The 60,948-nt window shown below is 44.7% G+C and overlaps 1 protein-coding gene and 2 long non-coding RNA genes across 5 annotated transcripts; 2 read left to right on the top strand and 1 right to left on the bottom strand.

Annotated features, from left to right (window-relative positions):
* Nucleotides 1–11,868: 11,868 nt before the first annotated feature.
* LOC141541755 (uncharacterized) lies at nt 11,869–26,021 on the top strand. Its single transcript, XR_012481892.1, has 4 exons — nt 11,869–12,046; nt 13,976–14,078; nt 14,637–14,945; nt 25,475–26,021. It is a non-coding gene; the product is annotated as an uncharacterized LOC141541755 (long non-coding RNA).
* On the bottom strand, nt 20,147–42,141 carry LOC141541754 (uncharacterized). The gene is made up of 2 exons (XR_012481891.1): nt 41,891–42,141; nt 20,147–20,699 (listed from the first exon to the last, which is right to left on the bottom strand). It is a non-coding gene; the product is annotated as an uncharacterized LOC141541754 (long non-coding RNA).
* Nucleotides 42,142–42,180: 39 nt separating this feature from the next.
* ARTN (artemin) lies at nt 42,181–48,718 on the top strand. Of its 3 annotated transcripts, none has more exons than XM_074266154.1 (5): nt 42,181–42,268; nt 42,846–42,982; nt 45,493–45,622; nt 46,469–46,607; nt 46,767–48,718. In XM_074266154.1, the coding sequence occupies exons 3-5, from the start codon at nt 45,578–45,580 to the stop codon at nt 47,240–47,242; spliced, it is 660 nt and encodes a 219-aa protein (XP_074122255.1). In that variant the 5' UTR covers nt 42,181–42,268; nt 42,846–42,982; nt 45,493–45,577; the 3' UTR covers nt 47,243–48,718. The 3 variants fall into 3 exon arrangements, with proteins under 3 accessions (XP_074122255.1, XP_074122256.1, XP_074122254.1); XM_074266155.1 differs by lacking the exon at nt 42,181–42,268 and adding an exon at nt 44,773–44,879 and having other exon boundaries at nt 42,749–42,982; XM_074266153.1 differs by lacking the exon at nt 42,181–42,268 and having other exon boundaries at nt 42,749–42,982.
* The last annotated feature ends 12,230 nt before the right edge of the window (nt 48,719–60,948 follow it).

The following is a 60,948-nucleotide window of genomic DNA, read 5'->3' as shown; positions in this document are numbered from 1 at the left end:
TTCTTTCTCACCCCCTTTTAGATATTATCCCTTTATATTCAACCCTTACCTGTGCTATCTATCTATATATACTCCTTTTAATTACTTTAGTAATTTATGACTTACAAGTATCTCCCCATGTAGTAATATAGTTTAACTTTATTAAGTCCCTTATTATTTCCTTTTCCCATTTATGCTTTTTTTAAGTCTTGTATTTAAAAGTAAAATTTTCTATTTGGCTCTGGTCTTTTCATCAGGAATACTTGAAAGCCCTCTATTTCATTGAATATCTACTTTTCTCCCTGAAGGATTATACTCAGTTTTGCTGGGTATTCTTGGTTGTAATCCTAGCTCTTTTGCCCTACGAATGTCATATTGTAAGTCCTCTGATTCTTTAATGTAGAAGCTACCAAATATTGTGTTATCTTGGCTGTGGCTGAAAGATACTAGAATTGTTTCTTTCTGGCTGCTTGCAATATTTTCTCCCTAGCCTAGGAGCTCTGGTATTCAACTGCAATATTCCTGGGAGTTCTCATTTTGGAATCTCAGGAGGTGATTGGTGGATTCTTTCGATTTCATTTTACTACCTGATTCTAGAATATCAGGCCAGTTTTCCTTGATAATTTCCTAAGAGATAATGACTAGGCCTTTCTTTGTTTGTTTGTTTTAATTATGGCTTTCAGGCAATCAAATATTTTTTAAACTCTTTCTCCTGGATCTATTTTCCAGGTCAGGTGTTTCTAGTGAGATATTTCATACTATCTTCTTTTTTTTCCATTCTTTTGGTTTTGTTGTTTCTTGATTTCTCATAAAATTATTAGCTTCTATTTACTTAATTCTGATTTTTAAGGAATTATTTTCTTTGGTGGGCTTTTGTTCCTCTTTTCCCATTTGGCTAATTGTGCTTTTCAATGCATTTCTCTTTATTAACTTTTTATACTTCTTTTACTATTTGGTCTGTCCATTTTAAAAGTCTTTTTTGTGTCTCCTTTAAACCAAGTTGTTGATTCTTTTTTCTTTTTTTTTATATCACTCATTTCTCTTTGCAATTTTTCTTAATTTTCAAAATCGTTTCAGAGCTCTTCCACGATCTGAGACCAATTCATATTTTGGGGAGGCTTTGGGTGTAAGAGCTTTGATTTTGTTTTCTTCTGAGTGTGTGTTTTGATCTTCCTTGTAACTTTGAGTCAGAATTTTTTCTGTTGTTGCCTCATATTTTCAGTTTTGACTTTTCACTCTTTGCTCAGGTGGAGCTCCACCTCCAGGAACTGCAGGAGTTTTGTACAGCTGCTTTCTAGGGACCCATAAGTTTTTAGCACTTCTAAGGGGAGATGCTCTGAGGAGAGGTGTGCTTATTACTCTTCTGACCTGTGCTCTGGTCTGTGAGTGACCACAAACACCCTTCTCTGGGGAGAGTACTTGGTCCCAGGCTCTGTTGGGCTAGTGTTCCTCCTCCCTCCTACCTGGATCCAGCTATGGGCAAAGCTCCTGAGTTCTCCCTTGGTGCTGGCTGGTTTTTCAGTGCTGTTACTGTCTGTGGGCTAAGAGCTATGGAAGCAATTGCTGCTGCTCCCAGGGCCTGCTCCTGGTTTGCTGGGCTGGGCTGGTGCAGCCCGTGTCGGACCACTGTACCCTCATCCGGTGTGACAGACCTTTCTTACTGAACCTTCTACGTTGTCTTTAGTTTAGTTTAGTATTTCTGGGTTCTGCCGTTCCAGAAGTTGGTGGGGTTTTGGGTATTTAAAGGGTTCAGAAGACTTTGGGGGAGAGTACAGATGAATTGCTGCCTTTTCTCCACCATCTTGGCTCTACCTCCCTCCAGGAAACACATATCAAGTACCTCTAATGAGCAACAAGCTCTCCCAAGGGATCGGGACCCCTGAGGAGGGGAAGAGAGCCCTTTCATATGTGGGAAGCAAGAGCCAAGGTTGAGAGGAATGGTTAGGAGAGAGCACAGAGAAAGCCAGGGCCTGGGCCTGTTCCTAAAAGAGAGGGCTTTTAATGTGGCCAGACAGAAATAAGAACCTTCTAATTCCTTCTCGAAGTACCCTTGAGTTCCAGATTACACCATGGTTTTAGGAGGTGACTCCAGCTTTCTCTGCAGCCTGCCAGCCCTGGTCAGCGTCCGTGGGGCTCTCCGAGGCGGTCCCCTGGTCCCCTCCCAGCTCCTCTCCTCAGAAGCCTCCTTCTAGGCACAACTACAAGTCTGTACTCTTCCTCCTCCTTCCCTCCCACTCACAGACCACCCTTGACCACTCACAGTCTGCAGCTTCTTGACTTGCCCATCTCCGTCCCCTGACTATGGTTTCCTTTGCCTCCTCAGAGGCCCCGACTCAAGACTGAAGGAGAATCTCAGTGGCAATGTGCCCAGGCTCTACCCCACTGAGAAACCTCATCCACAACATCTCTAACTTCTATTTGAGGAACCTCCAATAATGGAGAACTTCCTCTCTCCCAAGGTAGTCCTCCCATTGGTAATTCTAATTGTCTTCACTTTTGTTCTCGCTCTACGCTTAGTTTCTACCTGCAGCTTCCCGTTCTCATGGGTCTTTTTTTTTTTGCTGAGGCAGTTGAGGTTAAGTGGCTTGCCCAGGGTCACATAGCCAGGAAGTGCTAAGTGTCTGAGAACAGATTTTAACTCCAGTCCTCCTGACTTCAGGGCTGTTGCTCTAATCACTGCACCACCTACTGCCTCAGTCATCAATTATTAAACGCCTACTATGTGCCAGGCATAAACCAGAAATAATTTAGTAACTCGATTTAAAATTACTGTTTTGCTGTGAGGTTGTTGTTCGCCTCTTATCAGAAGGTCAGCTTGTCAGATTGCCAGTCCCTTCCCATTTCACCTCGTTTCTGTACTGCCAGACAACTCCTATACATGTTGCTGGAAAAATGGCCTGGCTTGGTCCAACCCATTTTCTCCGGTGTAGACATTTCCTCTTGCCCCCAGCCAGCTTTACATTAGATTCAGGACCTCCAGACCTCTTGGATTCAAGTCTGGATGCACTCACCTCAAACCTGCTACTTGATCACCTACTCAGGAAAGGAGCCATCCAAATGCAGGTAGTGGAACCATCGGTTATGGGTTCAAATTAACTCCCCTCACCCCTCTGGCCCATCCCTTCACATTTCAAGAGGAGGAATCCACAAGACTCTTAAGACGTGGACTGGATGGATATTTCATCTTTTCTTTAAAAAAGAAATGCATCACTGTGACCCCTGCAGTTATCCCAAGGTAAGGAAGGACCAAGGGCCCACTGAGGGTTGTCCATCACACCAAAAAACCAGTTTCTTTCAGCACAGCATTTATGAGAGTAGAAAGGCAGCTGGTGGTGTCCCCTCCTGAGCACCTGAGCAGATTATCAGCTACTAGGTTAATGGCATCGGAAACAGCAGTAGGCCGCCTGAGCAAGAATTACCCATAGAGAGAGAAGAAAGAAGCCCACTTGTCATTGATCAGGCTCTGTTCAATAGAGATAAGAGGGAAAACAGCTCATGAGCAGTCCGGTTATGAAAATGCCCGTGAAGGAGGCTCATTATCAGGCTCTTGCCTGACAAACAATATGGACTTAGGATAAACTGGAGCAGGTCTCAGAAGGAAGGCACCAGAATCGAGAGGACTCAGGAAAGTGCTATAGAAAGTAGGATTTTAGCTGAGAGTGGGAGAAAATCAGGGAATCCCAAAGACAAAGAGGAGGAGGAAGAGAGAATTCGGGGGAGGAGGCAGTCAGTGAAAAATTAGAGATGGAGGGTCTTGTGTGAGGAAGATCCGAGGAAGTTAGTGTCTGCAAAGGGGCGTAAAGTGAAAGAAGACAAGAAAGGGGGAGCAAGTTCTGAAGGGTAGAGAATTTTATATTTATTGCAGGGACAAGAAGGAACAACTGGGCTTATGTGTATGTGTGTGGGGGGGTGACATGGGTTTTACACTTTAAGAAGCTTAAGGAAGATGACTTTGCCAGCTGAATGAGGATGAACTGGTGAGTTTGTGGCAGAGCGACTACAGTAGTCTGGAAATGGGGAGATGAGGGGCTGGCTCAGGGTGGTAACTGTGTTAGAAGAAAGAAAAGCTCCTAAGCTGAGGGTATTGTGAAGGTAAAATCGGCAGCAGACGGTGTATGGGAGCAAAGGAGAGAGAGGAGTCAAGATGGCAGCTAGATTTGGAGCTTGGGAGGATGGTGGTACCCTTGGGAGTAATAGGACAGCTAGGGGATACCAGAGTGAAGTCAAGAAGAGTTTTCGTATACCACAATTTACCCAACCATTCTCCAATTGATGGGCATCCATTCATTTTCCAGTTTCTGGCCACTACAAAGAGGGCTGCCACAAACATTTTGACACATACAGGTCCCTTTCCCTCCATTAAGATCTCTTTGGGATATAAGCCCAGGAGTAACACTGCTGGATCAAAGGGTATGCACAGTTTGATAACTTTTTAGGCATAGTCCCAAATCGTTCTCCAGAATGGTTGGATTTGTTCACAACTCCACCAACAATGCATCAGTGTCCCAGCTTTCCCGCATCCTCTCAAATATTCAGATTTATTTTTTCCTGTCATCTTAGCCAGTCTTGACAGGTGTGTAGTGATATCTCAGAGTTGTCTTAATTTGCATTTCTCTGAACAATAGTGATTTGGAACACTCTTTCATATGAATAGAAATAGTTTCAATTTCATCATCTGAAAATTGTTCATGTCCTTTGACCATTTATCAATTGGAGAATGGCTTGATTTTTTATAAATTAGAGTCAATTCTCTATATATTTTAGAAATGAGGCCTTTCTCAGAACCTTTAACTGTAAAAATGTTTTCCCAGTTTATTGCTTCCCTTCTAATCTTGTCTGCATTGTTTTGTTTGTAAAAAGGCTTTTTAATTTGATACAATCAAAATTTTCTATTTGGTGATCAATAATGACCTCTAGTTTTTCTTTGGTCACAAATTCCTTCCTCCTCCACAAGTCTGAGAGATAAACTATCCTATGTTCCTCTAATTTATTTATAATCTCGTTCTTTAGAGGAATGTTAATTTTTAATATGTCTGTAGAATATCCAGTTTGACAATGAAAATCTGGAGTTGGGAGAAATTATGACTGGAAAAGTAAATTTGAGAATCCTCATTCCAAAAACGATCATTGCTTCTATGAGAGCTGATGAGATCAAGTGAAATAATTTAGAGGGAGAAGAGAAGAGACCCGGAGGGACACAACAGTTAGTGGAAGTTTCCTGAATAAATATCCAGCAAAGTAGACTGAGAAGAAGAGGTCAGAGACATAGAAGAATAAGGAGAGGAAATTGGCAACTGAAAACCCAGAGAGAAGAGGGAATCAAGGAGGAGAGATGATCAACAGTGTCAGAGGCTTCAGAGAGGGCAAGGAGAGTGAGGGCAGCAAGACAGCGTTAGTAATTTTGGAGGGAGCCGCTTCGGAGAAATGATGAGGTCAGAAACTTGATTATAAAGGATTAAGAAAAGAGTGGGAGGGAAAGAAGTGGGGAGGGTGCAGGGTTCAGCAGCTGTAACAGAGCAACAAACAGCTGCATCATCATGGCCTGACCTGCTGAGAGCTTCAAGCCTCCATTTTCCTGAGCCCAGATGCATGAAAGGAATAGAATTGAATGGAGAATGGGTGGCTGGAAGTCCTTCTCAAGGGCAATGGGAGAAAAGGGAAATGAAGATCTGATTTAATTGTCTGCAGTCATGACCTTGCCCCTTTCTCTTCACCTCTCAGGGCCAATTCAGGAAAACATATACTTGCCAGCCATGTGAACCTGACCAAGTCCCTTACCCAATCTTGCTTCAGTTTCCTCAAGTGTAAAATGTGGGTAATAATAGGATCTACTTCCCAGGGTTGTGAGAATCAAGTGGGTTCACATCTGTAAATTGTTTAGCATAGTACGTGGGACATAATAGATATTTAATGGGTCCATTTCTTTTCCTCCTCTCAAATAGCTTTATCCTTTTCATTTCACCCTCTGTCAGCTTTAAATAAACTTCTGACTCAATTTCCTCTGTGAAAATTCTCAGGGTTCTTCAAACTCCTCCGAGGCTTTTTTATATTCCTCCTTTTGGCCAAAGTTTGAAAAAGTAAATTGAAATTAATTTAAGTTGCTGGGGGAAAATATGTCAGAAATGTCATAATAACCATTAATATCCAAGAAACCCAAGACAATTTCCCCAACATCACATATAATTATACATGTTGCCATTTACCATACCACATCAACATTATCATTACATATAATAGACATAACACAAAGCAAAGCATCCCTTGACAGAATTGGCTCAAATCTATCCATTTTTCCACAAGACAAAAACTGGAAAAGGCTTAGTGAAGAGCCGGGGTAAAATGCAAAATGCCTATTTAACAATCCCATAAACTCTGATAGTCTTATGTTCTGGTGAAGTTTAATGATCAGCCTGCCAGAGATTATTCCGGTAATTACAAATTAAGTTATTGAATCCCGTTCTGTTAATGGTATTTGTAAGTGTTGTCAGTAAGTTGTCAGTAACCTGACCCATAATGTACATTGAACTCATTTCTACTCCCTTATTTTGGCAGAGTACTAAATATGAATCATAAGAAAAATGATCTCAAGATGCCAGGATGGGGAGTTTAACAAGGCAAAGACGGTGATAACAAGGAATCTTATTCCACTAATTAGATGAAGGCTCCGAGAATGGAACCCTGTCCAAACTACATACCTGGATAGAATCAGGGAGTGGTCCCAATCTCCAGGGGACTCAACAGCAGTTCTTCAAGATTAAACTGGGATCAGAAAACCTCTTAAAGTTTCATAAAACCTCCCCAATATTCATCAGCATTTTGTTCAAATGATCGTTAAAATTGTACCCCACAAATAAAAAAAATAGAATAAAATAAAGGGAAAATCAGCAGCCAGGCACATAAGAACACCCCACTCACAGAACAGGAAAACAAAGATGCTAAAAAGCACCACTGCAAATTGGCCCAAGTAGAACTGGGAAGCTGTGGAGGAGGTAATTCCCAGAGGAAAAAAAAAGTAAAATGTTTAGATATCAAAAACCTGACATGGGAAAATAACTCCAATGAAGAAAGGAGAAATATTTCACAGCTGATCTGGAAAGGAATAAATATCATATAGGTTAAAGCAGATGTGGGTTCAGCTAGGGGCAAGAAACTCATAAAAGTTTCCCAGGATGCTTATCAATTGAAGAATGGCTGAACAAATGGCATACTACTGCAGTAGAAAATGATGAAGGGGATGGTTTCAGAAAACTGTAAGATCTGGATGACTTGATGCAAAGTGAAGTGAGAAGTGGGAGATCATTGTGTACAGTAACAGCAATGTTGTAATAATGATCAACTGAGAAAGGCTTGGTAACTCTGATCATACAATGATGCAAGATAATTCCAAAGTACTCTCTGTGAAAATATGCTGTGTACTTCCACATAGAGAACTGACGATCTCTGAAGACAAATTGAAATATAATTTTCGCACTTTATCCTTTTGCTTTTAAAAAAAAGTATCAAATATGGAAGTATGTTTGTATGACTTCCATGTATATAATAGAGATAATATTATTGGTCTTCTTAGTGGGTGGGAGAGGGGCAGGAGGGGGAGATAGAATTTGGAGCTCAAAATGTAAAAAGAAAAAAATATTTTTGGCGGGTCAAGAATGAAGTGTGACTCAGGAGCCAGCTCCATCTGGGCCTGACATTTATATATACGGAAACTTCCTTCCGACTTGAGTGTTTTAGTAAAAACACGTCAGTAGCTTAAGAACAAGCCCCTTTACAGACTTCTGCCCTGCTGCTTGATGTCCCTTTAAAGGTGCTTCAGCAGGGGCCTCCTGTAAGTAAATCCCCTGACAAAATTTGGACTTGGAGTGCCTCTTTCCTCAGAATCCCTGCATCACAGGCAGCCAGTCTGCACTGACATCCTAGGAAAATAACACGACCAAAAAAGTGAAATAATTTTCTAGCTAAATTTTGTAAACATTTGCACAATGGGCTCAAAAAAAAAGAAGGAAAATAAGAGAAAAGCAATTTTAAAAGCCAAAGCCAAATATCTGTGTATTTGATCTGTATTTGAAGTCTTGCATTTAGACTTAATTTAGACCCGCTAATGTGCCTGGCTACTTTCATGTTCTTTTGCAAACCTACAGAAAAGCGGGCTGTCATTTAATAACTAAATAATTAAATCAGCGTGCAATTTGGCCACCAGGTGGCACTACCCCTCCTCCACCAGCCAAGTAGGTTTGCCAGAGCATCCCGTGAGCATGTGCGGGCTTTCCCAAAGGTTATACTATCCCCACCCCTCAGCAGAGGGCGCCCTTTGACAAGTTCTTAGCCTATTTTCCCTTGTCCCCTCACTCCCACCCCCCACCCCCTGAATTTTCATGGCTTGCAATCCAGCCCTGACCACAATTCAACATCAATTAATAAATATTAAGCCCCTACTGTGGGCTAACTATCGGATTGAACAAAGTAAAATAGATTAGGATGAGTCCAAGAAATGAGAATTCTGTAAACCTCAGGGTGGCTCGGGCACCCATCATGATTTTTCCAGAAAATCCCCCTCTGTCCCCAATGACAATGGGATTATCCATGCATTTGATCTTGTGATCTAGCTCTTAGAACCTATTATGTGGCCCCTCTAGCTCCCTCCCATGGACCAGCTCCACTGCCCTCACTACCCCCCCCCCCAAGAAAAGAAGAGAAAGGTTGGAGGAAGGGGTTCCAAGCCTGTGGCCCCAGGACTAATTCTGCAGAGGATGAGAAATAGGGGACAGGGTCAGGATGTTGAGGTCCTTGGCTTCCCGACAGTCGGTGTTCAGGATGACTGCCGGTCCAGACTGTTTCAGGCCGGCTGTGGCTCCTCACCCATCCTGTAGTGCTACGGAGGGTTCCACGTCTGCCTGGCTTCCGTGGCCCTCCGGGATCTGTCCCAGCTTGACTGTCTTTGTAACAGCGCCAGGAATGATAAGCAAGCAACAAGGGATGGCTTCCTGCCGCCCCGCCCCATCAAGTGCTCCCAGCTGCGGGGGGAAGGATTGCCAAGAAGCATCTCGGGCCCAGAGTCTTTCCTGAAACAATGTCAAACCGGAGTTCAAATTTGGCTTCAAACACTTACTAGTTGAATGACTCTAGGCAGGTCACTTAACCTCTGTTTACCTCAGTTTCCTCATCTCTTAAATGGGAACAACAGCATGCCCTTCACAAGTTTGTTGTGAGGATTAAATGAGATAGTTGTGAAATGTTTGGCGCAGTGCCTGGCAATAATAGGTGCCATATAAATGCTTATTCTTTCCCCTCTATCTTCCATGTTTTCATCTGTCTTCCTCCCTGCGAGTTTAGCCTACTATTCGCTCCCTCATACTCAGTCATCCTCACTGTCCCATGAACTGCTGACTTATTTTCCCATATGTAGCTCTTGGGGCTGCTCAGGGAAGCTGGCTCCCACTGAAGAGCTTGCTAAATAAGACAGTGGGGCAGTAAATAGAGCACCGGCCCTGGAGTCAGGAGCACCTGAGTTCAAATCCAGCCTCTGACATTTAACTCATACAAGCTGTGTGAGTCTGGGCAAGTCATTTAACCCCAAATGCCTTGCAAAAAAAAAAAAAATAATAATAATAATAAGGGGAAGAGAGAGACCAAGCTGAAGATTCTTTAAAAATCTGAAAAGGAAGAGAACACAAAGTAGGGGACACATTAAGGGCTTTAGAAAAGAAGTGGCAAAATAAAAACAAAAACTAATTTTTTTTTTAATTTCTAAGAAAAGAAAAGAAGATCCAGTTTTCAGAAGGTTGAAGTACAGAGGGAAGAGGGACAGATCATGAGAAGCTCCAGGAGATGGGACTTGAAGTTTGAGTCAATATGGGCAGAAGGATCGTAGGGAAGGACGTCAGAACGAGAGGTCATAGTCAGCAGTTTGGGGTAAGCAGAGGAGATCATAGTTTATCTGAAAAGCTTCCACAAAAGGTTTGGAGCAAGATTTAGCAAGATAGTTCAGAACACTGAATGAGAGAATATAAGAGAAGCCTCAGACCCTGCCCAGTGGCTCACAAGAAGCTTCCAGCCAGTGAGGGAAGCTTACTGACCCCCGAGGAAGGCCCTTCCGTTTCGGAACAAAGACCTTGACATCTCTTCACATCCCACCGGAATCAGCCTCTTTCCAATCTCCCCACATCGCCCCTGATTCCGCCTCCCGGAGTCAAGAATAACAAAGTTGTGGGTATGAACTGAATGACTGAGTTTGAAGGAGGTAAAGTCACTAAGTGCGGAGGCAGAGGAAGAGCCTGGAAACGATAATGGTGAGAAGGGAGCGCTCCGGCACCGCATCCAGCCCTGGAGAAGTGGAAGGACCAGTAAATGTGCAGCCAGAGCTCAAGTGGTGGAAAGGGAGGCCGTCTCATCAGGTGGGAATTAGGAAAATCAGGAACTAGGGAAAGAAAGCAGATGGAAGGAGTGGGAAAGGAAGGGATTTAGGATGACAACAAGTTTGTTACTTACGGAGCAGACATTTCCAGAGAGCATGGTGGAAGGGGCCTTAGAATGAAACATTGCTGGGGTGGGGCTCAGAGGGATGTGAGGTAACGGGAAGAGCGGGATGAGGCAACGAGTTTGTCAGTCAAAGATTCAGGATCAATGCACTGGGGAAAAATGATGGAGTATAAGTACACTAGCCGTTGAGGAATGAGTGACAGGCAAGAGTATCGGTGGTGGAACGGCAGTGACGCCCCCAAATCTGTCTTTCAGTTGCAGTTCCCCCAATGTTTGCTTGTATTCCTGACACCTGAGGCAGCTGGGTGGTGCAATGGTTACAGTCCTGGATCTTGAGTCAGGGAAATGTAACCTTGGGCATTCACTAGTTATGTGGCATTTAAAACTTTAGTCAGGGAAATGTAACCTTGGGCATTCACTAGTTATGTGGCATTTAAAACTTTATCGCTGGTTTCCACATTGGTCTGGCACAGGCCCTCCTTCTGCCACGCGCCGCTCGTCACAATTTGGCCTTCGGAATCTCAGTCCTGAGGGCCTCCTTTCTCTCCCAGGTGTCCTTTCTCTGAACTTTTAAACTCTGCTTTCGAAAAAAGCAAAGCCTTTTAGCAGCTCCCTTCTCTTTCTTCTAACCTGTTCCTTCCTCAGGTCCCACTGCCCCTCATTAGTCAGATCCAGATTCGGAAGAGAATTTCCCCTTGATAGTTACGGTACTTTCTGAAGGATGAAGTGAGCACAGCTCTGAGCTGCTCTGTTTTCCAGCTTTCTGCTTGGGAAGGGGGAGAAAAGGAGAGAGAAGGGAAGTGGGGGGGGGAGGAGGTGGGGGAGAGAAAAGAAGGGAGGCTGAGAGGAAGGGGGAGAGAGAGAGAGAGAGAGAGAGAGAGAGAGAGAGAGAGAGAGAGAGAGAGAGAGAGAGAGAGAGAGAGAGAGAGAGAGAGAGAGAGAGAGAGAGAGAGAGAGACAGAGAGACAGAGAGACAGAGAGACAGAGAGACAGACAGAGACAGAGAGACAGAGACAGACAGAGACAGACAGAGAGCGAGACAGCCAGAGAGACAGACAGACAGACAGAGAGACAGATAGAGAGAGACAGACAGACAGACAGAGACAGACAGACAGAGACAGAGAGAGACAGAGAGAGAGAGAGAGACACAGAGAGAGAGAGAGACAGACAGACAGACAGACAGACAGACAGACAGACAGACAGACCGACAGAGACAGAGGGAGAGAGACAGACAGACAGAGAGGGAGAGAAGGGAGGAAGAAAGGGAGAAAGGAGGGAGGGGGAGAGAGCCAGCAGATGTGAGGCAGATTAAGTGCCCCTCCCCCCCTTGCGGGTCTCGGGGCGCTGCGTTCTGTACGAGCGTTGCTATGGAGGAGGAGGCTGCGCCCCCCGCCCCGGGGGCGGCCCGCGGACTTGTGGGAGGATTGGCTGGCGGCGGGGTAGCGTGTCAGGGAGTCTCTGAAGTTCGAGCCAGAGGCGCCTGGGGAAACGAGAGCTGCCGAGCCGGGGCCATAGGGAGGCGGACGCTGGGGAGGAGGGGGCGAGGATGCGCCTCATCCCGGGGGGGACATCCGGCACAGCTGGCCGCCAGGCACGTGCAGATCCGGCCCGAGACAGCGCCGGGTCCCACCCGAGAGGGCCTGGAGCCGCCTCTGAGAGCGGGGGAGGGGGGGGGGTGTTACAAGGGCCCGGGGCTCGCGCTGCTGTGAGGCTCTGACCTCCCGCCTGACCGCTCTGAGCCCGGCTTCCTCGGGAGAGGCTGGACGAGAGCCGGAAAGCCCCCAGCTCGAGAGCCGGGCCGCAGCGCCAGAGAGGTGGGGGTTTGTGGGCAATCAGACACAGATTGTAACAAGCACCACTGCCCTAACGGACTCTGTGGAACTGAACCAAACCCCGAGGGAGGCAGCCGGGGGCGGCAGCGAGGCGGGCCGAGCCCGGGGGAAGCCGCGGGGAGAGCTCGGCCCGGAGCCCGGCGGGCGGCTGCACCCGAGCAGGAGTGGGGCGGCCCGGGCCGGGGCTGGGACGCTGCGGGGAGGGGCCTTTCCGAGAGCTGAGGCCTCTGAAACCAGACGGCTTAACGTGGGCCAGCGTCACGGCAGGGGAAACTGAGGCTGACCCAGGATGGGGCGCCTCTGCCCGCGCCGTGGGGGAGGGGGAGACAGAGTGAGATCTCTCTGTACTGCTCTGTCATCATCTCCCATTCAACTATTGTCTCTAAGCAGATGACTCCTCTGTCCATCCTCCATCTCTCCCTTTCTTTCCCTCCCCCCTCCCGCCTTCTTTCTCTCTGTCTCTCTCTGTCTCTCTCTGTCTCTGTCTGTCTCTGTCTCTGTCTCTCTCTCTCTCTCTCTCTGTCTCTGTCTCTCTGTCTCTCTCTCTGTGTCTCTGTCTCTCTGTCTCTGTCTGTCTCTGTCTGTCTCTGTCTGTCTCTGTCTCTGTCTCTCTGTCTCTTTCTCTCTCTCTCTCTGTCTCTGTCTCTCTCTCTCTGTCTCTGTCTCTCTGTCTCTGTCTCTGTCTGTCTCTGTATCTCTGTCTCTGTCTCTGTCTCTGTCTGTCTCTGTATCTCTGTCTCTTTCTCTCTCTCTCTCTGTCTCTCTCTCTGTCTCTCTCTGTTTGTCTCTCTCTGTCTCTGTCTATCTCTGTCTCTGTCTCTGTCTGTCTGTGTCTCTCTGTGTCTCTGTCACACACACACACACACACACACACACACACACACACACACACAACCAGAGAGACAGAGACAAAAAAGAGACAGATACAAAGAGGAAAGGGGAGAGAGAGATTATCCATGAGAAGTGGTTTATCAGTAGGATCAAAGGCTGAAGAGAATTCAGAGAAGGGGATGTCTGAGAAAAGCTGTGGCTCCCTACTTCAAGAATCCCTTGTGCACTTTCTCAGGCCACACGTAATAGTCCCCAGAGATCCTGGGTGGAGGACCTTGCTCTGCAGCAGCCCTCCTTGTTCTAGGGCTCTTCACCCCTCTATTATCCTTCTTTCTGGCCAATAAGGTCTGAAAAACTCACTTCCTTTCCATTTCCTCATCCTGAGACCAATCAATCAATGAACCTTGGTCCACTACGTTCCAGGCTAGGCTACAGACAAAAGTGAAATAGTCAAGCCAAGAGAGGACCAAAAACTGCATGGGGGGGGGGTACAAACCAGCTTGAAGCGGGGAGACAGTAACTGCTGGGAGATCAGGAGGCGCTTAGTGTAGAAGGCGATACCTGAGCTCAGCCTTAAGGGAAACCGGGAATTCTAAGACGCAGCATCTCTGTAAATGAGTCCGCCAGAGACTTGGAGGCAGGAGATACAAAGGGCTGCGGGAGAAAGTGTGAGAAGCCGGTGCAGCCCCATACGGAGATAATGCGTACACATACACACACATGTGAGGGCAAGAGTGTGTCATTAACCTGAAAGGGTAGGCCGGGTAAAGCTTGGAATGTCTGGCAAAGATCCCGGGTAATAGGGAGCCACTGAATTTATGAAGGGGTGAGTGACACGGTCCCATCTGGGCTTCCAGAAGATTACCTTGGCAACTGAGTGAAGGATGTGCTGCATGGAAGAGGCGGGATGCACGGAAGCAAATGAGAAAGCTTTTGCAACGCAGGAGATCACAGTCTAAAGCTGGGCAATGGCTTTGGAAGTGAAGAGAAGCGGAGAGATGGGAGAGACTGGCAGTGGGGTGACGTGAGTGAGACTTGGACGCGGTAGGTTAATTAATAATCAAGAATGACTCCCAGGCAGCTGACGTAAGGGGCTTTTTGGATAGTACATCTGAGTTGGAGGCGTTTGAGATGTCCAAGACACGGTTCCAGTGACATAGATGGGGAAGACGGAAGAGTCTCAGTGATGTAGGAGCGAAGGCTGGAGAGACTGGAAAAAATAGACAGATGACAGGATAGATGGAGGATAGATTTACCACAAAGGTCCACAGGGTATAGAAAACATGGGGGAGCAAAGGGGAACCTCGATTCTTAACTCCAGAAATCTTTTTCTTCCATCAGGGAGTCCTGATTGAGTTCTCTTGAGTGCAGGGCTCTGTTGGACTATGAGGGTTAGTGTATTCCTTGAGTGCATCTCCAGCATTTCTATCTCTCATGAGAGATCATGACCCCGAGCTCCCCCATTCTCCAGGGACTATCATGGCTATTTTTTAAGTTTGTCCTGTCTTTGGCCACTAGGGTGGACTCTACGACCAACTCTGGTTGCTGGTAGGATTTCTCTAGTGGGTCAGTCAATTGCACGCTCTTCTCATCTCGTGGTGTCCATTCACCTAAGATCAAGAGAGAAAAGTCACAAGAGAACTAAAGACACCATGTGTTCGGGGACACATGGCAGCTGCGTGTGGAGAGAGCAACCTACCTGATAGCTCACAGCAATGCTCTTCCTCAGAAGCTTCCAGACACAGAAGGATCGGCTGTTTAAACTCTTCCTGTGCCTTAGCATCGGGCTTCTCAAACTTCACTGGAGACATTTTTACTCGATATCAGGTATGTAAGTATATAAAACAGGTATGCAAATCAAACATTCACTAATAAAAACCATAAAGAAATGCATTTTAAAACAATTTTTTGGCATACATAGAATTTTACCATTTATTAAAGATGAAAACACATTTACATATTAATGAGATGGATGTAATTATTTTTATATAAAGAATTAAATCTTGGCAGAATTGTTGCTACTACAGGATGTAGAGCATTCAGAAATCTTTTTCTGTTGCCAAATTTTCGCAGCCCCCATATTTAATTTTGCTGCCCCATATGGAGTGGCAATCCACAGTTTAAGAACCCTTGTCCTAGCAGAACAAAGTGACTGGTGGCCATGTTTACACTGAGAACTGAGGGTAAAGTAAACACAACGTGGAAAAGAAGGTACCAGGCTCTAAAAGGAGTCGGGAAGAATGCTGTATTGGGCCCAAAGAGAACATTGTGAGGGCCCCAGGAAGGAGGAACTGTTAGGATTCTTACAAGGTACTTATGCACTAAGTTCACACCTTTAAAGGAGTTCAAACCTTTAAAGGAGTTCAATCATTGGTTCACACATTAGACTTCACACCTTTAAGAAAGCATACTTTTAAGGAGCTCCCACAAGCCCAGGGAGTACCCACAAGCCCATTCTCTGGGAGGATATAAGGAGTCAGGATTCAGTGGGGAGAGTCAGTCTGAATTGAGTCAAGGAGAGGACTTCCTGGAAGAACTTCAGGGGACTTCGGAGGAGAGACTTCAGGAGATTCAAGACTAGGATTGACTTCTGGGAGATTCACAAGGCAGAAACCCACAATTGGAGGCCGAGTCAGATTCATTCCCACTTCTACCGTTGTGCTGGCTGGAGACATTCTGACAAGAGCTCATCAGGGAACCAAGGAGAGAGATAGGCTTCTATTAAAGCTAGCCAGACCCCAGGAAAAGATTCAAGACTTTGAAAGACACAATAAAGGATCTGGACTTTAACTCTAGGCTGCATTTTGGATTATTGAACTGAACTGAAACTAAGGCTGCTCCCAGAAGCTCCCCAAGAAACCTGCTCCCAGAGAAGGATTACAATTTAGAGGAAGAGAACATTACAAGGAACAATGATTTCTAGGAAAAGGATCTGGAGGAATCATGAGCTGCCCCCCATACCATTCATATCCTAAGTTTGAACTTACATTTCTTTTTTAAAATATTATTTCATCTTACCTAGGATATACTATAACATATTTAATATGTATGGGAATGCCTGCCATCTAGGGGAGGGGGTGGAGGGAAGGAGGGGAAAAATTCGGAACAGAAGGGAGTACAAGGGATAATGTTGTAAAAAATTACCTATGCATGTGTACTGTCAACAAATGTTATACAAGAAAATGGGATTTACACACATATATTGTATCTAGGTTATACTATAACACATGTAATATGTATGGGATTGCCTGTCATCAAGGGGAGGGAGTAGAGGGAGGGAGGGGAAAATTTGGAAAAGGGAGTACAAGGGATAATGTTATAAAAAAAATTACTCATGCATATGTACTGTCAAAAAAGTATAATTATAAAATTAATTTTAAAAAGTTATAATTGTAAAATTAATTTTAAAAATTATTTCATTTTCCAAATACATGCAAAGTTTTTAATATTCACCTTTGCAAAACCTTGTGTTCCAAATTTTTCTTCCTCTCTTCCCTAAGATAGCAAGCAATCTGATATAGGTTAAAAATAGGTTAAATCTGATATAGATGCACAATGCTTTTAAACATATTTCCATATTCATCATGCTGCAAAATAAAATCAGATCAAAGGGGGGAAAAAACACAAGAAAAAAAAAAAACAAGCAAACAAACAAAACAACAACTAAAAAAGGTGAAAATATGCTGTGATCCACATTCAGGCTCCATACTTCTCTCTCTGGATGTGGATGGCACTTTCCATCCAAAGTCTATGGGAATTGCCTTGAGTCACATCATTGTTGAAAAGAACCAAGTCTTATCACATAATATTGTTACAGTGGACAATGTTTTCTTGGTTCTGCTTGTTTCACTCACCATCAGTTCATGTAAGTCTTTCCAGACTTTTCTGAAATCAGCCTCCTCCTCATTTCTTGTAGAACAATAATATTCAGTTACAATCATACAACATAACTTATTCAGCCATTTCCTCAACTGAGGGGCATCCACCCAATTTCCAGTTCCTTTGAGCTCACATTTCTCCTGGACTTTGCCTCTGCTTGTGAATAAGTATGTCCCAGATATTTGGGGAGGTACTTTGTACTATATTATCTTACTATCAGCTAGATGCTAAAGTGATCAGAGTGCCAGGCTTGGAGTTAGAAAGCCCCGAGTTCAAATTTGAACTCAGACATTACTAGCTTTGTACCCTGGGCAAATCACTTAATCCTCTTTGCCTCAATTTTCTCATCTATAAAATGAGTGAAGGAAATGGTCAACCACAAACCAAGAAAACCCCAAAAAGATGAAGATGACTAAGCAACAACTAAAAATAAATACTCATTCCTAAAAGTTAATTAAATCTGACTGGCATTGATATCAACTGATAATCAATGGATGATCAATGGATGATTGTAAGAGGGGCTTATGACCCCTAGCATTAGAAAAACACCCCCCCCCAATTGGCCCCAGAACTCTGAGGGAAGATTCAGTAGCCGGCCTACAGGGACCTAACCTGTTACTTTAATTAGGGTTGGGAGGATGAAGCCTGTGTTGTAACTGTATAACTCACCAGGAAAGATGGATATCACCAAGTCCTTGGATTGAGCCCTCAGGATTTAGTGTGCATCACAGGACAATGGCAATAGCTGATACTTCTGAAGCACAGTAAGCACATTATCTCCTTGGAGCCTTAGAACAGCATCAGGAGGCCAGTGTAACATGTTCCCCCAGTGGCTCATTTTACAGATGAGGAAACTGAGCCTTGGAGAGGTTAAATCCTTTCCCCAAGGTAAGTGAGTATCTGAAACAGGATTCAAATCTGGTCTTTCACCAATCAGTTTGGATTGTAGTTCATGCTCTTTCTTTCCTTGCCAACCAGGGGATTTTGCCTTATATACTGATACTCTCACAGGCACCGGACCTCCAGCTCTCCACAAGGATGATCAAGTCTTTAATGTTATCACTATCCATAAGTGTTCCAAATCCATGTGAATAAACTCTGAAATTTCCCTTTATCATCATCAGAGAAATCCCTCAGGCCTTGGTTCTCTCTGAGCTCGTGAGCTCTGCCCGGGCTACATTCTCCTTTCTCCATCTTCACTTCTTAGTGAACTAGTTCGTCTTTACCATCCTTTCCTTTTGAGTCCCTTGGCCTCTCACCCTATCTCTGATCTTGCTCTAAAAAAGCTTTAAAAAAATTTTAATAAAGCTTTTTATTTTCAAAACATAGGCACGAATAATTTGACATTGACCCTTGCATAGCCGTGTGTTTCAGATTTTCTCCTCCTTCCTCCCATCCCCTCCCCTCAATGGCAAGCAATTCAATATATGTTATACATGTCAAAATATGTGTTAAATGCAATATATATAAACATATTTATACAATTCTCTTGCTGCACAAGATAAATCAGATCAAAAAAAAAAAAGAAAGTAAACGAGTAAGAAAACAAAATACAAGTGAATTACATCAAAAAGAGTGAGAATGCTATGTTGTGATCCACGCTCAGTTCCTCAGTCCTCTCTTTGGGGACTCCATCACAAGATCATTGGAACTGGAATCAATGATCTCATTGTTGGAAAGAGCCCTGTGCATCAGAATTGATCATCGTATAATCTTCTCATTGCCCTATACAATGATTTCCTGGTTCGTTCATTTCCCTCAGCATCAGCTCCTGTAAGTCTCTCCAGATCTTTCCGAAATCATCCTGCTGGTCATTTCTTACAGAACAATAATATTCCCTAACATTCATGTACCATGACTTATTCAGCCATTCCCCACATTACGGGCATCCCCTCAGTTTCCAGTTTCTTGCCACCTTGAAAAGCCTCAACCTTGATCCCTCCCCCCATCTGCTGCCTTCCTTCCTGCTCTGATTTCACCTCCTGCTGGACGAAGCTGTAATAAATCACAAAATCCTTCTGACTGAGTCCAATACAGTTTATGTGACACAAACTCAATCTTTTTATACCTCCCTACCCTAATCACCACATGGCTCTGCTCAGCCATTTATTCACTCTGGACTCTCCCATGGCTTCTCTCCCCTCCATCCTCTCACCATATTTCACTGAGTAAATTGAAGCCATTCACTGAGACATTCACTCTTGCCCACTTCTCCTCTCTCCTAACTCTTCTATCTCACACCTGGACTTTCCCCACTCTAGTTCTTCCTCTTTCCAGCTGTCAAATTAATTTTCCCATCTCCATGCCCCCCCTCAACAAACTCCAGTGGCTCCCCATTACCTGGAGGATCAATATAAAACTGGCTTTTAAGACTCTCCCCCATAACCTGCCCATCCCTACCTTTCCTGACTTCTTGTACCTCATACATCCTCCCTTCCTAACGGATTTTGTGATCCAGCAACACCGGCTGTTTCTCAAACAAGATCCTTCATCTCTTCATTGTAGGCATTTTCACTGATTGCCCCAATGCCTGGATTCTTTCCCTCTTTATCTCTAGATTTCTGCCTTCTAGCTGTCCTTGCTTCCTTCAAGTCCCAGCTAAGATCCCATATGTGAGAAGGCTTTCCCAAACCTTTGCTAATCTCGTCCAACTATCCCTTGTGTATCTTGTTTGCACATAGTTGTTTACAGGCTGTCTCCCCCATTAGAACGGGAGTCCCTTGAGAACAGGCAATGTCTTTTGCCTTTCTTTGTATTCCAGAGTTTAGCACAGTGCTTGGCAAATAGTGGGCATTTAATAGGCATTTGCTGACTGATTTCTGTTGGAATACATGGGAGCCACCTGACAGTGGCTGCAGGAGATCCAACCCAGACCTGCAGAATGGATCTCCTCTTGTGAGAGGATGATAACAAGGAGACTGAGAGGCCCTTGCCTCCAGTTTATCTCCTTCCCAATCTGTAATACCTGGGTCAGCCAAGGCTGCCCTCTAGCTCCTTCAGATGTTATAGTCTTCTTGAGCAGGAATATTTTTGTCTCTCTTTGTATCTCCAGTGCTTAACACAGTGCCTAACATACTTTGGTGATTTATAATAAATGCTTGGGAAGCATCAGTGGGGTCAATTTAGCAAAGTACTGGTCCAAACAGGTCTTTTTTGTTGTTGTTAACAATTTAATAATTTGTTATTTTCTTTAAAAAAATTTTTAAAGCTTTTTATTTTCAGAACATATGCTCAGGTAATTTTTCCAACATTGACCCTTGCATAGCCTTATGTTTCAGATTTTCCCCTCTTTTCCCCCACCTCCCCTAGGTGGCGAGCAATCCAATATATGTTGTACATGTTAAAGTATATGTTAAATCCAATATGTGTAAACATATTTATATAATTCTCTTGTTGTGCAAGAAAAAATCAGATCAAAAAGGAAAGAAAATAAAGAAAACAAAATGCAAGGGAACAACATCAAAAAGAGTGAGAATTATGTCATGATCCACACTCAGTTCCCACAGTCCTCTCTGGGTGCACATGGCTCTCTCCATCACAAGATCTTTGGAACTGGCCTGAATCACCTCATTGTTGAAGAGAGCTACTTCCATCAGAATTGATTATTGTATAATCTTGCTGTTGTTGTGTACAATGATCTCCTGGTTCTGCTCATTTCACTTTGCATCAGTTCATGTTCCAAGCCTCTCTGAAATCATCCTCCTGATCCAAACAGATTTAAAAAAAAAAAAAAAAAAAAAAAAAAAAAGACGAAAATGTGAGGTATTTCACAGCAGAAACAATAGACCTAGAACAGAGAGAGATAATTTAAGGATCATTGGATTACCTAAAAGTCACAACAGAAAAACCTAAAAATCATATTTCAAGAAATTCTTTTTAAATTTTTTATTATTATTATAGCTTTTTATTTATAAGACATATGCATGGATAATTTTTCATCATTAACCCTTGCAAAACCTTCTTGTTCCAACTTTTCCCCTCCTTCCCTCCACCTCCTCCCCTAGATGGCAGGCAGTCCCATACATGTTAAATATGTTAAAGTATATGTTTAATATTTCAAGAAATTCTGAAAGAAAATTGCCCAGATCTCTTTGAACTTGAGAATAAGGTAGAATTAGAAGGAATCCATCAGTCACTTTCTGAATGGAAATACCCAGGAATGTTACAAACAGTTGGTGATTGACCTGAGTGCAAATAATGCAGAATTTGAGTGAATATGAAAATGTGAGCCAAAATTTGATTAATTGGATTGAAGCATTCAAGTTAGTCTAGGATTGTAATCTGCTCCTATGTAATCAGTCTGCATTTCTCTATCTTCACGTGCTACTACACATGTTGCTTATTACTAACAGCTGTGTTAAATTTTTTTTAAAAAAGAGCCTTTTAACAAAATGAACAATACTTGACATGAAAACGCTGCCATCACAATGAGAACAAAAATCTGATATGCTCAAATGGCATAGAAGTGGGCATGGTAACTCTAAAATAAGACAAGATATCAGAATGCCTGAAATTACCTTATGGAATCTTATAAAACATTAAGGCAAAATAAAAGAGAAAGGCAAAGCTGCAGCAGCTTTTTGAAACTCCCTTCCCCACCCAAACAAAAACAAGAACAACAAAAACTGAGGAATGGAAGCGTTACAATGATAGAAATAGAGTATCTTTTAGCAGTATGGATTAAAGATTACAATTCTTAAAAACGATTTCCTTTTACTGCACTCATTGATTGGGGCCATCACTTCAAAACCTGACTTCAATTACATAATGTTAAAATTACAGGCAAAGAAACCAGTGAAGATGAGGAAGAGAAGAGCATTACAATGTTATGAGAAATTTAATCAAAGAAGGTGAATACACCAACAAATTTTTATTACAAATGAAACAAACTTATTTTGGGAAAAGATGAACTTAAATTTCTTGGAAAGAAAAATTTCTACCTGATTTAAATTATTTAAGAATCACCTGACACTTTTGTTAGGAGGTAATGCTGAAGGGGATTTTCTAAAAGGAGATTTTAAATTAAAATCTATACTTGCCTATAATTTTCAAAATCTTCAAGATCTGTCATGGATCAATTTTAGTTCTTCGGCAGCTAAACAAAAGCATGGGTGACAAAGCTGATTTTGAAGACTGTTTTTCAGCCCAACTTGTTAAAAACTTTTTCGAGGATAACAATACCACATTTAAGGCCTTCTTGATTTTAGATAACGTCCCAAGTCAATCGATATATTTGGCTAATTTTGTAAGAATGACAGCATGCAAATTCACTGAAGTGTGCATAAAATTCTACACCTACCAGTGCATGTATGAAGATTCAAAGAAAGAAAAGACAGCAGAGCATGGCTGCAAAGATATTTTAAATGGAAATAACGATGCTTTGTCTTTTTTTTTTTTTTTTCCCTGAGGCTGGGGTTAAGTGACTTGCCCAGGGTCACACAGCTAGGAAGTGTTAAGTGTCTGAGAACAGATTTGAACTTGGGTCCTCCTGAATTCAGGGCTGGTGCTCTATCCACTGCACCACCTAGCTGCCCCATGTTTTTGTCTTAACATTGATATAGATGTTATCTTTAGATAAGATATTCAGTAATTTTTAAATTTTTAAATTTTGTTTTCTATAACTACTTAAACTTGAATCAGAAATAGTTTCTTATTTTTTGCTATTCTTATGTTAATAAACAAATAAGAAATTAATTTTAGTTTTTTTAACATATTTTTATTGGGCTGGGATCAACTGCTTATTTTATATATGATTATTACATCAAATAGTGAATCTGAATAATATGATCAATTCACAAGATTCATTATTCTAACACGAATCAGGATCTAGCTGTATAGCTAAAATCCCGAGTTTCCAAGTCAAAGGAAAAGAATGTTGCAATCAGCTAGAAAGAATGAATTCAAGAACCAAAAAGCCAGTCAGAATTACGCACAATTTAGCCACCACTATAAAGGAATGGTGAGCTTGTAACATGATATTTTCGAGGGCAAAGGAGAATAATTTACCCAGCAAAACTGAATATAATCTTATAGAGGAAAATGTTCTTTAAGTGAAAAAAAAAAAAAAGATTTCCAAGCATTACTGATGAAAAGATCAGGCTGCATGGAAACTTTGAGGTGGAAATGCAGAAGCCAAGAGAAATATACAAAGTGGAACATAAGCAAATAATTATAAGGGACCAAACAAGGATATACTTTACATTCTAATATGGGGAGATGATACACAAGTTCTCTCTGAATCCTTTCATCATCAAGGATCAGAAGAAGGACGAAGAAAAAAAAGCATTTATTAAGCAACTACTAAATGCCTGTCATTTTTTGAGAATATACTCCTATACTCCTTTTTTCACCCTTTCATTGACTATTTGAGCTACTCCATTTCTTCTAAAGGTTTTGTGGCCACAGTAATAGATGTAGTGATCACCTGAATTCAATTCAGCCATTCTGGTCCATGTAAGTTCCCTGACACCCACAATGTGGATGTTTAGTCTTTCTGTCTGTCTGACCACATCCCGCTTACCTTGGTCATAGATATCACATTCCAAGTTCCTATCCATTATTGATGTTCACAGTGTTGGGTTTTCATTTTCTCACCAGACATATCCACCATTGGACTTCCTTTCAGTTTGGATCCAGCCACTTCATTTTTTCTGCAGCTACTTGTAGTTGAACTCTGCTCTTCTCCACTAGTGCGTCAGACACTTTCTGACCCAAAGAGCTCAACCTTGATGTCATATCTGTCATCACTCATGACGGTCCATGGGATTTTCTTGGCAAAGACTCTGAGTGACTTGCCATTTCCTTCTCCGTGGATCACCCTTTGTCAGGATACTCCACTGTGACATGGCTGTCTTGGTTAACCCTGCATAGTTCATGATTTCATTAAACTATGCAAATCCCTCTGTTACTGTTATGACAAAGCAATGATTCAGTCACATTTTTATATAGGATTAGAATGCTAAAGTAGGAAATCAAAAGATAATTGGAATCACAGGCAAGTTTAGCCTTGTAGTACAAAATGAAGCAGGGCAGAGACTAATAGAATTTTGTCAAAGTAACTCATTGGTCACAGCAAGCACACTTTCAACAACCCAGAAGGTGACTCTGCAAATGGACATTGCCAGATAGTCAATATCAAAATCAGATTGATTATATGCTTTGGGGCCAAAGATGGAGACACTCTACACAATCAGTTAAAACAAATCCAGGAATTGACTGTGGCTCAGACTGTAAGTTTCTTATTTCAAAATTCAGGCTTACATAGAAGAAATTAGGGAAAACCATTAGACCACATAGGTATGATTATTTTAAAAAAAAAAAAAAAATCCCTTGATATGTAAGAGGACTTTTAGGCCCCACCTCTAATGAATATGAAGAGTAAGTGATGAATAGATTAAGGGATTGGATTTGGTAGAAAGAAGGCCTGAAGAACGATAAACAGAGGTTCAGAAATGTACAATAGGAGGCAGTGACAGAAAGCATTCCAAAGAAAAAGAAGTAAAAGAAAGCAAAAACAGTCATCTGATGAGGCATTAAAATAGCTGATCAAAGAAGGAGATTAAAGGTAAAAGAGAAAGGGAGAGCTATACCAGGTGAATGCAGAATTCCAGAAAATTAGCAAGGTGAAAAAGGTTTTCCTAAAAGAGTAGTGCAAAGAAATAGAAGAAAATAATTAAGTGGGAAAGGAAAGAGATCTCTTCAAGAAAATTAGAGATGTTAAGGGTATGTTTCATGAAAAAATGGGCATGATAAAAGACAAAAATGGTAGGAATTTAACAGAAGTAGAAGAAATTTTAAAAAGGTGGCAAAAATATAAAGAACTATGCAAGAAAGAAAGATCTTAACATCACTGATAAGCAGGAGGGTAGGGTAACTACTCACCTAGAGTCAGGCACCCTAGAGAAGACAGTTAAGTAAGCCTTAGGAAGCAATGTTAATAATAAGCCTAGAGATGGTGACAGAATTCCATTTGAGAGATTTAAAATACTGTTAAAGTGTTTCACACAATATGTCAACAAACTCGGAAAACTAAGCAGTGGCCACTGGGCTGGAAAAGATCAGTTTTTGCCCCAAACCTAAAGAAGGGCAATGCCAAAGAATGCTCAAATAATCGAACATTTGTGCTCATTTTACATGCCAGCAAGGTTTGGTTAAGATTCTATAAATAAAGTAGAGCACTGGCCCTGAAGTCAGGAGGAACTGAGTTCAAATCTGATCTCAGACACTTAACACTTTGGCTGTGTGACCCTGAGCAAGTCACTTAACCCTAATTGCCTCAGAGCGAAGAAAAAAAGAGATTCTATAAACTAGATTTCAGCAATATAAAATCTAAGAATTACCAAAAGAGTTGGCTAGTTTTTGAAGAGGCAGCGGAACTAGAGACCAAATTGCTGCATTCACTGGTTTATGGAGAAAACAAGGGAGTTCCAGAAAACAACAACAACCTACTTCTGTGTTAATTTTTTTTCAATGTGCAGATCACAAAAAAGGTGACAAGTCTTCAGAGAGCTGTAAATACCAGATCAGCTTGTCTCCCGGGGAACTTGTATGCAGGCCAAGAAGCAATCGTTAGAACTGAACATAGAACATGATTTTGACAGGGAATCTGAGGCTGGAGACCCTAAAAAGAGTCACATTCCATGTTGTCCTGACCTAGAAGCCAGCCCAACCCCACCTCTGTTAAGTACCACTGATTTACTTTTCTATAGAGTTCAATTGACACCACCCAAATTTTCTATAGAGCTGAACTAAAGATAAGTACCCCTACTTAACTTCAATAGAACTGAATTCACGTTAAGTACCTCCACTTAAGCTCTGTACAATTTGAATTATCACTAATCAAACTTTCTATAGCCTTACTGAAGCCTATTCAAACCCAATAGCTCTGTATTGTCTCAAATCATATAGAGGGAGGGTGGGAAGAATGGGCAAGTGGGCAGTACAGACAGAACTCTAATTCCATCTCAGAGTTCTGCTCCACTGAGATCTCTCCATTATTTATAATAAACTTAAACTTTTAATTTTACTTTTGATTTAGTAAATTCTTTTACTTCACCTGTGCCTTGTCTCATCAAAAGCCTACACATCCCCAACAAACCTGGTGGCCTCCTACGGGGAATTGACAGAGCCAGTTGTAGGTAAGCCCCCTCTTTCTCTGAACCCCCATAGCTGTGAGCAGCCAAAGATCCGGATCAACTTTGTCTGCCCGAGCAAAATCCTTACTCGTGGGGACGCTTGCGATAAGGATTTCTGCGATTTCTTTTTTCTCTCTCTCAAGGGACGCCTTGGAGAACGAAGGAGCTATTGGGAAAAATTTGGGGTGCTTTACGGCTCTTAAGGCTTTTGGGCTTCTTGAGGCTTAAGGCAAGAATGGGTCAATTTATCTCATCCATTCCTAAAGACTCACCTCTAGGGTGTCTCTTAAAAAACAAAGACAAATTTGGCATAAGAGATCTCAAAACAAAAAAGCTAATTCATTTTTCCAAAAATACCTGGCCAAAGTACCTTCTAGGCGGCCAGCAAAGATGGCCCATATTTGGCTCAACAGATTATAAAATTATTAAGGAGTTGGACTTATATTGAAAGAGACAAGGGAAGTGCTATTGATGAGGGTTGGGGTCCCTTTAAGATTCCTAATTGCCCAACCCATGACTGACCTTGATTCACAAATTCTGGTCAAAGGCACCCTTTGAATATCCGGGCCCAGCCCCCCACTCTCAGCTCAGCTTCTCCCAGCCCTCACCTGATCTGGGCTAACTGAAAAGCCCGCCAGAACTGGGTACCGCCCATCATCTTTTGGGTATAAAAGAAACAAGTTGGAACGCCCTCATTGCAGGAGCCCTCCCAGCCAACACATGGTATTCTTCCAGCCATGTAAGGGTCCCTGCCTGCCAATGGCCACCTTTGGCCCTGGTGTCTTTCTGAGGTTTACTTCCAAATTCCTACAATAAACTTTTATCAATCTAGGTTTCCGGGCCTGTGAATTCATTTTACAGGGGACACTGCGCTTCATGGGATCTATGCGCCGACAAATGGGGTTCCCCCTTTCCTTTCCCTCATTAGTTTGAAGTCCCTTATGTTCAGGCCTTCATGGCTCTAGCGCAGGACGCTGAACCAAGGCCAAATTGCAAAGCGATACTTGCCAAATCTAATGGAGAGGAAGAAATTGATCTTTTAGACGATCCTCTCTTCTCCACTCCTTCAAGGGCACAAGAAGCGTCTGCTCCACCCTCCGGCTCTCAGCAGAACACTTGTACTCCAGAACCTCCTCCTCATCAGAAACAGGACCCAGGGTCCAAAGATATAGAACTCCCCTCTCCACCGGAGTCAAGTTCTGGAAATGCCCAACCCCCACTTCTTAGTCCTTCTCATACATGAAGTGGGCTGCCTTTCTCCTCAACCCAATCCCTTCTGCCTCCCTTTGAGGCCGGCCAGTATCAAGGCCTTTGCCCTCCTCGGGCTGAAGCTGTAGATTCCCCTTCTCCTCCACAGGAGCCTGATTCTGCTACAGCTGTAGATCAGGAGCCTCCTTCTAATCTCTTCCCCTTGAGAGAAGTCGCCGACCCTCAGGGGGGAGTACTCAGAGTACAAGTGCCCTTTTCCATGTCGGATCTCTCCCAAATCAAGGAAAAATTGGGCAGATATTCTGAGGATCCTACTAAATATATTTGTCCCGTCCACCGGGACTCAGTTATTCAGGGAGTTGAGGGGGACCCAGCCTGAAAGAGAAACGGGCGAGAAAGAAGAGCCAGACCAAGCAGATTCTTGTCAAGGTCTCTGTTTATTTCTCTAGGGGTACAGTCTATATAGCAAAAAGCATGAGAAAGAGAAGTAGGGTTGGGTCTGGGAAAGGAACATGGGAATGGCTGGTTCAATGAACAGGAACAGTATACAATGCTGGGATATTCTATGGTCGGCCAATTCTCAGAACAATTTGTCTGAGGGTAAGGCCCACTTGGGGGGAGAGACACCTGGGCTGAAGCCCTTGGCTCCCGACATATATTGGTGGATTCAAAGCCATCACCCTCCAATATGATCTTTCCTGGGGAGATAATAATATTATAATCTCCTCTTCTTGTACCATAGAGGAGAAAAGGCGAATCTGGGATTTAGCTCAGAAATTCGGGGATGATATGGCTTCCTCCTACCCTGCTAGGTACCAGGCAGGGGCTGTTGCTGTACCTCCATCAGACCCCTCATGGAACTATCAGGAAGGAAGCAGGGATAGAGAGAGGAGAGATCACCTACTAACCTGCCTCATTGAGGGCATGTGGAAAGGAATCAAAAAGCAAATCAATTATGACAAGCTCAGAGGGATTACTCAAACAGCTGAGGAGAATCCGCTCTCTTCCAAGGTCGATTGGAAGAGGCCCTGAGAAAATACACTAATCTGGACCCCACTTCTCAGGAGGGTGTCACAGTTCTTAGCATACATTTTATTAACCAGTCTGCCCCAGAGATCAGAAGGAAACTACAAAAATTGGCCTGAGGGATTCAAACCCCCATGACTCAATTATTAGAAGTTGCTTTTGGGGTGTTCAATAATAGAGACCAGGCAGCAACAATGGAGAAGGATCGCAGGGCCAGAGCCAGAAATAAAGAACAGGCTCAGCTTTTAGCGGCCGCCATTTCTAGAGATCAGACCCGTTCGTGCTTTAAATGCAAGAGGCAGGGTCACTGGGCGAGAACATGCCCCCAGAAAAAGCCTCCAGATCCTTGTCCTACATGCCACAGGGAAGTGTTAGGATAGTAACAAGGTGAGAATTCAGGTTTTCTGGACAATTACAAGGTGAGAACTCAGGTTGACTTGATAGAGGGGGCAAGCTCATTGGCTGGGGTGGTTCTTCCCAGAAGCCCTTGCATTATCCCACGCCCATTCTCTGGGAGAATAAAAGAGGACTCTCAGAGATAGAAGAAGACTCTCTGCATTACATCAGGCCTGACGGGGCTCCCTGCAGGAAGGGAAGTCACTTCTAAGGACAAGAGTTAACAACAACTGCCTGGAGACAACGGTTCATTACAGGAAGAAGAATCTGTCGGAGAGATTTGAGTAGAAGACACAGCAGATCTCTTCCCAGAGAGCGATCCGGCAGCTTCTGGAGACGACAGCTCGCTACAATTGGCGCCCAACGTGGGGCAAGGACTTTTGCTTATTCTGACAAGAGGAGCTAGACCAGACCTTCGCAATTTGGCGCCCGAACAGGGCGCCAAAAAAAAAAAAAAAAAGCTTATACAAGCTTTTGCAATTATGGGTGTGCCACAAGCAATAAAAACAGACAATGGACCTGCATATACGTCCAAACATTTTACACACTTTTGTGCACAGTATAAGATTTTACATACCACGGGCATACCCTTTAATCCTCAAGGGCAGGCAATAGTAGAGAGAAGAAACAGAGATATTAAGACACTCCTCCAAAAACAAAAGAAAGGGGGAGCCACAGGTAGCCCTAGGGAACTTCTAAATTTAGTTCTCTATACCATTAATTTTCTAATTTTTGACAAAGATGCGCTGGCTCCAGCAGACAGGTTTTATAACCCACCAGAAGGGCAGTGTCCAGTGAGAGCATCTCCACTGTCCTTAGATAATCGCCAGGTGATGTGGAGAGATCCAGAAAGTGGTGAATGGAAGGGACCAGATAGGTTAACTGCCTGGGGGAGAGGGTTTGCTTGTATTTCTTCAGCAGGAGAAGGAATCAGATGGGTGCCAACAAGTCATATTCGCCTTGTCCATCAGAGAGAGACAGAAAAAGAGAAAGACCTCAAAATAAAGGAGAAGATCTAAGAAACATCTGACACTGAAAGAGCATGGATAATAAGAAGACTGTTAAAGAACTTTAAAACCAGCAGGAATCATTGGACTTCCTCACACAAGATGAGACTAATGGACAATGGACTTATGGACATTTATAAATTTTCAATTTATGATTATGTTATATACTTCTAGCATGTGTTATGTTACTATGTTACTATGTGCTTATGTAATTTATGTAATTATCTGTAATACTTCCCATATTGATGGATTTATGTTTCAAGGTCATTTATGTAATTATCTGTAATACTTCCCATATTGATGGATTTATGTTTCAAGGTCATGACTGTCCTATGTTCTAAATCAAAAGAAAGGGGGAGATGTTAGGATAGTAACAAGGTGAGAATTCAGGTTTTCTGGACAATTACAAGGTGAGAACTCAGGTTGACTTGATAGAGGGGGCAAGCTCATTGGCTGGGGTGGTTCTTCCCAGAAGCCCTTGCATTATCCCACGCCCATTCTCTGGGAGAATAAAAGAGGACTCTCAGAGATAGAAGAAGACTCTCTGCATTACATCAGGCCTGACGGGGCTCCCTGCAGGAAGGGAAGTCACTTCTAAGGACAAGAGTTAACAACAACTGCCTGGAGACAACGGTTCATTACAGGAAGAAGAATCTGTCGGAGAGATTTGAGTAGAAGACACAGCAGATCTCTTCCCAGAGAGCGATCCGGCAGCTTCTGGAGACGACAGCTCGCTACAGGGAAGGACACTGGAAAAGGGACTGCCCAGAGAGGGGTAGAGCCACTGCCTCAAACCTCGCCTTCCAGTCCTCTCAGGACTGGGAATGACAGGGCCCGGGGTTCGGCGAGGCCCCACCTTTCTCCATCAGTGCAGCCGAACTCAGGGTGACTCTAGACATGGCAGGTAAACACGTTAATTTTCTATTTGATACTGGGGCCTGTTTTTCACTTCTATTATCCCACTCTGGTCCAATGTGCCCCTCCCCCCATAAATTAATGGGGATTGAAGGGAACCTCCAGAGCTGCTTGGAAACTTTTCCTCTACCTTGTAGATATGGAGATTTGCTGTTTCCACACTCCTTTTTAATTATTCCTTCCTGTTCCACTCCTCTATTGGGTCGGGATTTAATGGAGAAGCTGGGAACCCAATTCTCTCTGCTCAAATCTCCAAGTGATATATTTGTGCTCCTTCTGAGACCTTCCCATGTTCCTTATGAAATCTGGGAGAACATAGACACTTCTGTCTGGGATCAGGGCTTTCCTGGAAGGGCAACGCATGCTACACCAGTCCTCGTTAAGCTACGGGATCCTACTGTGTTCCCACATAGATGGCAGTATCCAATTAAGCAGGAGGACAGGATCGGGTTACAGCCTTTGATTGAGAAGTTCCGGAAGTTTAAACTTCTGGTCCACTGCCTATCTCCCTGTAATACTCCTATCCTTCCCGTTAAGAAAGCGAATGGGGATTATCGTATGGTACAAGATTTAAGGGCAATTAATGAAGCAGTTATCCCAATCCATCCCATAGTACCTAATCCTTATACTATACTTACCCAGATCCCAGGAAATACTCTATGGTTTACTACCCTGGACCTAAAAGATGCTTTCTTTTGTATTCCTCTGCACAAGGACTGCCAATTTCTCTTTGCCTTTGAATGGGCAAAGCCAGGTGGACTTCCTCGTCAATTAACCTGGGCAGTCCTCCCTCAAGGTTTTAGAGACAGTTCACATTTATTCGGGCAAGCCCCAGCTAAAGATTTGAGAGATCTTGAGCTGCCTGGCAGCAGCCTTATTCAATATGTGGATGATATCTTGCTCTGCAGTCCTACTAGGGAAGAGTCTCTGGCAGCGACTGTAAAAACCTTGAATTTCTTAGCCTCAAGAGGTTACAGGGTCTCTCTATCCAAGGCCCACATTGCCTGCCAATCTGTCAAATATTTGGGTCACAATCTCACCCCCACCCCTCGCTCTCTAACTGACGAGAGGAAGCAGGCTATCTTAAGTATCCCACCTCCTGTTTCTAAAAAACAGCTGAGAACCTTCTTAGGTATGGCGGGCTTCTGCAGAATCTGGATTCCAAACTTTGGGATTATTGCTAAGCCCCTCTATGATTCTATTCAAGGTCCCCATAACCTTCCTCTCGAATGGGGACCTGAGCAGGCCAATGCTTTTAAAACCCTGAAAGCTAAGTTAACCTCTGCCCCTGCTCTGCCCTGCCTGACTTACAGAAACCTTTCACTCTATATGTAGATGAAAGGCTCGGGCAGGCTTTGGGAGTCCTTATTCAGTCTCTGGGACCAGATCCCAGGCCAGTGGCCTTTTTTTCAAAGAAGCTGGACTCAGTTTCTCTAGGATGGCCTTCCTGTTTTAGAGCGGTAGCTGCAACCGCCCTCTTAATAAAGGAATTAAATCTGACAAGGGAAACTGAGGCTGGAGATGCTAAAAAGAGTCACATTCCATGTTGTCCTGACCTAGAAGCCAGCCCAACCCCACCTCTGTTAAGTACCACTAATTTACCTTTCTATAGAGTTCAGCTGACACCACCCAAGTTTTCTATAGAAGAGCTGAACTAAAGCTAAGTACCCCTACTTAACTTTCAATAGAACTGAATTCACGTTAAGTACCTCCACTTAAGCTCTGAACAATTTGAACTATCACTAATCAAACTTTCTATAGCCTTACTGAAGCCTATTCAAACCCAATAGCTCTGTATTGTCTCAAATCATATAGACGGAGGGTGGGAAGAATGGGCAGGTGGGCAGAAGGGACAGAACTCTAATTCCATCTCAGAGTTCTGCTCCACTGAGATCTCTTCATGATTTATAATAAACTTAAACTTTTAATTTAGTAAATTCTTTTACTTCACCCGCGCCTTGTCTCATCAAAAGCCTACACATCCCCAACAATTTGAGATTGGGAACCGTGTGCAACAAGGTTATTTAACTTATATGCAGACTACATTGTGTGAAGTTCTAGGATGGATGAATCAAAAGCCAGAATTAAGGTTCCTGGGAGAAATTCACAATCTCAGATTTGCAGAAGATATTGTTCTGATGGCAGAGACTGAAGGAGAATTAAGTTTCTTGATAATAATGAAAAAGGAAAGTGTAAAAGCTGGCCCAAAGCTCTATACATTAAAACAAACAAACAAAAAAAAACACCATCAAAAACTACTATCATGGCAATGGGTCCCATCACTCCCTGCCACATACAGTGAAAAGAAATGGAATCGGTGTCAGATTTTATATTCTAGGGCTCAAAGATCACTCTGACAGCAACTGCAGCCATGGAAGGAAAAGATGCTTCCTCCTTGGAAGGAAAATCAAGTCAAATCTGGCCAGCATGCTGATAGGCAGAGCTATCACCTTGCTAACAAAGGTCCATATAATCAAATCTATGGTCTTTGTGAGCACTGTTTTGTTTTGTTTTTCTTCCCAGATTATTTTTAGCTTCCGAATACAATCCTTCCTTTGCAACAACAACAACAACAAAATTCGGTTCTGCACATATATATTGTACCTAGGATATACTCTAAGATATTTAATATGTATGGGAATGCCTGCCATCTAGGGGAGGGGGTGGAGGGAAGGAGGGGAAAAATTTGGAACAGAAGGGAGTACAAGGGATAATGTTGTAAAAAAAAAAAAAAAATTACCTATGAATATGTACTGTCAAAGAAAATGTTATAATTATAAAAATTAATAAATAAAAAAAAATTAAATGACAAACAAAAAAAACCCTATGGTCTTTCCATTATGTATGATTGTGAGAGTTGGATTGTAAGGAAAGCCAAGTGCTGCAGCATGGATACTTTTGAATTGTGGTCCTGAAGACTTTTGAGAGTCCTTCGCAGAGAAAGATCAGATCAGTCAATACTTAAAGAAATTGATTCAGACTGTTCATTGAAAGGTCAAATACTATAGCTGACTTAAATATTTTTGACCACATAATGAAATGGGAGTCATTGGAAAAGCTCCTGATGTTAGGAAAGATTGAAGGGAAAAGGAGAAGGAGATGGCAGAGGAGGAGGAGGATAGAACTTGGACAGACTTTGGGAAATTAATGGAGGACAGAAGGGCCTGGAGTGTTCTGGTTCGTGGGGTCCCCAAGAATCAACATTGCTTTGCAAATGAACAGCAACAAATACCTGGCCTGGTGTTAAGCACAGCACAAACAAATACAGATAAAAAGAAAAACAGTCCCTAAACTGGAGTAGATTTCATTTTAATCCCCTCAACAGTCTTCCCTACCCTTCACCTCCACCCTGGAAAGCAATGAACAAAAGGAAACTGAAGATCAAGGAGGGTGTGAGGGACAGGAAATCCGGAACAGGATCAGGAGGATATTGAAATCCAGCTAGCCTGGTCTTTTCCACAAAATGGAGGCTCTTGCTCACTGATAGGAAAAGGGAGGAATGGGTGTGAGTCTCAGGGAGGAACAGAACACAGGTGTGGTAGACTGTTCCAGAGCTAGGAGGTCCCAGGCAAAGTCTCTAAATAGACTGAGGACCGTGGGAGTGGTTTTATTATGTTTCGATCATTCTAAAAGGACAATGGAAAAGGAGGGGAAGGTCAGGAAAAACTATCTCAAGGAGTCAGTGCCCAACAAGAAGTCTATATAGACTAAGGAAGGGGGAGGAGGAGAGGTAACACTTGAGTCTTATCTCATCTGGACTGCTCAAAGGAGGAAAGAGGACAGAGTGTCCCCAAAATTTTAATGCAGTTTTAAGCTATTAAAGTTTAAGATTTTTGAGACACCCAATAAATACACACACACACAGAGCACACCCATAAAGTTCAGTACAGAAATACAATTTAAGGAACAATGAAACAGGAGGGAAAAGGAGGCAACAGCAATAATGATGACGATAAGAACTAACATATAGAGTGCCAGGCACTGTGCTCAGCACTTTATAGTTATCTATTTGATAGAGGTGCCTGTAGCGAGCTGTCGTCTCCAGAAGCTGCCAGATCGCTCTCTGGGAAGAGATCTGCTGTGTCTTCTACTCAAATCTCTCCGACAGATTCTTCTTCCTGTAACGAACCGTTGTCTCCAGGCAGTTGCTGTTAACTCTTGTCCAAAGAAGTGACTTCCCTTCCTGCAGAGAGCTCCGTCAAGCCTGATGCAATTCAGAGTCTTTCTTCTTGAATCCTGGCTCTGAATCTCCTCCAGCTCTTATCCTTCTCCAGGCCGATCTGCCCTCTGCGCTCATTGCTGTCTCTTTTTATCCTCCCAGAGAATGGGCGTGGGATAATGCAAGGGCTTCTGGGAAGAACCACCCCAGCCAATGAGCTTGCCCCCTCTTATCAAGTCAACCTGAGTTCTCACCTTGTAATTGTCCAGAAAACCTGAATTCTCACCTTGTCACCCTCCAGACAACCTGAGTTCTCACTTAGTAATCCTAACATCTCCCCCTTTCTTTTGATTTAGAACATAGGACAGTCATGACCTTGAAACATAAATCCATCAATATGGGAAGTATTACAGATAATTACATAAATGACATTGAAACATAAATCCATCAATATGGGAAGTATTACAGATAATTACATAAATGACCTTGAAACATAAATCCATCAATATGGGAAGTATTACAGATAATTACATGAATTACATAAGCACATAGTAACATAGTAACATAACACATGCTAGAAGTATATAACATAATCATAAATTGAAAATTTATAAATGTCCATAAGTCCATTGTCCATTAGTCTCATCTTGTGTGAGGAAGTCCAATGGCTCTTTCAGTGTCAGATGTTTCTTAGATCTTCTCCTTTATTTTGAGATCTTTCTCTTTTTCTGTCTCTCTCTGATGGACAAGGCGAATATGACTCGTTGGCACCCATCTGATTCCTTCTCCTGCTGAAGAAATACAAGCAAACCCTCTCTCCCAGGCAGTTAACCTATCTAATTTCCTTCTATTTACCACTTTCTAAATCTCTTCTCATCATCTGACAATTACATTGGAGTTGTTTGCACTGGGCACAGCCCTGTTGGTTTAAAAGGCCTGTATTCTCCCCAAGTGTAATCCATTTTTGCAATCTGATTGCCTTTTGACTCACTTATCAGGTAATCCCTTTCTGCCATGTGATTGCTTTTCTGCTGATTGATTAAATCAGAGTCCTGGCCTTCTAAAGGTTCTTTGGGTGTAACATCAGCTGCCATCATGCCCCAAGTCTTTTTTGCCTGGGGCCCTGGACCTGGGCCCCTCATCCCATTTCCCTGAATTATTCTACACTCTGATGCCCAATGGAGTCCTCTGTTGCATTTTGGACATGGGGTTTTGGGTCTTCTCTCACCCTGTCTTCTCACTGTATCTCCATATCTACACTGAGCTCTTAGATGCCCAATTTTTCCACATTGAAAACATCGCCGAGTTTCTCTAGAAGGCCCTTGCCAGGAGGGACCCTGCCTTTCCACATTCATCATAGTCCGGGTGTAAAAAGCATTTGTTCCCACTGTAGCACAGCGTCTTATGATCTCCTCTAAAGGAGCATCTTTGTCTAATCCCCATATAATTCTTTTGCAAATCTCATTGGCATTTTCCTTAGCCAGATGTCTGGTCATTATTTCTGTAGCTGAATTTTCTCCAATAGTTCTTTTGACAGCAGTTTGCAAACGTCCCACAAAATCTGCAAAAGGTTCATTGGGACCTTGCTGTATTTTAGTGAAAGCCTCTCCATGATCTTTCTGTCCAGGAAGGACACCCCAAGCTTTTATTGCAGCCTTAGCAATTTGTTCATATATTGTCATGGTATAATGAATCTGTTCCGAATTCTCTCCATACTGACCTTCACCAGCTAAGTGCTCAAAAGTGAATTGTGTGTTAACTCCTATTTCCAAATTGCATCTGACTTGAATTTTACATAATTCATGAAATTCCGCAAGCCATAATAAATTTTCTCCAGGTTCCAGACATGTCCTTGCTATGGATTTCCAATCATTCGGGGTTAGGACTTCATAAGACAAACCATCTAGTAACATTTTGACATAAGCTGATGTAGCCCCATAAAGGGTACAACCTTTTTTCAAATCCTTAATTTTATTCAAATCTAAAGGTGCATATCTTCTCCTTTTTTTACCTACAGAATCAATCTCTTCAATCACAGGATATGCATGTATAAAATCACTTATATCCTGTCCTTCTCTCTTAGCTTTAACCAATGCTTTTTCTAATCTTGTCATAGGCTTAGGCTGCTTCACAGGTAATTCTGTTTGTGTTTCTGCCTCTTCCCCTCTTTCTTCCTCCATCTCTGAAGGTGGGGTTGATGTGGGCCTGTCAATAATCTGTTCTCTAGGCAGGGTTGAAGCTTCTTCAAGAGAATCATACCATAATTCCTCATTTAAATCCTCTTGCTCTAGGGAAAGATCTTGATCTTTCCTTTTTTCCTCACACTTCCTCCTCTGTTCATTTTTAGAACTTTTCCTTCTCCTACAACTTGCTTGATAGTTTAAGGCTAATTGAACTATGTTGTAGATATAAAATACTTCTGCAGAAATTGAACGAGGCCCATTTTTTGCTTGAAATTCTTTCATTTCATATCCCACTAGCTTCCATTTATCTACATCTATCTTTTCTTCCTCTAAGAACCAAGGAGATGTGCGTCTTAATGCAGCCAAGAGTTTAGCAATCTGTACCCAGGTTACAAGTAAACTCTGCTCCTCAATTATGTTGATTATACTCTCTATAGTACCACTCCTGAATGGGGGTGGAGCTGAGGTTGCTTCTGGGGCTGGGGATGAGTCGGCTGAGGTCCAGGGATTGAATATAGCTAACATCTGCCCCATTGCAGCTATAAGAGATTCCTGGTTTATCCCTTAACAAGTTAAGTTCCTTATTTATCTATTAGCACGCTCACTTAATCTTTAACAAAGTTTCCTCGTTACTCACGGTTCTGGGTCAGAGAGACTGAGATCTAGATCAGAAGCTTTTCCACTGGAATCAGGACTGTATCATGTCCCTGTTCGGGCGCCAAATTGCGAAGGTCTGGTCTAGCTCCTCTTGTCAGGGTAAGCAAAAGTCCTTGCCCCACGTGTGGACGCCAAGTGTAGCGAGCTGTCGTCTCCAGAAGCTGCCAGATCGCTCTCTGGGAAGAGATCTGCTGTGTCTTCTACTCAAATCTCTCCGACAGATTCTTCTTCCTGTAACGAACCGTTGTCTCCAGGCAGTTGCTGTTAACTCTTGTCCAAAGAAGTGACTTCCCTTCCTGCAGAGAGCTCCGTCAAGCCTGATGCAATTCAGAGTCTTTCTTCTTGAATCCTGGCTCTGAATCTCCTCCAGCTCTTATCCTTCTCCAGGCCGATCTGCCCTCTGCGCTCATTGCTGTCTCTTTTTATCCTCCCAGAGAATGGGCGTGGGATAATGCAAGGGCTTCTGGGAAGAACCACCCCAGCCAATGAGCTTGCCCCCTCTTATCAAGTCAACCTGAGTTCTCACCTTGTAATTGTCCAGAAAACCTGAATTCTCACCTTGTCACCCTCCAGACAACCTGAGTTCTCACTTAGTAATCCTAACAGGTGCCTAAGCAGAAAGAACTCTATACAACAATATTTCTCATTGTTTTTGAGGGGGCAAAGAATTGGAAACTGAGAGAGGTTCCCACGGTCGAAAAGCGACTGACCAAGTTGCGTAGGTACATGTGTTGGAACACTGCTGCCTATGAGAAATGAGGGAAGGGGTAGTTTAGAGAAAGCTGGGAAAATACATGAACTGGTGTAGAATGAAGAGAACCAGAATGATAATTGATTTGATGACAAAAATCTTATAAAGATAAACAATTCTGCAAGACTTGGGAACGCTGAGCGGCTTAATGACCAGCAGTGATTCTGGAGAATTCATGGTGAAACATTCTGTCCCTCTGTGGAGAGGCAAAGGCTCAGAATATAGAATGGAGCATATGTTCTTTGGACATGGCTAATGTGGAATTTTTTTTTTTTTTGGCTTGACTCTACATGTTTGTGACAGGAATTTGTTTTTCTTTCTCAATTGGGAGGTGGGGTGAATTAGGAGGTAGGGAAGATGGATTTTTGCTGATGGAAAAAAATTTTCATTTAAAAAATAAATAAGTGCTTGTTAACTGACTGACAGTAGACATATATTAAGTGCTTACTGAGTGCCAGGCAAATGCTTGTTGATTGACTGACTAATTGGTGACAGCTATGCAGCCCTTCTCTCTTACCTCAGGGTTCCCTAGGTGGCAATTACAGTGGGAGAGCCATGTGGTAAGGAAGCCTGTTCCCAGAACCGAGTCCACGGCAGTCCACATTTTAGCATAAATGTGACCTCTCTCTTCAGTGGCTGTAGCTCCCACCTACCTGGATGGTCAGATCATAGATTAAAGCTGGAGGGTCCTCTGAAATCATCTAGTCCAACTTTTTTTCATTTTATGGATACCAGAGAGTAGACATTGTTGAAGATCAAACAGGGAGCAAGTAGCAGAAGCGAGACCATCTTTGGGATGTAGATCATGTCATTTATCCCTCTGGGGGGTGGGAGGGTGTCTACATAGGATAGCAGTTCATAGAAGAGTTCTTATTTCCCCACCATGTACTATTTCAATCTCTGGCCCCCTCCTTTCTCCTCTGGTCCAGTCCTACTCCAGCTCTGCTTTAGGTGTTACCCCAAAATAATGGCCTTAGGTGTACCCCAAAATAATAGTCTTAGATATACCCCCAAAGTAATGGCCCAAGTAAAGGTCTTGCTCAGTCCTTTCTCCTTGTAGAAATCTATAAAACTGGCCAGTACTTAGGGGACTTTAAGGGCCCCTTAATCATTTGTGCCTTTTCTGGACCCTGTTTCGGGATCACGGCATCTCTGTAATACAGAGACTGACTGACAGATCCTGGCAGAGACATGAGAGCCCTCTTTTAGAGTGCCAGAAAACTCCTGCTTCTGCTCACTGGCCCCCTTGCCCAAGGTCACCGTCCAACATAAACCTCGGAAACCTTCAGATCAGCTCCTTCTTCCCTCCAATGCACACTCTTCTCCCTGGCATTCAAAGTCCTTCCCAGACCACGTCCACCCCAGGGCTCCAAGCTTGCTGCGTATCACTGCCATTCACACCTTCCGCTTTTCCTGTCCCCCAAGTCTGCTATTCCCTCTCCCTACACATACAGTCACCCACAAACACATACATGTAGACATCCATGTGTGCAGACACATACAATACATATACATATGCACAGTACACATGTACAGACAGCACAGTGCATGTAATGCATTTATGTTTAGACTATGTATGTTTGCATAGATATATGTAGACACATCTGTAATACATACCTATGTAGACAACAATGCAATGTAATAAATATGTGGACACATATGTAGACAGATACACTTCACATGTATGTAGCCACATATGCAATACATCTATGTGTAGACACATGTGTAAATATGCACATACAGATAGATACCTATGAGTATACTGTACAGGTTGTAGGAAGTGAGAGTACCTAACCTGAGGGAAGACTTGGGGCAGGGGAGCCGTTACAGGCTGTGGTGGGAAAAAGGCTGAGACCTGCCCTGCTCTGCCCCACGAACAAGGAAGGGCCACAGGGTGGGAAGGAGCCATCATTTTGACCAGGAGACTCAGTACAAGGAGCTTTCCAAGGCTTTTTTGTGACTCCATGAGTTTCCAATCCTGGCTTTCCCAGAGAGCCCTGGGGACTGACTGGGTGAGCACCGTGGAGACAGTTCCTTCAAGTGGAGTCTTAATGCCACAGACAAGTCTCCAGTCACTCAGCGTGACGTCCGGCAGAAAGCAGGCATCAAAATGTTTACCGACTGGCTGTCCTGTTCAATAATTTTGATCAGTTGCTTAAGTGAAGGCAGGGATGGCCCAATTAACAAATGAGCAGATGGCTTGAAGCTGGCCACGATAATCAGCAAGCTGATGATGAATCTGCTCTGAATTTCAGTAGGACTAAATGTAAAATTTTATACTTGGGTTTAAAACATTAATTACTGAAGTACAGTAAAGAGAGAGGATGTGTTAAGAGAGCAATTTCTTTGAAAAGGATCTGGAAAAAGACTATTTTAATCCACAGTGTGACGTGGCTGCCAAAAAGCTGATGAGATAGACATGGCTCCCGGAATGAGGGAGACGAGGGGGTGCCCCGGCCTCTGCCCAGGGCTCAGCACATATGGTCCGTGTGTCATGTTCATTTCTGGGGCCATTGAGGAAGGACAGGAGGATCTAGCGTGAGAGGCAGACCGAGATGAGGTAAGATTCAGAATCCTGCCAAATGTTAATCATCTTAAGGAACAGGGGATGTTTTGGATTGGAAACAACTCAAGGGGGACACGCCTCCTCATATCTGTGGAGTGACAGAGGAACTGGTCATGTTCTAGTTGACTGAACAGGGCTCTTTCACTCGGATATAAGGAAACACTTCCAGGAATCAGATGTCCGGCAACAGGCCGCATTGTCTGCCACTGGGAGGGAGCTCCTCCTCCCCGGAGGTCTTCAAGCAGAGGCCAGATGAGCTGTCAGACTTTTGTGTCAAAGGAAATCCCGATCTGGGTCAGGATGAAGTGACCCTCTCCCCCCAGACCCAGAAGCTCTCTGCTGCTGTGAATTTGTAGCTGGGAAAAAGGAGTGCCTGACTTCCCTAGTCAAGTTGCCTTGAATGTTGGGGGATGGACCCTTTGAGAGAATGGGCCCTTAGGACTCCCGGGATTGTGAGCCCTGCCTTGTCAAGGCCCCAAGGCCTGGGCTCCCCGGGGCCCCAGTGAATGGCTCATCCCTAATCAGGGCTCTCTGAGGGAGCAGGGACTAAACTCACCTGGAGGGCCGGCCGGTGGGGGTGCCGGGCCCAGCCCAGAGAGCCCCAAACATTGGGAGGGCGGTGAGTCAGGCACTCCTCACTCTGTGCCCTCCCCAGCCAGGGGCCAAGGGGTAGGGCTCCAACCTCAGGAGAGAGCCGAGGAGCATGGCCTCAGTCAAGACAAGCTAATAATCCTCCCAGGATGTAACCGCCGAGTCCCCTTGCCCTCCACCGCCATTGAAGTGCCTCTGACCCCGGCTCTCCTCCCCGGGCTGCCCTTCCTTCCCCGCTCTCAGCCTCGGCTCCCCAGTCCTTCCTCCGTGAGTGTCCCGGGCGCTCCCCGCCCACCTACCTTTCTGAGGAGACACTCGCGCCCTTTCTCTCCCCTCCCGGCCCCGGGGCGCTGTCCCAGGTGCCACGAGGCCCACCGACAGCTGGAGGGGCCGGCCCCGGGGGAGCTGCCAGGTGAGCGGCCCAAGGGGACTGGGAGACTGCCGGGATCGGGGCCCCCGTGCGCCCCCGCCCGGCCCAGCCCCGGATCCGGATCAGGTGACGCCCGAGCTGGAATGTGACACCAGACGGCAGCGGCTGCGAAGGCTCGGAGCTGAAGGAGAGATGGAGCGGGGCTCAGCCCTCAGACGGGGCCCCAAAGCCCGCACTCCGGTCTGCTCCCCAGTGCCTCTCGGCGAGCCCCGCGGCTTCCTGGGCGCCCGCCTCCGCGAGCTGGCCGGTGAGTCCCGCCGCGGCCTCGCTTTCCACGGTGCCCGCCCCGCGGGATCTCCCCAGTCCAGGGCCCCCCGTTAGGCCCCCGCCCTCCTCCTGCCCGGCTCTCCGGGCCGTCCAGTGCGCCCGCCGGCAGCGCGGTCCCTCCCCGCCGCCTCTCGGAGTCCTGGCCCAAGGGGGCCCTCCCCCCATTCAGGGTCAGGATCTGGGGGCCCGGGGGAGGAGGAGGCGGCGGCTCCCGGGAGCAGGCCCCGATCGCCGGGCCGGCGTCTAGCTAGCAGTCACCTCCTGAGGCGTCCCGCTCCTTCCTCCCTTCTTCCTCCCTCTGGGCCGCGGACCCCTAATCCCCCGGCCCCCCCTCGACCCCCGGTCGGCGGCCGCCTCCTCCCACGCCTCCTTCCCTCCCGGCCCAGCCGGGTCCCGTCCCGTCCCGCCCCGCCCCGCCCCGCCCGGCCCTGCCCCGCGCTGCTGCCGGTGAGACCGCCCCCCGAGCGCCCCGGCCCCCAGTCCTCCCGCCCGCAGCCCGCCCGTCCCCAGCCCGCCCCTCGCAGGCGCTAGTAACTCGAGTTCCGTCGCGGCCTCAGGGAGCCCGGTCGGGCTCGGCGCGCAGCCGTGGCGGCCAAGCGGGCGGCAGCCCCAGGTGCGAGCCCCAGGTGCGGAGCCCGGCGTGGTCCTGCGGAGCCTGGCCCCTACGGGCGCCCCGGCCGCGCTGAAGGAGGAGGTGAGTACCTGCGTCCTCCGGGCTCCGCGGCCGGCTCCCGGACGAGCCGGGACGAGCCGGAGCAAAGGCCACCTGGGCCGGGCTGGGGGCGGGGAGGCGCTGCCCCTCCGCTCTCCCTCCACTCACTGGGGCAGGGCAGGGAGAGCCTGGGAGGCAGAGCTCTGTGGAAGTAGCAGGGAGGGAGGGAGGGAGGGGCAGCAGCATCTTCCCAGGGCAGGCCGGGCAGGGGAAGAAGGGAGCAGGGCTGGAGGATGCTCCCGGGAAAAAGACCCAGGGCTAACCCTTCCCCCAGGCTCCCGAGCCAGGGCAGCCCTAGGGAGAGAGGTCTCAGAGGCGGGAGCCTGGGCTGAACTCACTGCCAGGGGCCATCAGAAGTCCCAGGAGGCCAGGCTGTGCAGGTGCCCCCCGGGAAAGGGGCCTAGGGTAAGGGGAAGAAGATTTACCAAAGGCCTGGCTATCTAGGAAGGCTCCCTGGAGGAGGGACAAGGGGCAGGAAGGGGAGAGGGAGCTATCATCCAAAGAGAGGGGAAAGCCAACCTGAGCTGACCCCAAGGCCTTGGTGACCCCAAAGAGGGCATCCCCTAGGCCAAGCAGAACCGCCACCACATTCTCTGCCCCTCCCCCACCAAGTGACCATGGAAGCAGTGGGGCCCCATTAGGCCTTATGCCCACTCCCACCCCGGGCTGCCCAGTGCAGCCCCTGGCAGCTTAACCCTAGACCCAGAGGAGCAGCACATGGAGCGTGGGGAGTGGCTTCGGGCCGGGGGCTGCCCCGAGTGCCACCAGACTTTCTGCGGTTTCTGGGGGGGCAGTCCCACCAGGGAGCATCATCTGTAAGAGCCCCAGCCCGTGCCTGGAGGTCATTATGCCCACAGACCTGAGGGGGGGGCTTCAGGCTGTCAATCATGTCTCCTCATGGAGGGAAGGGCAGATTGGTGTGGCTGGGAGTGTCCAGTAAGCTCAGAACAGGACAAGTGTGGGCAAAACAGTGCCAGGCACAAAGGGGGCACTCCGTGTCGGAGCGCTAGTGTGCGGGCCAGGCCTGGAGGCCCAGAGTGAGAGGCTGGGGCCTGCCAGCTGGGCCAGAGCTTGGGGATTAGGGCTCAGGGCTAGAGGAGCCCAGCAGAGCCACGGCATGACCCAGAGTTCCAGAGCAGGAGCCCTTGGGGACATCCGTGGGTGCTCTCTGGCTGTGGTGGGTGGGCACATAGGCAGAGCCTTGCATCTTGAATCTGGGGAGTTATCAGGCTCCCCAACTCCCCCCCACGTCCCAGGACTTGGCAGGAGAGCCCCCAGCCTGGGCTCGAGAGCCTAGGGCCTTCTGGGGGTCAAGGACTGCAAAGGAGAGGCCGTTGCTGACTGCCCCCAGGCCTTGGCTCAACAACAGGTGGAGACTTCGGGAGGCCCGGCCGGCTGCGGTGCTGACTGCCCTTGCGATCGGGCAGAGGCTGTCACCTGGTGGCCACTCCGAGCTACAGCAGGGTTTCTTCTGGCCAGAGGAAGCCTTTACAAAATGCGTGGGGGTGTGGTGGGGAGACTGAGGCAGAGTGTGCCAGTGTCATCCAAACTTTGATCTGGGCCAAGGATCTGGCCCAGGTGGCTCTAAGGAGCCATTTTCAGCTAGAATGGCAGCTTAGATGTGTCCTCTCTTCTCTCCATGAGGTTGCCCTTGACCCCAGACCAGAGGTGACAGTCCTGGGGAAGGAGAAGGGGGGAGCACATAGTCCTTGCCTAGTTCTCCCTACCTATGTGTCTGTTTATAACCCTTGCCTCCATTTATTCCCTTTCAGCATCATCTCTAGCTGGCCTTCCCCCCAGACTGTTACCCATAATTCCCATTTCTCTGCACTCTGCAGCTACAAAGTGCTCTCCTTACTGCACAGAGCCTGTGAAGCAGGTAGCGTCCCGTCCTTTTATCAACTCATACAGGGATAGGAAGAAGCTGAGATACAGACAAAAGGCCTTTCTCCGAGTCCCCCGGCCCCCCAGGGCACAACTATGGCAAGAATTCACTTGAGCCTCCAGAAAGAGAGGGGGGCCCGCAGACAGAAAGCGGGCACAGGAACCCAGGCTAACGCCAGGCCTAGAGCCCCAGGCTCCCCTGAGCCCTACTTGGCTCATCAGCTTGGAGTTAGAGGCTTGGAAAGACCTTAGAGATCTTAGTCTCCCCCTTCCCCATTGACAGAGGAAGATGCTGAGGAATAAGTATAAGTATAGGCTTTATCTAAAGGCCTTTAAGGTTGGTTTTGTTTTATCCTCACAACAACCCCAGGAGATAGGTGCTATTATTATGTCCAATTTACAGATGAGAAAACCAAGAGAAACAGAGGGAGCGACTTGCCCAGAGTCACATAGCTGGTATATGTCAGTCTGGATTTGAACTCAGATCTTGATTTGGGTCCAGCATTCTGTCATTTCTATCTCTCAGGCGGCTTAGAGGGGGGTAAGGATTGCTCTTGAAGCCCCCAGAGTCCAAAGCAAAGCTCTAGATCTTCTGCTTCTCTTTTCAGGGTTCTTTTTCCATATGGTACTTGGGGGTGCTGGCAGCTAGAGGAAGGGTTAGAAAAGGAGGGGTTCAGAAACCAGCAGCCCAAAATGATGTGGAGAAGAAAGATCCCCAAGGACCCTCCCAACAGACTGGTAAGTGGGTCCAAGCCCCGGTCTCCCCCAGTCCCATCCAGGGGAGGGGCAACGATGAGGCTGGGAGGAAGGACCTCTTGGAGGCCAGAGGTAGAAGGTGAAGAGAGGAAGGATAGGAGGAGTCCCAAGTGAGAAGGTTATAGAAATGGTGGAGAAAGGCTGAGCTGGGGTCATCTAGCATGGGAAAGGGGAGGGAAGGTCTGATGGGGCTTTTAGCTTTAGATTCCTAAAGTTCAAGGCCAACCCTCCTCAGTCTCCTGTGGCTCCCTATTACCTCAAATATCAAATGGTGGTATTTGAGACTTCTCCCTCTGCACCTCTGCCTCTTGGCTTCCCTGGCTTGTTTCTACACTCAGCCCAAATCCTACCTTCTGCAGGAAACATTTCAAGCTGAAAGGCGGAGGAAGGGACAGTTTGGAGGAGAGTCAAGGGGGTATTGGTGGGGGGGAAGGTAAGACCTGAGGAAGGTCTTGGGCCTCAGGATAAAGTTGGGGTCAGGGGGTGGGGGTCAGCTGGGCTCCAGGCACTTGGTCCCAGGCCACTGGCCCACACTGCCTCACATTGAGCACTCACCTGGAGGTCTGGTGGGCAGAAGGGATGATGAACCAATCTGGAGAGGAGGAAGGGACCAACCTGGGGAGGGGCAAATGGACAGGGATGGAGCTAGCTTGGAAGTCTTGGCTGGACAGAACTTCTGGGGGGGCCGGCAGCCAGCAGAGAGGGCCCCGGGAGGCACTAGGCCTTTGACGCTAGAGGTGGGGCTTCAGTTGATCAGGGGAGGACTCCTAAGTGGGAGTAGAATCTCCTCCTCTACCACCTGTGCTCTCTTCTTGCTCCCTCCTGTAGGCACCCCTGTGTCAGCGCCAAGTCTGGGGGGCCCTCCTTCTGCTAGTGCTGCTGCTGATGCTGCCCCCGGTCCTCTGCAGCACTGGGCCCAGGGTGCCCCTCATTGGAGCCCTTACATCCGGTGCCCATGGCCTACCTGGTGAGTGAGTTGGGGGGAGGGGCGTGGAAAAGGACAGGAGGGAATGCCAGGACAGAACAGCTGCCTTTGCAGGCTCCTGGGGGCCAGGGAAGGTGGAAGCTGGGTGCGGTGGGAGTAGGCGGGTGTGGGCTTCCCAAGAACTCTGTCCCTCTCTTTCAGAGGCCATCCCGGGCACCCCTAAGCCCCCGAGAGGAGGTCGGGGGCCAAAGCCAGTGCTGTCACCCCTGCTCCAAGGCCAGGCGCAGGCTGGGGCCCGGGGCAAGCTGGGCCAACGGGAGAGAGTCCGAGGCCAGAGCCAGGGCCCCCGGAGGGCGAAGCTCGATTGCCACCTGCGCACAGAACTGGTGAGGGTGCATGAGCTGGGCCTGGGCCATGACTCGGACGAGCTGATCCGATTCCAGTACTGCAGCGGGGCTTGCCCCAAGGTCCGCTCCAACCATGACATCAGCTTGGCGCACCTCCTGCGCACCGGCCGCCTGCGCCTCCCTGCCCAGCCTGGGAGAGGCTCTGTGCGGGTGCTCAGCCACCCCTGCTGCCGCCCCACGGCCTACAAGGCCGTCTCCTTCATGGACGTCAGCAACACCTGGAGGACGGTGGACAGCCTCTCCGCTGCCGCTTGTGGCTGCTTAGGCTGAGGCAGCGGCCCCTCTCCTGGAGCCCAAAGCCATTGGCAGCCCACCTCCCTGGGCTACTCACCTGCCGGCCAGGCAGACAGGTGTGGAGAAGCCCCCAGAAGGCCTGCCAGACCCTGGGAGCAGAAGAGACAGACAGCTGCTGGCACCCCAAACCCGGGTCTTTGGCAGGGCAGCCACAGAGTGCTGGAGGAGCTGAGGGGCAGGTGCAATTTGTACCCCTGGTTTGAGGAGAGCCAGGTCCTGGAGCAGCTATTTATTACATAAGTTATTTATTTATGCCCCAGGTTAGAGGAGGGAGGGCCACCAGTTTAGGAAGCCAAGGAGGTCTGGGATGGTAGATGAGCCTTGATTCCCAGTGGCCCAGAAGCCAGCTCTGGGCACTGGATAGGGCCTGGAGGCCAGGACTGGACCACGGGGTTCTCCCTACTCCACTGTAGTGATCCCTGGCCACAGCCAGTTAGGGAGTAGGGAGGGGGACAAGTTCCCTGCTAGTCCTATGACCACAGTCCCTCTCCCTCTCTGAGCCACAACATCCTCCTCTGTCCGATAGGAATAACTGTCCACAGTCCCAAGGACCTCCCAAAGTGAGGAGGTCCCACTTTGTAACCTGAAAAGTACCGGAGGAAGGTGCCCCCCCAATGAACCAATATTACTGCTGCGGGTGGTTGTCTTTCGTCCTCTGCTGGCTGGGCCAGAAAACATTCGCACATACCTGGCCCTCAGGGAATGGCCTCTCAGTCAGTTCATGCCAATTACTGAGATGCCCATTCCTTCCAAGAATCAATCCCTCTGGCCAATGAAGACGACCCTGAAGAGAGCAGCAGCCTAGGGGCAGGTCCACTTCCAGCAGTCGGGGCTCCATCCATCTCCCAGACCTAGACCCTGGGATGGGGACGGGGACCTTCCCACCAGAAGTGATCTCCCAACCCAACTGCCAATGGGCAGCTCAGTTCTGGCTTCTCCCTCCCCCAACTTCAGGCCAAAGCCAGAGGTGGCCAGAGCTAAAAGGGCCCAGAGAAACCTCAAATCAAACCTCACTGAGAACCTTCTAGTGCTGTCCCCCAAAGTGGTTGTCCAGCCAAAGGACGCCGTGTTTAAGAAGGTAGCTGATGAGCTGAAGAGCTTCCTTCTAGAGGAGGTGATCAGCATGGAGGAGGGTCTGGAACCCGTGTCACGAGGAATCATTGGAGAAATGGAACATTTTTAACCTGGAGAAGAGAAGAGTTTGAGAGAGGGGGCCAGATGAGCTGTTACATTGTGAATGGATTTGATTTGAAGCACCAAGGTTTAGGGGAAACGCTTTCCTGATCCTGAGGTCAGAAGCTGTGGATTCAAATTCTGGGCCTGTCATTTGCTACTTGTAGGACTTGATTGGACCCTTTCCTTCCCTCTTTCCTCATCTGGAGCATGGTAGGATTGGAGTCTCTGAGGTGCCTGAATCTTGGGATTTTACAGAATAAAGATATTGGTCTTGGAGTTAGAGTCTCCGAAATCCTTTGTCATCAACTCTCGGTTCCCAGGTTTCTGCCCAGCCACTGGGAGCTTTCTCTCTTCCCTCTAGTAGGACTTTTCCAACCTCCTGGAAAATGCGTGTGGGAACTAAATATCCCGAATGATCAAGGAGCTACAGGGACTCAAGCCCTCTGTCATCCCCCTACTCAGGTGAACTGCTCTGTGTATATAACACAAGGATCACTACCATTTACATAGTTAATATTATTTGTTATATTATTATTGGAATCACATGTAGTTACTCTATAACTGTATAATTATATCACTACAAATTTCTATGACTTACCACGTGCCAGCTGCTGTTAAGTGATGAGATTGATGCAGTCAATTGGCACCAAATATTGGGGTTTGACATGAAATATTGGATTTCAGCCACGTGATGAATTTATAATGGCCATTCTCTTTGGCAAAAGGGTAGTTTATTGGTGAGAAGAGATACAATAGATACCAGGAATGATAATAGGATGGTATTTATTACTTAATTAGTTTATTAATTAATTAATGGTAATAAATGGAATAGGTTTGGAAGATCATATAGTTAGGAAGGAAAAGACAAGTTCCCCATGGAATTCACAACCAGGAGAAAGAGAACACACCACGACGTGGCGCCATTTACTGGCAGGCAAAATTTTAAAAGGAATTCAGCACCTACATGACTTAGCTAGCTCTAACAAGAAGAAAGAAAGCATGAGCATGGGGGGGGGGGGAAGGGATGGGGCAAGGAGAAAAACCTTGTGGGGCAGGGGGAAAGGGATGAGAGGAAAGGGGCAGAATGCTGAGTTGGGCTAACCCAAAAGGGACTCGGTAAATATGGCGTTGGCCGGGGGCAGATTTCTAGGGGATCTTACCTCGGGAGTTTGCCATGACCTGGCTTTTTATTGGATGCCATAGGGTGGGATGATCCTAGTCCTGCTCAGGGTGAGACTGTAAGGTTGAGCTGATCCCCATCTGCCATCTCCACTTGCCTCAGGGAATAATCTTATCTGTACATCGGGCTTTCTCAGCCACTGGATCTCATCATTAAGCACTTCACTAAGTTCTCATGTGAACTTTAACACAAGCTAGGAGCTCCATGGGGGCAATTATCCCTGTTTTATAGCTGAGGAAACAGAAGTCAAATGACTCGCCTAAGCTCCTGTAGCTAGCAAGTAGTCACTGGAGTGATGCTAGTCCTTTTCTTCTCCAAGGGACCATGACATCAGGGAGGTGATCCCGTAACATGCAAGGGAATTGGATGGGAGGGAGGGAGGAAGGGCTGGGCAAGGTCACTGGCCTCACTTTCAGGTTGACCAGGATGGCCCCAGAGGCAGGGGGAGAACTTGGCCTTTCTAAGCTAAGGTTTTTTACAGGTGTCGATTTGATGGAGGCAACACCCATTCAGTGATTAAGGTTTGGTCCCAATGGAGGCTAAGAATGACCTCTTTCACCTAGTAAAAAAAACAAAAAAACAAAAAAACCTAAATAAAGAAAGAAATCTGAGGAGGGGAAGACCCTCAAGGTGTCTGGACAAAACGGAAACGATTGCTATTTCATTCACTCTGTGTCAATTTAGACTCCCAAACAAGCTTGGCTGATAAAGCTGATATAAAGAGTAGAAGGAAGGCACTACTAGCAGGGAAGGGGAAGGCAGGTAGCGGGAGAATAAATCAGGAAAGGCTTCCCAGAGAAAGGAGGACTTTACCTGAGACTTGAAGAAAGCCAGAGAAGCTAGGACATGGAGATAGAGAGGGAAGGCATTCTAGGAGTAGGGCACGGCCAGTATAAAGGCCTGGAGTCGGGAGATGCAGTGTCTGATTTAGGAGTGGCAAAGTATATAAGTGTGGGGATGTCGGAGCTGGAGCAAGTTAAGGTGCAAGAAAACTTGCAAGGGATGGAAGAAACACTCTCTTCCCTGATGAAGCCTGGAAAGATTTTCTTTTACCTTCTCACAAGAGCAGGTGTCTAGGCTAGTAGGCACAATTTGGAAAGAGCAAAGACAGTCCCGAAGCACAAAGTCTCTCCTCTGATTCTGCATTAATTGGGTGTTTCAGGAGCTACCGAGTGTGGCTCTCCAATTACATCTCACAAATATCTCCTAATTCTCCCCACTTGACTACCCAAGCCAATCCTTGCTGTCCAGCGGCCTATACTTCTTAGGGAAAAGACCACACCTGAAGGAACCAAAGAAGGGCGAGGGGCAATGCCCAGAAGGTTCCTTTTCAAATCTAACCCCACCCCCCCTCCTGATTATGACATTCTTTAATTCCTAGTTCCCGGTCCCAGCCTCCCATTTCTTAAGTTTCAAGTTTCTAATTTAAGCTTCATTTCTCTCTTTCTCCAAATCACTTTTCAGAAGTCTGTGGAAACTAAATCCCCATCCAGTTCTCAGAAGGAGGACAGGCTACAAAAGGCTTTAAAAGCCAAACAGAGGATTTCAGATCTGATCCTGGAAGTGACTGAGAGCTGCTGTTTGTTGAGAAAGAGGGATGTGTCAGACTTGCACCAAAGAAAGATCCATGGGAAAGCCGAAGGGAGGGTGGATTGGAGGAGGGAGGGCCTTAAGGCAAGCAGACCCAGCAGCATCTAGTCCAGGTTCGAAGGGCCCACATTGGGGGGTTGGGGGGGAAAGAGGGGGGTTAGAATGTTATTTAATCAGATTTTAGCCTCTGTAAGTCTTTGAACAAGGTTTCCCACTCTAGTTGATTTCTGAATGAGAAGCAGAAAAGGAGAAAACTCGTCCTGATTCAATAATTTGTTATCGATATAAGAGAAAAATAATCATTTCTCTCAAGGAGAAGATAGAGTCCTGGAGTGTGTGTGTGTGGGGTAACCCACAGGTGTGACTTGGGTGACGATCCAGCAAGGAACCTGTGGCAAGAAACCAAATATCTGGGACCAGCTGGGTGGTGCAGTGGATGGAACACAGCCCTGAAGTCAGGAGGAGCTGAGTTCAAATCTAACCTCAGACACTTAACACTTCCAGGCTGTGTGACCCTGAGCAAGTCACTTAACCCCAATTGCCTCAGCAAAAAAAAAAGAAAAAGAAAAACAAACAAACAATGTTACCAAGAACTCCATGGACTCACAGATTAATGCAGGAAAGAATTTACATTCCCTCAAGAACAGGTGCCCAGGTGAGTAGACACACCTTTGAAACTCCAAAGGCCGAATTTTATTTCATCTCCTGAAGGGCAAGTCCCTCCCTGATTCCCCATTAATTGGATGTTACAGAAGACACATGACCTGAATCCCCATTCCTCATTACATAGTAGAACCTGCACCCGAGGAGCTTCCATTTTAGGGGAGGGTTAAAGGCAAAGAACGAAAGAGCCTTTTCAAATCTCAGGTCACTCTCTGCCGGTAAAGGCCAGTCCCTGCCTCCAAGGAGCTGACATTCTTTAGGGGGAAGATAAGCTCCACCCAGGTGCTTCCCCGAGGTCCCTGTAGCGCTCAGCCTTCCAACAGAAGCATCATTTCTCCAATTTGGTTTTCATAACTGGCAACCAAACTCCCGTCCCAATCTCAGATTGGGAAGCAGAAAGAGGAAGAGCACCAGGCAGAATGGTAGAATTAATCATCCCTCTCTGCTCCTCTCCAGCCCTGGAGGGAGTCCAGCACCATCAGGGCTCCTCGACCTCTCCAGGAATTCTGCAAGGACAAGAGCAAGGGGCTCACTTCCAGCGAGAGGCCGAGTCAGGCTCACAGCTTTGGCTGTGGGAGGAGCCACCAAATACCCCCCAACTCTCGGCAGAGCAGAAGGGGTTCCCAGTAGGGCAAAGTACTCTGGGAAGAGCTGGACAGGAGGGCTGCCTGCAAGAAGGGGCTTTGAAACTGTCTCAGAGGAGTTCCAGGAGAGGGGGAAAAGTCGATTTATCTATCAGGATGTATAAGCACCTTTATAAGTCAGGAACTGTGCTGAGTGCTGGGGTAACAAAGAAACTCAAAAGACAGTCCCTACTCTCTGGGAACTTAGAATCTAATGGGAAAGACCACATGCAAACTCTCGCTCTCTCAGTCTCCTTTTGTCTCTCTCTCTCTGTCTTCTCTCTTTCTCCCTCCCCCTTTCTCTCTCCCTTCCCCCCCTCTCTCTTTTATTCTCACACTCACACATTCACACATATTGCAGGCAGGGAGGGAACACTAGAATAAAATTTTGATATAATGGCATAGTTGTGCTCAAAGTAACTCCAAAATTAGGACAAGAGATCAGAATGCCTGAAGTCAGCATTTCTAGATTAATTGGGCATAGTCTCATAGAAAAGAAACCAAAGATTAAAGAAGACTGGGGGAAAAAAAAACACAACAACAACAACAACAACAAAAAAACCCATTCTTGTTGAAGGTGAGATTTTAGCTTTGACTTCAAAGAAAGTGGAAGTAGAAGGGAGAACATTTCAGGCATTCACATTAAAGCAAAGGCTTGGAGGAGAGAACATGCAATTTTTATTATTATTATTATTATTATTATTTTTTGCTGAGGCTATTGAGGTTAAGTAACTTGCTTAAGCTAGGAAGTGTTAAATGTCTTGAGGTCACATTTGAACTCAGGTCTTCCTGATTTCAGGGCTGGTGTTCTAACCATTGCCCCACCTAGCTACCCAAGAGAACATGTAATTTTTGTTTAGGCATGCAGAGGATGAGGAACAGCAGAGCCTTCCCCATCTCTTGCCCTAGGAACTGGGATCAGAGATGCTGAAAGGCTCTCTCCACTGCTTTTAAAGATCATTTTACACGACAACATCAATATTATACGATGACCAATTCTGATGAATGTAATTCTTTCCAACAATGAGATGATTGATGCCAGTTCCAATGATCTTGTGATGAACAAAACCACCTACATCCAGAGAGAAGACTGTAGGAAATGAATGGGGATCACCACATAGCATTCTCCCTCTTTTTGATATTGTTTGCCTGCATTTTGTTTTCTTATTCATTTACTTTCTTTTTTTGATCTGATCTCTCTTGTGTAACAAGAGAATTGTATAAATGTGTTTATATATATTGGATTTAACATATATTTTAATATATATTGGATCACTTGCCATCTGGAGAAAGGGTGGGGGGAAGGAAGAGAAAATCTGACACACAAGGTTATACAATGTTGTCAAATTATCAATGCACATATTCTGAAAATAAAAAGCTTTATAACATTAAATTAAATTATTTAAAAAAGAAAAAAGTCATAAAACTTAAAAAAACATAAAAACATTTTTTTCAGGCTTGAACCCATCTCCAAGACAAGGGGCAAAGTTTATTGGAACTGTAATGCCAGTTGAAAGGATGTTTCAAAAAGCATTTAGCAAAGAACTAGGAGCAACAAGACAAATTAATAGGAAAAGACTGAGAGATCTTCATCTCAGTGATATGCTCAGAGGTAGAACTGAGGAGTAGTCAGGTATGTACTTCACCATTTGCCTTTATCTCTAACCAAATTAGCATTTTAGATAACAAACTAGATTGTTCTCTGGTAGTCAGCAAAGTTTCTACATATTACAGCATTCTTTATGTTGAAGATATCCACTTCCATCAGAATACATCTTCATACAGCATTGTTGTTGAAGTGTATAATGATCTCCTGGTTCTGCTCATTTCACTCAGCATCAGTTTCTGTAAGTCTCTCCAAGCCTCTCTGTATTCATCCTGTTGGTCATTTCTAACAGAACAATAATATTCCATAACATTTATATACCATAATTTACCTAGCCATTCTCCAATTGATGGGCATCCATTCATTTTCCAGTTTCTAGCCACTACAAAAATGGCTACCACAAACATTTTGGCACATACAGGTCCCTTTTCCTTCTTTAGTATTTCCTTGGGATATAAGCCCAGTAGTAGCACTGCTGGATCAAAGGGTATGCACAGTTTGATAACTTTTTGGGCATAATTCCAGATTACTCTCCAGAATGGTTGGATTCTTTCACAACTCCACCAACAATGCATCAGTGTCCCAGTTTTCCCCAAACCCTCCAACATTCATCATCAATCTGACAGGTGTGTAGTGGTATCTCAGAGTTGTCTTAATTTGCATTTCTCTGATCAATAGTGATTTGGAACATTCTTTCATATGAGTGGAAATAGTTTCAATTTCATCATCTGAAAATTGTCTGTTCATATCCTTTGACCATTTATCAATTGGAGAATGGCTTGATTTCTTATAAATTAAAGTCAATTCTCTGTATTTTTGGAGATGAGGCCTTTATCAGAACCTTTAACTATAAAAATATTTTCCCAGTTTATTACTTCCCTTCTAATCTTGTTTGCATTAGTTTTGTTTGTACAAAAGCTTCTTAATTTGATGTAATCAAAAATTTCTATTTTGTGATCAATAATGATCTCTTGTTCTCCTTTGGTCACAAATTCCTTCCTCCTCCACAAGTCTGAGAGGTAAACTATCCTATGTTCCTCTAATTTATTTATGATCTCGTTCTTTATGCCTAAATCATGGACCCATTTTGATCTTATCTTAGTATATGGTGTTAAGTGTGGGTTAATGCCTAATTTCTGCCATACTAATGTCCAGTTTTCCCATTAGTTTTTGTCAAATAATGAATTCTTATCCCAAAAGTTGGGCTCTTTGGGTTTGTCAAACACTAGATTGCTATTTTCATTCACTATCTTGCCCTGTAAACCTAACCTATTCCACTGATCAACTAGTCTATTTCTTAGCCAATACCAAATGGTATTGGTGACTGCTGCTTTATAATATAGTTCTAGATCAGGTAGAGCTAGGCCACCTTCATTTGATTTTTTTTTTTTCATTTCCCTTGAAATTCTCGATCTTTTGTTCTTCCATATGAATTTTATTGTTATCTTTTCTAGGTCATTAAAATAGTTTCTTGGGAGTCTGATTGGTATAGCACTAAAAAAAATAGATTAGTTTAGGGAGTATTGTCATCTTGATTATATTTGCTCGGCCTATCCAAGAGCACTTAATGTCTTTCCACTTATTTAAATCTGACTTTATTTCTGTGGCAAGTGTTTTGTAATTTTGCTCATATAATTCCTGACTTTCCTTTGGTAGATATATTCCCAAATATTTTATACTAAAGACTGACCATTGTATAATCTTGTTATTGTGTACAATGATCTCCTGGTTCTGTTCATTTCACTCAGCATCAGTTCCTGTAAGTCTCTCCAGGCCTTTCTGAAATCATTCTGCTGGCCGTTTCTTACAGAACAATAATATTCCATAACATTTCATATACCACAATTTATTCAGCCATTCTCCAATTGATGGGCATACATTCAGTTTCCAGTTTCTTCCCACTACAAAAAGGGCTGTCACAAATATTCTTGCACATGTGGGTCCCTTTCCTTCCTTTAGAAGCTCTTTGGGATATAAGAACTACATTTCATCAAGGTCCTTTCCACCCCAATCCTGAAGCTTTTGGGTTATTTGTGTTGATTTCAGTCTCTTTTGTGGGGATGGGTCATGTGATATATTTTGGAACACTTGGAAATCAGTTCTTCATTGTCCTGATACAATAACAGTCTCCAATTGAAGCTGAAAGTAAGAAAGTATCTGTTGTGTAACATAGTTAATTGTTTTTATCTCTGTTACTGAATTGTAGCACAGGTCCTTACTTTAGATAAAATGTTTCTTTTGAAACAGTTATCCCTTAAGGGGAAGCTTCAAAAAAAATAAAAATAGGCAAGTATGAGTTTAGGAATCCCCTTCAAATCTAAGGATTAAATGACTGAAAGATGGGGGAATATGTTGGTAATGCTGGTGTTCCGCCTTTGCTCTAAAGGTAGAGATAATCTAGAATACAGAAGTGATGTTTATGCTTTAATATGGCTACTTTTTGTTAGATGTCCATTGTCTAATTGTCTATTTGTTCCAAAATTCAGATGTATTGTTTGTCCTCTAAAGTGGAAATTGTACTTATTCTTTTTAAGGCTAGCCTCATGTTTCCTGAATCTTATCCTCTTATTTAAATATGGTTATTAAAATAATTTCTCCTCCAACTATGAAAATTGGAGTTTGTTAAACTGGTTTCAGTATTATCCTAATTAAATTTTAGATACTCATCTAGTTGAACTTAGGAGAGCACATTTATTTTTATTACTATTGTATGGTACAGAATAGAAAAAACATATTATACATATGTAACACTTATAATGAACTAGCATATAAATGACGGATGTAGTTATATATTAAAACCATCTTTTCATAAAGATGCAAGACAGGCTGAGAGTATTCTTCCTATTGCTATAACTGGATTATATAAACTAGGCGTTAAAAATGAATTTGAGAATTTCCTGCCACTGAATAAAATCAGCTCTATACTCTTAGACTGTGAATCTTAAATCTGTTGAGTTTAAGGTAAATATGAAGAACAAACTGGCAAAGTTTTTGCTTTATAAACCATTTAACTTAAGCAGACTTTTGAAAATTATATCTATGCCCTTTTGTAGCCAGAAGTTATTTTAAAATAGTTGTATAGTAAGAAAGGGTTCATAAATGTGCTCCATCTAAATGTTTTTAGGGGGAAAAAGAACTTCTGTGTTTTGCTTTCTAAGGTTTACCAGTTATTATTGAGCATACCAGGCCCAACTTGGCACTTTGGCATTAGCCACTGATGCACTTTCATGGAGATCACAATGAGCATTTTCTTCTTTTTATGCGTATGTTAATGTATAATCTTTGAAGTCTTATTGGAAACTGAGTGGATGCCCATCAGCTGGAGAATGGCTGAATAAATTATGGTATATGAATGTTATGGAATGTTATTGTTGTGTAAGAAATGATCAACAGGGTCAGCTACGTGGCGCAGTGGATAGAGCACTTGAATTCAGGAGGACCTGAGTTCAAATCTGATTTCAGACAGTTAACACTTCCTAGCTGTGTGTGTGACTCTGGGCAAGTCACTTAATCCCAGCCTCAGGGGAAAAAAAAAAAAAAAGAAATGATCAACAGGTGATTTCAGAGAGGCCTGGAGAAACTGTGGTGAGTGAAATGAGCAGGACCAGGAGATCATTGTACATGGCAACATCAATATTATATGATGATCAATTCTGATGGACATGGCTCTTTCCAACAATGAGATGATTCAGGCCACTTCCAATGATCTTGTGATGAAGAGAGACATCTACTCCCAGAGAGAGAACCGTGGGAACTGAGCATGGATCATAACATAACATTCTCACTCTTTTTGTTGCTATTCATTTGCATTTGTTTTCTTATTCATTTACTTTCTTTTTTTGATCTGATTTGTGTGTGTGTGTGTGTGTGCAGCAAGAGAATTGTATGAATATGTTTATACATATTGGATTTAACATATATTTTAACATGTTTAAGATGGATGTTTAATCCAATATAATGTTTATATTGGATTGTTTGCCATCTAGGAAAGGGGGTGGAGAGAAGGAGGAGAAAATGTCAATGTTGTTAAATTATCCATGCATGTGTTTTGAAAATAAAAAGCTTTGTTAAAAACAAAAAACAAACCAAAAAAACCCCCAACAACTTCTAATTCTTTTTCATCTTTCCTACAATATGCCCATGAGATTTACTTTGTGGTTAAAAAAAAAAATCTCTGTAATACATATTTCTGCATAAGAAAGACTTATTCAAGAGTTCTGAGTGAAGCTAGAGTGCAGTGGCTTCCAAGGGTAATGTTTGTGATTAGCGATGTCTGACTTGAGGGTCATGGCTAAGATTGGTGGAATCCTGGGGCTAGGCTGCTTTGACAGAGAATAAGGCAGCTTTAAGAAATGCATCTCCAGCCAAGCTCTCACACTCCAGACGTGTCATAGACACTTGGCCATGGCCTCCGTGTTACACGCCCCTTCTCTCGTGTGTCCGAAAGTATCAGAGCAGCAGACTGGTGACAAACTCCAACCCTTTCTGTGGGTTCAGACCCTTTGCTTCTATTGTCTCTCAGCAACTTCTTCTTTAAGGCTCATTCCACCCACCTCAACCCCAGCAACTAAACATGCAACCTCCCCTCAAATGTTTCCAGTGGCTAAGGGCTCACTTCCAACTGGGGTATCCTCTCCCATGGGGCAGAGGTGCTGTAGCATAGTGGAAAGATTGCTGGCCCTGGATTCAGGAGAGCTCTCACTTTGAATCCTGACTCTTACTATTGTTAGGTTGCAAGGCTGGACAAGAAGCATTGATTAAGTGTGTCCTCTGTGCCAGTTCCTGGGCTAAGGGCTAGGGATACAAAGAAATACACTGATACTGGTCTCTGCTCCCAGGGAGCTCACAGAGCAGATGGAAGGCAAGGTTAGGGGGGAGGCGCTAACAACTGATGGATCAGGCTCCTGGAGTGGGTAGAATTTTTACTGAGTCTTAAAGAAAGCTAGGGAGACTGAGAAGCAGAAACAAGGAAAGAGAGCCTTCCAGGCATGGACACACAGCCAATGCAAGGTCAAAGGCACAGAGGCCAGAGTCAGAATGTGTTAGGAACGGTAAGGAGGCCACTGTAGCAGAAATCAGGGGGTGGAAATGAGGTATAAGAAGTCTTAGAAATATAGCAAGGGACAAGTTTGTAGCAGGCTTTAAGAGGCCAACAGATGGTTTTGTTTTTGAACATGGAGATCATCAGTAACCACTGGAACTTCTTGAGGATGGGATTGACATGGTCAGAGCCAGCTGCATTATGGGAAAATCACTTTGGCTGCTTTAACTGGAAGAAAATTTGGGGTGGGGAGGGAATTGAGGATGGGCAACCAACTAGGAAGCCATTGAAATGGACCAGATGACAAGTGGTGAGGGTCATGAGAGTCTGTGGGAGTTGGGGATGGGCAAGAGCTCCTGTGGCTATTACTGCTGCTATACCTCTGGGCTTAGCTCTGATGCTTTTCTAGTATGTTGGCTTGGATTCTAAAAAGCTTAGGCTAGGGACAAGAAAGGAGTCTGAAATGTTTCCTTGCGCTTCTTGACTGAGAAGAGGAGCTCTGATTTACATTCTTTTTATTATATTTATGCAGGTGCAGCGGTCACAAGTACTAAAGACCCAGAAAGAAAAATTCTTTCTGCTAAAGTCTGTGTTATTGTCAAATGGTTCAACATCAGAAATATAGGATTTTATCAATGGAAACATGTTAACATCTGTCTTGCTGGTGCACCCTAAGGACCTTTCCATCTGACTCTCCAGCTGAAGCTTTTCCCATATGTTGTCTCCTTCATTAGAATGTGAGCAAAGACTGTCCTGCTTTTCTGTTTGTATCCCTAATATTTAGGAGAGTGCTTTGCACACAGTTAGTGCTTAATAAATGTTTTATTCATGTATTCTAGTATTATGTGTTCTAAAATTTATTAACGTAATTTAATTGGATTTTATGATTCAGAATTACCCATTGCATTTTTCTTTTAAAAATAAATGCATCACTGAGATGAGCAGGACCAGGAGATCGTTGTATTCTTCAACAACAATACTATATGATGATCAATTCTGATGGATGAGACCATTTTCAACAATGAGATGAGTCAAATCAGTTCCAATAGAGCAGTAATGAACTGAACCAGCTACACCCAGCGAAAGAACTCTGGGAGATGATTATGAACCACTAAATAGAATTTCCAGTCCCTCTAATTTTGTCCACCTGCATTTTGGATTTCCTTCACAGGCTAAATGTATGCTATTTCAAAGTACCATTCTTTTTGTACAGCAAAACAACTGTTGGGCCATGTATACATATATTGTATTTAATTTATACTCTAGCATATTTGACATGTATTGGTCAACCTGACATCTGGGGGGGGGGGGAAATTGGAACAAAGGGTTTGGCAATTGTCAGTGTTGTAAAATTACCCATGTATATATATGGTAAATAAAAATTATTAATTTAAAAAAATAAATGCATCATTTTTTGTTCTTCACAGGTTGTTTTTACCTTCTTTCTAAATCCGATTTTTCTTGTGCAACGAGAACTGTATAAATATGTATACATATATTATATTTAACATATACTTTAACATGTTTAACATGTATGAGACTGTCTACCATCTAGGGGAGGGGATGGAGGAAAGGAGGGGAAAAGCTGGAACAGAAGTAAGTACAAGGGTCAGTGTTGAAAAATTACCCATGCATATGTTCTGTCAATAAAAAGCTATAATAATTTAAAAAATAAATGCATAATTTCATTTCAATAATTAATTAATTTGTGTTTTTCCCTTGTATTTATAAACTGCCCCTCACACTTCCCTTCTCTCCCCCATTATTGTTCCTCAGATATTAGTAATAGTAAGGCTGATAGAT

Source organism: Sminthopsis crassicaudata, chromosome 4 (genome assembly GCF_048593235.1).
Source record: "Sminthopsis crassicaudata isolate SCR6 chromosome 4, ASM4859323v1, whole genome shotgun sequence".
Taxonomy (NCBI): Eukaryota; Metazoa; Chordata; class Mammalia; order Dasyuromorphia; family Dasyuridae; genus Sminthopsis; species Sminthopsis crassicaudata.
The sequence above is the reverse complement of the archived record's forward strand: the minus strand, read 5'-3'. Positions and strand labels throughout refer to the sequence as shown.

Bases quoted from the DNA above. Each gene is read 5' to 3' on its own strand.
- ARTN (XM_074266154.1), top strand. From the start codon at position 45,578: ATGATGTGGAGAAGAAAGATCCCCAAGGACCCTCCCAACAGACTG. The intron at 45,623-46,468 runs GTAAGTGGGTCC...TCCCTCCTGTAG, and splicing joins AGGACCCTCCCAACAGACTG to GCACCCCTGTGTCAGCGCCA. The intron at 46,608-46,766 runs GTGAGTGAGTTG...CCTCTCTTTCAG, and splicing joins CGGTGCCCATGGCCTACCTG to AGGCCATCCCGGGCACCCCT.